This window comes from the organism of the source record quoted next, unplaced genomic scaffold, assembly GCF_019419815.1.
Source record: "Pyrus x bretschneideri cultivar Hongxiangsu unplaced genomic scaffold, Pyrus_bretschneideri_v1 Contig35, whole genome shotgun sequence".
Lineage (NCBI taxonomy): Eukaryota > Viridiplantae > Streptophyta > Magnoliopsida > Rosales > Rosaceae > Pyrus > Pyrus x bretschneideri.
In genome coordinates this window covers 3258752-3330840 of record NW_025999668.1, presented here as the reverse complement: position 1 = coordinate 3330840, position 72089 = coordinate 3258752, and the positions used below count along the sequence as shown (strand labels likewise).

The 72089-nt window shown below is 36.3% G+C and overlaps 5 protein-coding genes and 2 pseudogenes across 7 annotated transcripts; 2 read left to right on the top strand and 5 right to left on the bottom strand.

Moving 5' to 3' along the window:
• Window positions 1-6416, top strand: part of LOC108867635 — an 8092-nt pseudogene extending 1676 nt beyond the window's left edge.
• A 9416-nt stretch (window positions 6417-15832) lies between these two features.
• LOC103942565 (AT-hook motif nuclear-localized protein 23-like) lies at window positions 15833-17155 on the top strand. Its single transcript, XM_009352750.3, has one exon. It carries the CDS (start codon window positions 16036-16038, stop codon window positions 16924-16926), a length of 891 nt encoding a protein of 296 aa, XP_009351025.2. The 5' UTR covers window positions 15833-16035; the 3' UTR covers window positions 16927-17155.
• A 1914-nt stretch (window positions 17156-19069) lies between these two features.
• On the bottom strand, window positions 19070-22137 carry LOC103942566 (heavy metal-associated isoprenylated plant protein 4). Of its 3 annotated transcripts, XM_048591690.1 has the most exons (5): window positions 21937-22137; window positions 20493-20677; window positions 19837-19924; window positions 19542-19750; window positions 19070-19490 (listed from the first exon to the last, which is right to left on the bottom strand). In XM_048591690.1, the coding sequence occupies exons 1-5, from the start codon at window positions 22094-22096 to the stop codon at window positions 19218-19220; spliced, it is 915 nt and encodes a 304-aa protein (XP_048447647.1). In that variant the 5' UTR covers window positions 22097-22137; the 3' UTR covers window positions 19070-19217. The 3 variants fall into 3 exon arrangements, with proteins under 3 accessions (XP_048447647.1, XP_009351026.3, XP_048447646.1); XM_009352751.3 differs by having other exon boundaries at window positions 19070-19750; XM_048591689.1 differs by having other exon boundaries at window positions 19070-19705.
• Window positions 22138-32135: 9998 nt separating this feature from the next.
• LOC125480714 (agamous-like MADS-box protein AGL80) lies at window positions 32136-32555 on the bottom strand. The gene has a single exon (XM_048591752.1). The coding sequence runs from the start codon at window positions 32553-32555 to the stop codon at window positions 32136-32138; it is 420 nt and encodes a 139-aa protein (XP_048447709.1).
• A 2212-nt stretch (window positions 32556-34767) lies between these two features.
• On the bottom strand, window positions 34768-36374 carry LOC108866915 (late embryogenesis abundant protein 6-like). The gene is made up of 2 exons (XM_048591654.1): window positions 36240-36374; window positions 34768-35739 (listed from the first exon to the last, which is right to left on the bottom strand). The coding sequence occupies exons 1-2, from the start codon at window positions 36315-36317 to the stop codon at window positions 35485-35487; spliced, it is 333 nt and encodes a 110-aa protein (XP_048447611.1). The 5' UTR covers window positions 36318-36374; the 3' UTR covers window positions 34768-35484.
• A 1419-nt stretch (window positions 36375-37793) lies between these two features.
• LOC125480690 lies at window positions 37794-46036 on the bottom strand. Its single transcript, XM_048591717.1, has 3 exons — window positions 46004-46036; window positions 42957-43345; window positions 37794-37826 (listed from the first exon to the last, which is right to left on the bottom strand). The coding sequence occupies exons 2-3, from the start codon at window positions 43341-43343 to the stop codon at window positions 37794-37796; spliced, it is 420 nt and encodes a 139-aa protein (XP_048447674.1). The 5' UTR covers window positions 43344-43345; window positions 46004-46036.
• A 13727-nt stretch (window positions 46037-59763) lies between these two features.
• On the bottom strand, window positions 59764-62477 carry LOC125480689 (annotated as a pseudogene).
• Window positions 62478-72089: the final 9612 nt, after the last annotated feature.

The following is a 72089-nucleotide window of genomic DNA, read 5'->3' as shown; positions in this document are numbered from 1 at the left end:
AACGTTTAAGCACTCTTCTCTTCCATTCCTTATACGTACAAAACAAAGAGAATTAAAATGAAACTTTGAAATCAAAGAAACACCTAAACATTCCAACAACTCAAACTTGAATTGTATGAACGTTTAGGCACTCTTCTCTTCCTTGTTGTTGTAGCACAAGGTTTAAGGATAGGTTGGTTGGGGGGATGGAAGTGTGGAATGGAGTGGAAATGGAGAAGATGGAGAAGGGGAAGTGTTTGTGTATTACAATGGAAAATGAGATGGTGGATGATTAATTGTAGGTTGTTTTTGGTAGTGCACGGATTGGAATAGGATAATGGGAAGTGGTGGTTACCTATGGATGAATAAATTAGGAACTATTATGTTGATGGGATGATGAGTGTGTATGATGATAGAATAAAGAAAATGATATGGTGCTAATTAAAAATGGAATGAATGGCATAAATGGGATATAATGTAAATGGTGGCTGCGGCATAGGCTTAGGAGGAAGATTGTGTGATGCATTGTTTTGGACGTTCATTCCTCGTGCTCTATTTGCATACACCACATTCCAGCTCAGTTTTGCTCCAAATTGCATCATTTCATGTAATATGTCCTTTAAACCTGAAAACACATGAACGTAGCTTAAAAGACTACTTTAACGAAGAAAACATAACAAAAATGCATAAGAACTAGCTAACTAAGGCGCATAAATATGCTCCTATCAAATTCCCCCACACTTAGCTTTTGCTAGTCCTCGAGCAAAACAAACAAAAGAAAAAAAAAAACAAAACGAAACAAACTAACCAAAACCAAAAACTAAACCTTCCAACGTTCGCCTCAGGGATTTCCAATGAAACATGACATGTCAAAATTCATTATTCACATGGCTTTTAGTCTTCCTTTCCCTCAAGCACATACTTAATCATAGTCACCATTCACTAGTTCGCATTTAATCAATTAAAACATATTTTTAATGTAGTAACATGCCTTAGAGAATTCCCTCAATTCCTCACTCGTTATGCACTCAATTTTCACTCAAATTTTCTGACTACACACCCTACACTAGTTATATGTGAGAAGATTGATGTAAACATGAAAGACTAGTACTCACATACGTTATACAAAGAAAGCAGTTTCGGGAGTAATTAAACGTGTATGGATATGATCTCATGAATGGGATGCTACTACTTAGATGCGAGAACCAGTGACACCATATGCTCATACCAAATTCAAACTCCACATTTGAAATGCACAACACTCAAGATAGAAGTCAAGGGTTGTAACGGGGCTTGGGGTTTTGGCTAACAAGGGAAGGTAAGGAATAACAAACGTTCTTTAAGCAATAATAAGTAAAGTAATGAAATTAAGACCTAGAATTCCCTTAGAATGCAGAAATCAACTTTTAAACAAATAGGGGAGATTCAAACAACTCTTAGGGCCTAATTCATTGTTTTGGGCCCTTACTTCAACAAACAATACTTTTCAACTCTTTTTCACTTCTTTTTCTTTTCTTTTTTTTTTTTTTTTTTTTTTTTTTTTTTTTTTTTTTAACCATGCGTATGGCACATAAACTCACATCCATAATCCTTCCCCCACACTTATTTTCTGCAACACATTAATCAAAAGGAATTCATTGCTTACTATGCTTCAAGAACAAGGGTAAGGATGGTCCTAATCTAGGCTAGGTGAGGATAATGTGGGTTAACAAAGAACATAGGCTACACAAGGCTCAACGGGGTTAAATCCTACAAAACAAATGAAAAGGCAAATATGGCAATTTGGCTATGGTGGTGGTCACTACACAACTTCATCTTGAATATGTGGTATGCAAATCAATGACATGCTTTGAATGAAATGGGCATGAGTTCTAGCATTTGGAACTAAGTGATGAAACGCCTTCTAAGTAGTAACCAAGCAATGAATAATGAGATCATACAACGACTTAGAAAACAATGATGCATAGATTATAACTCTCCAAATAACGTTTAGGCTCAAGTCTCATAGGGATGTAGCGTTTGTTTAAGTTCCTTCCTTCAAGCATGTTACAAAAACTAATTTTTTCTTTTGTGATTACATGTGAATTCGTAAACTATAACTACAACCAAGCATAAACCAAAGAGTATATCAAACGTCCAACCATGTTTGTAACTTTCTTTAACCATCATGCAATTAAAAACCAAATCCTCATCATTGCGTTGGAAGGTACCCTACGACACAAACACACAAAAACAACTTTAAAACAACTCTTTTTGGGTTTTTCAAAACAATTTTTCAAATTTTTATGGGATTTTCGGATTTTTAAGTCAAAACACACTAAAACAGTTTAAAAACATTTTAAAACAGCAAGGAACAACACTTGAAGTTATGGGTGATAAAATCCAACAAATTTGCATCAACATACTTAGTTACCCCCCCCCCCCCACACTTAAATCAAACATTGTCCTCAATGTTTTAAGCTTAAAACACACCAAACAAAAGAAAACATATAAAAACAACAACTAAACATACTAAACATGGCAGAATGTACAAAGAGAAGAGTTTTAGAGATGCAAATCTGGTTATGGAGTGTAAATTCCATCTTCTCCTTGGTGATTGCAGTGAGGCTTCATCTTGAGTGATTCCACAGGCTTACTCTTGAAATGCGCTGCTCCCATCGTTGATTTTCCTTTGTGCTACTATTGAACTGGGTAGCAGGCTTCCTTTGGTCTCCCCCGAGGGTTTGAGCTTCCTCCTTTTATCTGTTTCTTTGTTCAATCTCTCCAATTCGTATTGAAGAGGGTTAGAGGATAGCTCAGCAAAGCTAGGTAAGCAACCAGGGAATAGAGTCCAGATAGACTCCAAGTGCCGGCTGATTGCTTCTTTCACTTTGCCATGCAAGTAATATCAAGGACAAAGGAAAAGACAGGGAAAGAGCATGATATGATATACCTTTGCTTTTGCCCTTGATGATATGAGATACCTTTGCTTTTGAAGAAGCGGTGAATGAATCAGCACATGTATTTGTGGTGCTGTTTCCTCCTGGGTCATCTGTACTCCAGGCATCTGGTATCATCTTTGGGGAAGAAGAAAGAATGAAGTATTTTGAAAGGCTTTGCTGGGAATGCGCCCTCAGAGGTGAAAAAGAGTTGGGCATTTTCTTCAGTTCTGCTTTGCCAAAAAATGAAGGTCGACATATATAGGGAATTCAATAACAAGTGGTGGTACTGTTCTTTTACCGTTGTCGACAAACGTTTTGATCCCGCAAATCCGGCTTTTTGAAATAGTGACGACTCTTCGATCTTTGAATTTGCCTCTTCGATTTCTGAGCAGTCGCCCCTTCGATTTCTGAACGATGCCCTTCGCTTTCTGAACGACACGTAGCAGCGCGGATGCGGCTCTGTCTGAGATCTTTTGACAAGTGGCACGCGTTTTCTGCAAAGCCGGGAGTTTTCGACAAATATGCACACGCTTTCTGGAAAGCCGGGAGCTTTCGGCTTTGTCTCCCACATTTGTCAGCTAAAGTGTGCAGCTGATTTCTCGCCTTCCACGCGTCTTTTGAAAAGCTGGGATTGCGTCTGACGAGAAGAGTGGTGTCTCTTCATTCTGAATTGGTGAACGCCTCTCCTTTAATAGAGGTGATTGATCACCTTCTAGCATGCACACTTGAAAATTGCCCAGAAATCGTCTCCGGCCCGTTTGAAAATCTACTCTGTCCACCCCTTCTCTTTTAACTTTGTGAACAATGGCTAGCTCATCCAACCCATCGAACCTTTGCTTAGATTTGAGTCTAAGCAGTGATCCGGTCGCGTCTCGTCAGGGTAAGGTATGGTGCCCGTCTTTCTTATCTTCCCATGGCCCTCTTACAGATGAGGACTCTGTGATGACGGATCCCACAACGGCTACGATAGTGGCTCGGAACCTCCTCACTCCCAAAGACAGTCAGCTACTTTCAGGACGGTCCGATGAGTTGGCCGTTCAAGAATCCTTGGCTCTTAGCGTTCAGTGCGCTGGATCTGTGTCCAACATGGGCCAACGCCTTCTTGCTCGCTCCCGTCAGGTTAAATCCTTGATGGCAGAGGTGGAGAGTCTTAAGCAGGAGATCAAACAGCTTAAGTACGAGAACCGAAGTTTGCACGTGCTTGCCAACAATTATTCGTCAGGCATGAAGAGGAAGCTTGATGAGCTTGATGACCGTCAAAAGCTTGCGGCTTTCTTCCAGAGGCACCTCTTTCCTGGGTCATCCAGCGTTCCACCAAGGTTTGGGGCCTTGAATGATCTTTCTTCGGTGCCTCCCGCTCCGATGCCTTCCGCTCCGATACCTCCTGTTCCGATACCTCCTGTTCCGAGAGTGTTGCCACGTAGTGGGGCCTCAAGTACACAACCTTTGTGAAGACTCCATCTTTCTGCCATGTTTTTTTTTTTTTTCATGACTCGGAAATCAATAAACAAGCTTTATTCACTGTATTGGGTTGCCTCCCAAGTAGCGCTTTCTTTTACGTCTTGCAGCCGGACGAAGAACCCAATCACTCCAGGATATGTTCACGAATCGGATGAGAACTCCGAGTCATGAACTAGTACCTAAAACAAGAAACAAAACAAATTTAAGAATCTAGAAAAATAAAAACAAACGAAAATAAAACAATCCAAGGGATTAGCAAAGTTGCTAATCCCCGGCAACGGCGCCAAAATTTGATGCGAGATTTATACGCGCACAAATTAAACCCTCTTTTTGACAATTGTAGTATAAGTATAAGTAGGGATCGTTCTAAACCGGGGATTAGGAGGGATTACTAAATCACTTGGAAACTGACTCAAAAATGTAAAACAAACATTAAAACACTAAAACAAATCAAAAGACTCAAAGAATACAAAACACTTATAAACACAAACTAAGACACTTTCTAACTAAATTGGACACTAAAGTAAAGGGGGATTGAGATTTTGACGAAAATAAATTAAATGCACAAATTGTAATTTAAAGGTAGAATTTAAATATGAATGTGATGAAATATGGAATGAATGCTAGCTAAGGGGTTCTTCTCCACACATGTTATACTTGCATACAAGATTGATTCTCAGTTGGTCTTTCGATAAATTATGAAACTCAACACTCCGGATTAATTAGGTCCGCTTAAATTAACCGTCAAGTTTTCCTTAAGTTAATGAATTGGATGGGTTTGCGCAACGCAATTCACAACATTCTCCAAAAGTCCTTTACGTGAACAGCACAATAAAGATACAATCAAAGATCATTAAGTATTATGAAAACTATAAGTGTTGACGAGGCATTCGTTACTATGATGAGCATGAAACTCGTGCCAAGAATTCATTTAACGCGATTGTTTATAAGCAACCTCCACTACTTGTGAATATAAGTTCATAACGATTAGGTGAAAATCACTTATATTCTAGCGTCATATTTATGCATGAAAATTAAGCGCGCATTCTTAATAAACATTCATAAATAAGTTATCAATCAAACGGTTAAACAAATTGAATCCACAACTTATGAAATTCCAACGAAAGTTAATCAATTCATATTGCAAATATAAACATAGTTTCGAATCACCCCCTAGCTAAAGGGGGATTAGTTCCTCATACCTTTGAAATCAAAGAAACACCTAAACATTCCAACAACTCAAAACTTGAATTGTATGAACGTTTAAGCACTCTTCTCTTCCATTCCTTATACGTACAAAACAAAGAGAATTAAAATGAAACTTTGAAATCAAAGAAACACCTAAACATTCCAACAACTCAAACTTGAATTGTATGAACGTTTAGGCACTCTTCTCTTCCTTGTTGTTGTAGCACAAGGTTTAAGGATAGGTTGGTTGGGGGGATGGAAGTGTGGAATGGAGTGGAAATGGAGAAGATGGAGAAGGGGAAGTGTTTGTGTATTACAATGGAAAATGAGATGGTGGATGATTAATTGTAGGTTGTTTTTGGTAGTGCACGGATTGGAATAGGATAATGGGAAGTGGTGGTTACCTATGGATGAATAAATTAGGAACTATTATGTTGATGGGATGATGAGTGTGTATGATGATAGAATAAAGAAAATGATATGGTGCTAATTAAAAATGGAATGAATGGCATAAATGGGATATAATGTAAATGGTGGCTGCGGCATAGGCTTAGGAGGAAGATTGTGTGATGCATTGTTTTGGACGTTCATTCCTCGTGCTCTATTTGCATACACCACATTCCAGCTCAGTTTTGCTCCAAATTGCATCATTTCATGTAATATGTCCTTTAAACCTGAAAACACATGAACGTAGCTTAAAAGACTACTTTAACGAAGAAAACATAACAAAAATGCATAAGAACTAGCTAACTAAGGCGCATAAATATGCTCCTATCAGGGGTTGCATGCTTGACGATTATTAGTGATGGGGTTATTGGTCCAGAGAGTAATGGTGGACCTGCCATTATTTTGGGGAATTATCAGTAGCAGAGAGTAATGCTGGACTCGAACCTTTTGCGCATAAAGCTCAAATGGCTCATGGAGGACTCAATCGAAGAACCCAAAAACGTCGATGACAACAACGGAAACGTTAGGCTAAGGGTGGAAATTGAGGAGCTTTATATGTTGTGGAAGCAGATGGTTGAGGAAAGGAGGCCCTTTCAGTATGTTGTCGAGTGCGAGCATTGGAGGGACTTGATGTTGTGTGTTGAAGAAGGGGTTTTGATTTTCGAGGCCAGAGATTGAGCTCATTGTTGATTTGGTGGGGGATGTGGTTTTGGGGAATGAAGGGTTGAGGGAGGTGTCGTGGGCTAATTTTACAAAATACCCTCAGCTTAACGAAGCTTTTTAACGGAATGACCAAAATTATGGATGGTGGATAATCTTAGGGACCATTTCTATGGATTTTAAATCTCAGAGACCAAAGTTATGTGTTATGCAAATCTTAGGGATCATTTAGGCTCAAAAGCCCACATTATTCTGAACAACTTTGGCTAAACCTAAAAGTCATTATCCCGAGTGTTATTGCTTTAGAAATTAAACCTTGGACTGGCTTAAAATGCGCACAAAATTTAGGTGGAGACATGATCTAATTGCCTTCCAAGTATGATCTAACTGACAATCCCACAACATTATGTATTTCATATGACAAGATTAGGTTGGAAATATAATAGTCTTAATCACAACGTGGTGGGGACGCCGGATTTGATGAGACATTAGGGTACTGTTAATTAGTTTTCTTGTGTCCGTAGACGCGTTTCGATTGGTCGATGATATTGTCGTTGTTGAGATAATCAATGAAAGTTGTCAATATTTTAATCCTAAAGACGACAGATTGCATGTCATTAGGTTCCATAAGGAGCACTTGCCCTTAAACAACTGTTAAAAGATGCTAAGTGCTTGATAATATTTTGAAACAGTCAAAGATGGACAAATATTATTAGGATTAATTAGATTAAATAGTCCTTGTAGTGATAAGATAGTTGAAAAGTAGTTCATGTCGTAAAAAAGTTAGATTTAAATTCTTGTAGTGAAGTCTGTTAGGATTTAGACTCAAAATTCAAAGTTGTGTCAACTCTCCGTTAATTGTTAACAAGCGCTTCACATGTGCGGCCTACATACTAACAATTAACGGAGAGTTGACGAAACTTTTAATTTTGAATTTAACCTAAGAAACTTCTGCACATTGGTTTTTATTTTTTATTTTTTTAAGTACATTGATATTTTTATAATAAGGCGAGGCGGAGTTCGGCAAAGCCTAATTTGGTATCGAATTCGCCATTCACGATATTCGAACCTAAAACCTCTCACTTCCAAGTAAAGAGGAATACCACCAAACCGTAGTACCTCTCACTTCGCCACATTGATTTAAATCCTAATTTTTTTATCACAAGGTCTACTTTCCGACTTTCCTATCACCATAGGACTAATAATTCAATTAAAATTATGAAACTATGTCAAGTGAATAATGAGCAAATCTTATATAATTATAGTTAAGAGGTTTTTGGAGCATCACTTAGTACTATGGTCAAGTGATATTCCTCTTTACTTGCAAGTAAGAGGTCTTAGATCTGATTCTTGCCAAATGTGAATTTGAACCACATTATTGCTAGCCCATTGTGAGGCGAAACCTAACCCTTTCCCTTAGTGTAAATAATATTGTTTGTAAAAAAAAAAAAAGGTGATTTGGAGCGCATCAGTTATTAATTTCACTTCTTGAATAAACTTTTAATTTTAGTAAATGAGCCAAGTCTATATAACTAATACAAGTCAACATACTTGGAAACGTCGATCAAACATACAAGAGCCTATATTTTCATTTCACACCTAAAACACATGACCATTTACTTAAATGGATGATTATTATAATTTTTTGGTACAGTGTGATTATAATTTATATTGAATAACAGAAAACCATAGTGTTGTGGTCATTAAAACACACTAATAACATACAAGAACATGAGACGAGAATATGGATTTCTCTCAACAAAATTGTTTGCTTTCATGAAAATGGAAAATCTTACCTTTAATTTGCATGCGTCTCCCAAACCGATTAGCCATCTTAATTGAGGGTTGATCGGTCATTTTGGTATTCAATGTGCAAAGTTAGCTTTAGGTCGGATTTGTTTGGTAAATGGGAGCTCATAGTTAGTGACTTAATTATCTTACTTTGATAATAACATTTGCTTTCCATATGAAGCATGAAATCTTTGAATAATACTAATTGTTAACATCCACAAAACTGTCCTTAGACATTCTTACACGTTGATATGTATGTATGTATGTGTGTATGTATGTATGTATGTATGTATGTATGTATGTATTGTAGGTCAAGCTGATCGACAAATAAACAAAGATGACCTTGTGAATTGGGCAGTGAAAGAAAGAATGATGGTGAAAATGATGTGGACAGAAATGATATAAGAGGATTGGTCAAATCTCGCATCCAAGAATGAATGGGACTGGAAGAGCAAAATACAAGGTAGGGGTTTCGTCCTGTAGGGCAACCCCATCGTTCAGACATTTTTTTTTTTTTTTTGGTCAAAGTGCAATTTTTATTACTAACCAAAACCAAACAAACATACAACAAAATTATTATTCTTTTTCTTATGTAATTATTTATTGATTGTCTGTGTTCTACTCACTGCGTTTTATGTGTGCTTTTCTTTTTAGTGCCAAATGCATAACTTTTATGAAAGCTTTTGGAACATGTAGGCCTTGTAGCCCGAAATTCATGGGGAGCACTAGCAAAAATCTTGGTTTCAAATGATAATTTTATTTATTTTTTACCAGAAAAAAAAAAAAGAAGTTAATTTTATTGAGGATAATATTTGTGTATTCTCAAGAGTAAGACAATATATCATTTGAATAAGAGATTATTTAGTTGTACAAATGTATCAAATAAATTGATAGTTCATTATAAATATATTACTTGAAACTCATGTCGTTCATTTATTACATATATTTGGATACATAAATGATTCATATTCAAATTAATTTTTTGTAAAGTTGATTTCAAATGAAAAATAAAAAACTGAGCGATTCTAATTATAAAACTTATACATTGAAAATACATTATTCATAAAAAAATGAGATATATGCATTCCCATGAAATGCAAGTATTATCTTTTATTTGCTCTCAGGTTTTCTCTGACCAAACACATCAGCTGCCAATTCTATAATACATGCTTTACTCTTATTTCTTTAATACTTTTATATTCTGAAAGTTCAACGAAATAAAAAATAAAATAAAAGCTCCCTTCACTCCTTTCATGCACTATTTCAGCGACGGTGATGTTGATCATTTGGATTAGATAATTGAACAAAAGAAATTTTAGTTAGTATATGTCATTTTCTTGTCGTGTCATTTTGTATTAATGCTGAATAGGTTGTCTCTGATAATTTAGGAGTCTTATGCAATCTTAATTAAAAGGTCCTTATTTATAAAATAATAATTTTGTTGATTATAATCAACATCAATATTCAAACTTAATTGAAATCATTATCTCATTCTTATTAATTGAATAATTGTCAATTGCCATGAAATCATGATTTAGAGTTCATTCATGAAAGAATAGAGCATGACTAAAAGAGAGATATGGAAATACGTTTGTACTTGTGGAAAAAGTAATACACGAGTTAGGATTTTATTACTAAAGAAAAGTGCAAGAAAGTAATACACATGTTTTTTTTTTTTTTAGCTAGAGAAAAGTGGAAAATTAATATATTAAATATAAGCTCCACTTAATCAATTGTAATATAAATAAAATCATATGATGATGATTTTTCTTGTCGGTTAAAATTTATTAATTAACAAAATTTATACTTATATGTAATACATTGGAGGATAAAAAAAATTTGGGAACCTCAGAACCCCCTGTGAGTCTCTGACGTTGAATATATAACAGGCATCTTTTTTTTTTTTTTTTTTTTTTTTTTTTCAAATGGTAGACTGATATTAGATTTAATTATAATCGAATGTATCCACTAGAACAGACCATTCACCCTAGAAACATATGCAGCCAATTCAAGTGATGCTTTATTGCATGATCTTCGAAGTTTTTCATCATTAGAGGATTACATTCCAACTCTCTTCAAAATGTAATTGGATTAGAAGAGAAGTTTTGTTTCATGTCTAATCCTCTTTCAATTCTCTTAAAATGAAAAATTATTCTTCTATACCTTTAAAATACCTTAACTTTAAAAGATTAGTATTCCAATTCAATCATTTGTATCAAACGAGGCATTTCATTGTGTTTTGGCTAATGACTATTGAAATTGAATTAGCCACGGATAAAGTCCATACCATTCTGTATTAGTTATTATTACCCTTAAATTAGGCATATCTTTGTCGAGTTGAAATGTTCAGGTACCCATGAGAATCTTCGATTCTTTGAATCCATCATGACTACTAGTGCACCACAAATGAATGGCATATAAAATGGGTTGCGATGTGAGAGACACATTATAAGTAGCCAGCACCAAGCCATATACAGTAGCAAAATTACATGTACAATATTGAAACTTTATCCAACATAGGATAACATTCTGCTTTATCCAACATAACACAAATATAAAAAAATTCTAGCGCAGCACCTTAAAACAATATTTGATTATCTAGATATTTCCTAATACAATTAAATACACATCTCAAGGTTTAACTCAATGCATGCTTCTTCCTAGGCATATGAATATGAGTATTTAATTTCTAACAAGCCTGTTATAACACACTAGCCTTGCACATGGATGATAAACTCCAAATATATATTCAATTAAAAGATATAAAGAGGGGGCCAAATTTTAAGGAAAGGATGAGATGAACTAGGACATGAATGATCAGGATGAGATGAAGGGCAATTCAAATTGTCTTTCTTGTTATAGATAGATCCAAATTATGAGAGGAAAGAAGAAAAAAAAAATCCAGAATTTCTATTGAGTATTTTATTATCTTCGATAGTATGTCTACTTACACACGAATGAAAACATTCTGAGGATTTACATTACAATTTGTAATGCAATACCTGAAAAATAAGATCATAGATTGACTAGGGTGCTAATTGATCCCATATTCACTGTTCTGCCGTGTGAAAATACTCCATTGTGTCTACCTATGTTAGATCTCGTAAGCAAGAGATATTGAGAGAGAGGGAGAGGTCTTGATCTATATTTCTGTCGACTTTTATTAATCACTTTATTTTATCCCTTCATTAAGTAGAATGTAAGCTTTTGTTGTATCCACTAGTGTATATACTTTAAATTGATGATCTGGTTTGTTTATCGTATTCTTCTAGGCTGAAAAGTGCATTTGTAGAAAATCAACAAAATCAGAGTGACCGTTAAATTGTGATTTTTCGTTTCTAACCGTCAAATGATTTTGTCCCATTACCTAATCTCGGAGCGTTCTTTTGGGTGATTTTTGGCATAAGAGATCTTGAAGTATATGCAAACATGATTGACGGTTGGATCATGGAAACTAGTTTCGTAGAATGTGTGTCCCATCAAACGAATGGATTCCAAAACACTTAGAGTTTATTATTCTATACTTCCATTAAGTAGAATGTAAGTTTTTGTTGTATCCACTAGTATAAATATTTTAAATTGACCATCAGGTTCGTTAATTGTATTATTCTAGGTTTGAGGATTTTATCTGTAAAAAATCAACAAAATTGGAGTTATAAAACGACTGTTAAATCATGATTTTTCATTTATAACCGTCAAATGATTTTTTTCCATTTACCAGACATTTTGTTTAGGTGATTTTTGGCCTAGGAGATCTTGAAGTATATGCAAATATGTTTGACGGTTGAATTGAGCTACAAAATGGAGTAAGAAGGGGTGTTTATATCCTTTCCAACTACTAGTTCTAATGTTACCGTTACAAATCTTATAGATGCGCATCGGAAACCCCCACAATTGGCTACCACGCTCCTTCATCTTATCACACTTACTTCTTTGATTTTTACCACCAACACTACTCCCAAGACCTCCATAATTGAAGCAAATAGCAGGGGTAGTTTGATAGAAGTTTTGTAGAATTTTGTAGAGCAAGCCATATTTTCTGGTAGTGTGTTTCTTCTTGTGCTGCATCATTGCCAGGCCTAAAAATATTAAGAAAATTTGTGAAAAATGCTTCAAAACTTTGCATTTTAACAAAAAATCATCTAATAACTTTATTTAATGATAAGAACAAAAAAAATATAAAATAAGAAAAAGTACATGCGTGCCCAGCGTTTAATAACTTTATTTAATATAAAACATGCGTGCCCAGCGTTTACCCCAACCCCCACCCCTTCCCCCCCCCCCCCCCCCCCAATATATAATTAAATAAGAAAAAGTACATGAAAACACACACACACACACACACACACATACATATATATATATATATATATATATATTATATTATGTGTGAATTAGCTAACTGTAACAATGATGATACCCATTTAGGCATTTGACAAAGTAAGATAACACAAACACACGTCTGGTATTATAATCTCGTAAGGTATATTTTCATGTATATAATAAATAATATATATAAAAGTGATAATGTAGATTTCACTTGTACCTACCTACTTAAGGCAAAAGAAATAATATACATATATACACAGTATAGTACCATTAAATTTCATAAATAGTGTAGTACCGTTAAGTTTCATAAACAGTGTAGCACAGTTAAGCTTCATAAACAGTGTAATACCGTTAAGTTTCATAAACAATGTAGTACCATTAAGTTTTATAAACATTGTAGTATCATTAAGTTTCATAAACAGTATAGTACCGTTAAGTTTCATAAACAGTGTAGGTACCATTAATTTTCATAAACGGTGTAGTAAGTTTCATAAACAGTGTAGTAAGTTAAGTTTCATAAACAGTATGTGTGAGGACATGCGGTTCCCGTGCATCAGTTTTTTTTTAATATTAAAATTATGTCTTTTTCATTAAAATTTAAGTTCTTTTGTCATTTTTATTAAAATTTAATTTTTTTTTTTCATTAAATAAAGTTATAGCATGATTTTTTATTAAAATAAACTATGCTCAAAACTTTTTCATGAAAGTTCCCAAAAATATTTGATTAGCCATTGCTCTTTTGTATACAATTATAGACGAATAAACAACAAACTCCCAAACAAGAAAGACACACACACACACACACACATATGTATAAACAATTCATCATGATCCACAATTCTCAAGTTTTTAACTTTCACAATGTTGATTCAAAACTTTCCTTGTGATGAACCATTTGAATCTGTCATTTGTTAAATGCCGATTTTGTCTCAATACTAAGTACTTAGATGCCCAACAAAAATATTGATGCGATTTTTTTTTATTTTTTTTTAAATACATGAAGCTATTTAGACAAATATTTGATTAAATAAAAACATTCATTCAAAGAAACTTGTTAGAAAGGTTTGGCCAATTTTTTTTTTTTCTTTTTCAGAAAGGTAGTACTTAATTGAATTGTATAATCTCAAGTAAATATTGAGTAATGTTTAAAAGAAAGCGACATAAGTCGATCCAACATCATTTTGTGACATATTTTATGAACAAAATTATGTAACAGTTTTCTTTTTCCTGCTAATCAATGGGGAGTACAGAATTGGAACTGAAACTTACTTTTAATATTGGAAAAAAAAAATGTCACTAGGCTTTTTTTAAATTTAACAATTCATTACAACATGATAAAAAAACGGCTACAATTATTTTATTTCTGTTTTATTTTTTATTTTTTTATCAATTAAACAAAAGAAATTAATTTTTTGACCAAAAAAAAAAAATTTAATTTCATTAAGAAAATATCAAAGTTACACCAACCATGTCAACAATACTACACAACTCACCAAATTAAGCCAAACCCAGAAGCCTAAACAATACAACTCAACTCATGGAAATCATTGTGGAATAATGGGTGGATCAACATTTGAGGAAAACATGGTCTCTAGCGTATATTTTACGCATAGCGAATAAAGGTGAAGATGGCAAAAAATACCTAAAGTAGATAGCAACTCCTCCAAAACTAGTTATAATGTAGAGAAAACAATAATTTGAGAGTGTTATATAAATGTATGGAATGTGGATGACCACCATAATGTCCACAACCTCTCCTATCTTAATGTTTAGTAGAGCATGCTCTAATTAGAGTGTATTAGTAATTTATAACTTATGGGTTAACCTCATCATTATAAGCTTATAAATAGGTGCTTAATTTATCAAAGATGAAATATACACAAGTTTGGAAAACACTTTACATTTCCTTTATCTACTCTCTCTCCTCATTTCCCTCTACAATTTTCTCTTTATAAGTTTTTGAGAGAGTGATTGGATTGATCATTGAATAAGGAGCACATTCGAAATTATGATAGAGTACATTCTAAAACCTGAGTATAACTCAGACGGAATCATCACGAAAGACTAACTTATAGGAGGTGAAGAAAGTATGGAATGGGGAGGAGGATTCTTTTTGCTCCTCCTCCTCCCCTTGGTGGCTAAGGTGTCTTTTTGGCTCTAAAGAATACTTTGAAGAAATGGAGAAGTTTTTTGAACTATTTGCTTTCGTTAAAATTTATCATCATAATTGATGCAAAATAATACGCATCAAATTTACATATTGTTGCCATGATCACACTGAACGTGAATTTTTAAGCACATTAATTTAAATATATATATATATATATATATATATATATAGATATGTAGACGTGGGTATGGTTACATGGGCTAATTGATCCCATTTGAGTAGAGTGATATCATTAGTCGGTTAGGTAATTAGTTGTGGGGGAGGGAAATCGGTGGGAAATCGAATCCACACAAGAGTGTATAAACATGATTGCTTTCCTTCATTATAATAAGGTGTCATTTGCTAATTGATCTCATTTGAGTTTGAATTCTCTCTCATCAATGTATTTAAGATTAGTTTAAATAGAATATTGCTGATAACACAATTCTTACATGTATGATAATTGATTATGGAGAGATGCGCTAAGGAGACTCTCTCAAAAGTGAGACTCTTCATATATACTATCTGTTACCTTATGTTTTTGGCACAATGTTTTATAATGTTGACATGAGAATTAACCTTAAATTATGAGGTAGAAGAAAATTCATGAAAGATTCAACTTTGAGAGAGTCTCCTTAACATTTCTCTTAATCATGTAATAACTGATCAACTAATATATACAGTAATAAAATATTGTTCCTCTTTACATTATCTTTGATCGAGTATTCAGTTTCAAGCACACTAAGTGTTAACATAGAAAATTCAATTCCCACATTCAAAAAAGTAAAAGTTACTAAAGAAGCGAATTGTTTTATCTCCGCTATTTTATAAGCATATACGTTTTATATTTATAATTTAGATGTTGAGAATGGCTGCGTTTGCCACTTTATGATATCTCGATCTCTCCTCCTCCTTGCACCTCTCTCCTCAACTCGTACCCTTCCCTTTCTCTGCACTTGATCCCCTTTGTTTTCTATTCGTTCTAGGGTTTGAAATTATGGGGCTCTCCTTTCTCCAAAACCCATAAAATATTGAACCTTGCTATATTAAAATTTATACATATATTTTACTATATTTTTCTTGTTTTCTGTTCTCTTTAGCTCTCTGTGTATGGCTGGCTTAGACTTGGGTTCAGCATCTCGGTTTGTTCATCAGCAGCTCCAACTCCCTGATCTCCACCTCCAAAGACCGCCGGACTCCGAAGATGACCACACCACCCCCAACCGCAACAATCTTTTCTCCTCTGACCACCACCAAAATGATGTTGATAATGACAATCATCATCATCAAGGGTTTGACCTGGTGACCCCAAATCCTGGTTCGGGTGATTCCGGGAGCCGACGCTCCAGAGGTCGGCCCCCAGGGTCTAGAAACAAGCCCAAACCCCCAGTGATCATAACTCGTGAGAGCGCAAACACCCTAAGAGCACATATTTTGGAGGTCAGCAGTGGCTGTGATGTGTTTGATTCCGTCGGCACTTATGCGAGGAAAAGGCAGCGAGGGATTTGTGTTTTGAGTGGGAGTGGTATGGTGACCAACGTGAGCTTGCGTCAACCGTCAGCGGCTGGCGCAGTTCTCACACTGCACGGCAGATTTGAGATTCTGTCATTAACAGGTTCATTTCTGCCGCCGCCTGCACCTCCTGGGGCCACCAGCCTCACAATATTTTTAGCTGGTGGTCAAGGCCAGGTTGTGGGTGGAAATGTTGTGGGAGCACTAATAGCATCTGGACCTGTTATTGTCATAGCCTCATCGTTTACCAACGTGGCTTATGAAAGATTGCCCTTGGAGGAAGAGGAGCAGCTGCAGATGCAGCAGCCTGTGCCACAGTCCTCAGGTGGCGGAGGTGGTGGTGATGGCAGCGGTGGCGTAGGAGTAAGCAACCCCTTTCCAGATCCGTCTTCGGGGCTTCCCTTCTTTAACCTGCCGCTCAATAACATGCCTCATCAGCTGCAGGTTGATAGTTGGGGAGGAAACTCTGCTGGGCGGCCGCCTTATTGATAGTTTTTGCTAGCTATAGGTCAGGTCAACCAAGGTCAGAGAATCGATCTTTATATTAATATCATCACCCCCATTCCCTAGCCTTGTACAATTATTTTTCTTGCTTAATTTCTTTCGTCTATCTTCTCGTAACTTCATTTTGGTTCCTAATTTGTATTGCTTTTTAATGTGTCCATGGAATGTTGATGGAAATTGGATTTTGGAACTCCCTTTTCTTAATTAGAAATGGTTTCAGAGTATATTTTAGCTTTGGATTGGATATAATAATTGTCAGAACTGATATTACTGACAAATAATTTTGTGATAAGTATCACAACCTCTTAACATAAGCTTCAATAATTATATATTGTTTAATCCGTAGGATGAATAAAGATCGTGCTATCAACTATATTGATGAATCAGGTAAAATATTTTCTACTAATTAATCCTTGGTGATTTTTCATGAAAACGATGATTAATTTTTGCCTTTTCCATGTGTGGGATGCTTGTATATACCTATAAAAATCATGCTTTCCACTCGTAGCGTCTACAATTATATGATATTAATTTGGTCATGTGAAACTAATATCATAAACATGAATTTATATAATTAGATCTCTCTCTCTCTCTCTCTCTCCCTCTCTCACACCCCCCCCCCCCCCCCCCCAATATATCTGTCCGATCTTCCACCAAAACAAAGAAAGATAAGAAACAACCAAAACCTACTAAAAGAAAGCTCTCACATGATCTGACCACTTCACCCACATAACCAGATAATCAATTTTCTAACCAACTCGTCCTAGCTAGTCTCTTGCACTGAATATATTTTAGTTGTTCTCAGTTTTTCTCTCATTTCTTAAAATATATTACTTAGTTGTACTGATGATTATCTCAAAGGTTCTTTCATTCATGGATTATTCCTCAGTTTTATATCGTTCCTACATATTCTAGGAGTACTTTTCTTTTAGAAATTAATATTTCAGAAACTTAGACATGAAGGACTAGGAAATGCTTGTTATGATAATATTCTTGAACAAGAAGAAAAAGGAAAGATACCTGAATTCCTTTTTCTTATTGCGAGATTAAATTTGAGTCATTCATAATAACGAATACATAGGGAAGGGTTGTAAACAAGTGTGACCTTGTTAAAGAGAACGCACTTTACTAGTCAAACAACAGCGAAGGGAAATCAAACCAATGAATTTCAGAATAAACCCTAATGTTAAGAATTGGCCTATTAGCCTCCTCTTCAACCCAAAGCACAAAGTCAGCTGTACCAAGCGTGAACCTCGCAGTAGCATGAACTTCCAAGGAGGGTAAGGCTGCGATAAACTAACCAAAACTACCTATTAATTCCTGAGGCTTAATAGATAAGACTAGTTTATAATTCAGGTTTATTTTATGTTATGATTTAGGGCACTTGATTTCATATCATGTTTTCACCCCTAAAAAAAATTCCGTCAGGGCATTTTGTATCTCATTACCAGAAATTAATGTGGATATTATGAACAGTTATTTCTCTGCGGTAGTTTTGTGGTATGCAGTTTATAGTCTTTTAACTAAGAGGTGATGATAAATAGGTGTTTGGAAAAGAAGGCAAGCAATTTATGTATAAAGTATAGTCAGTAGTGTATATACCCTTCAGATTTAGATGTGCAAGACGTGGCTGGAATGCATGCAGATACATATGAATTATTTGCATTTTATGTTGTGTTGCTTATTGTTTAGAGTTTCAGAGATGCCACGGCTCACTACTAGTCAATATTGATATTGTTCTTGACTTAATCAAATGACCTATATATCGAGTCCAACAAAATTGGGCTTTCATATATATAGAAGACTTGCCATGCAATTAAAAGTGAAACCACTTAAGTTGAAATCTTTTGCAAAGATTTCCAGCGTGAGACTTAGGGTTTAGGACTTAAGGGAACTTTTGCTCGTCATCCACCGATCATTCCTACAATAATGATTAAATTTGAAACTGAAACTTCAGCCTCATCTTTGTGATGGTAAAGAGTTTAAGTAACTTGAGAACTAACAAATGCAATTTTGAAACAGGACCACAACCGAAATTACATGCATCAGGGGGATAATGTTTGCTTACTAGAATTATACTGTAAAAGAAAAAAGTTATATTTTCAGATTGAGAAATTGAGCCATATAATCAAGGAATTAAGAATATACCTAATATCCATGGTCTATATTGAGTCTATATTATAAGCATCATATATCTTCATACAAGCAGACAAATAGAAAGAAATTAGTCCAAATAAATACGGAGTGAGGTATATATGTACTCTACCCTCACCTATTTACATTATAAAACAAGCATTTGGATTTTCATCGCTAAACGTTTGTGGAGCATAAACATAGTGAATGAAATATGGAGTATTGCCCTCTTTAGTTTTAACCTCCACCACACTTACGTGTTCCTTAACTTCTATAACCTTGGAAACTGATTCAGTAGATTTCTCAGTACCGTCTTTCTTATCCTCCTTTTTCTCTTGCTTATCCTCCTTCTCTGGTGGTTTTGGGGAACTCTTCTCCTTCTCTGTTGTTTCTTCCTTTTTCTCTTGCTTATCCTCCTTTTTCTCTTGTTTCTCTTGCTTATCCTCCTTTTTCTCTTGCTTATCCTCCTTTTTCTCTTTCTTTTCCTCCTCCTCTGGTGGTTTTGGGGAACTCTTCTCCTTCTCTTTTGTTTCTTCCTTTTTCTGTGGTTTCGAGGGCACAAGTTCTGCATGTTTGTGCACCTTTTTTCGCAAATACGAGATTAGTTTTTCAGGCTCGATTGTTCCTTCCACTGTTAGAGTTTGTGCTTTCATGTCAGTTTTTACATTGTGAATACCTACAAACATCATTGACATATATTTGCTTCTTTAGAAAAAAAACCCCTAAATTATACATACAAACAAAAAAGTTTGGAAATTATACCTTTGTTCTTTATTAACTTCTTCTTCAAATCTTGCTCACATTTGTCGCAATGCATGTGAACCTTCACCACTATTGTCCGTGAAATTGGCTTCGGAATAAAAGAACAGAATTGGTTATTCTAGTGCAATCATTTGAATATAGCTTTATTAAAAATTTAAAAAATAGGGCTTATATCCACGTGTAAACTGTTATATGAAAGGTTTCTTCTCACACACATATTATATGACGTGTAACTATGTTAACTGCTCAAAATTATAACATATTTAGAGTATCTAACTCAAAACAAATTGGCAATTGGTGAGCGGTCAACAGTTTGTTAAACTACTATGTGAGGGTCTCAGAGTCATTTCCGTGTGGGATTTTATACACACCTAAGAATTGATTAGCAACTTAAGCACTCAAAATATCACCAACAATGCATCTAGTATATCTAACTTTGGCACTTGTCAATACTAGTATACTGATTAAACAATAAATAAAAGTAAAGTGGAAATTTCTAACAACTTTTAAGTAAAAGAACCAGCCATGATTGTTGATTAAATAGACTATCAATGAAATATAATTGATGACAATCCAATAATTTACCTGGATTGTTAAGTAATGCTAATCATATTAAGCAAAAAAATATTTGAAGTATATGGGTGAGTGAGCACCACCTCTTTGGTTTCCTTCACTACTTTTTTCTCTGTTACTGTGCTTTCCTTGATCTGAGGTTTGGGTGATATTAACTCGACCTTTTTCTTAGAAAGTTTCTCCAGCCGTTTCTGAATTTTTGTTGGGTCGAAAACTCCTTTTACCTTTATTTCACCTTTCTCCATATTAGCCTCTACATTGTGAACCCCTGGTGACGCATGTTTACATAATGCTCCGTTAATTAGGTGCCTCAACTATTGACCATATTATACAAACGAAAATAAACGCAAGGAAACACACTCACATGGAACGTGGTAATGTTATTATGATCGTCTAAGTTATATATACTACTAGACAGAAAATTATTTTACACATTGTAAGCATATACACTGTACATTATGACAAAAATTCATAATCTGACAATATAAACATCGTATATTTTTTCAATCCCGGGGACATGCATAACTCCACATGCTCTACATTTTTCATTTCTTCACAGTAAGACTTACTCCAACCCTTGGAGTAAAACTCAAATTTTAGGTTCTAAACTTATCCTAACTAGCTCCAACTCTTGGGATAAATATGAGTTTTAATCCAAAACTCCTTTCTAGGGTAAATTTAGGCCAGGAGACCCCTGGGTTAGTGGGTTGGCCCATTATATATGTGTATTTTTTTTTATCTTTATATTTATAAATTTTTTGAATCTAACGGCTAAGATCTAGTATGATCACATCCAATGGTGCCTAACGGTCCAAATTCAAATCAAATGGCTAAAGTAATTAAAAAAAAATTCTTTTATCTGTTTCATATTATTTCATAGTGTTCCACGAGTTTCATAGAGTCAGTTTAATGGTTTTTCAACATTTATTGGAATCTAAATGTTGTTATGTTAAAATGTTTATAAAATTAAGTTAGGATAGTCTACATAATTTTTTTTTTTGAAAAAAAGGTTAAAAATTATCCTAAATTCTTTTTTAATAATCTCAGGCTAAAAATTTAGCCTAGAAGGATTGGAGCAGAAAAACTGTTTCTGCGTTAAAACCTAAATTTTTTGGGTTAAAAGTTTTAGGTTTGAATACAAGGGTCGGAGATACTCTAAGTATAAACTACGTATAAAGTTTTTGTTTTTATTTTTACCGTAAAAAAAAAAGTTTTTATCTGGCTTTTTAGCCAAAATGGTATTTGAGATTTGCATAACTCCTCACTTTGGTCCATGAAATTTGAAAAATTATGCTAAATAAGGATCACTTTTATTGATTGATAATGGACAATCTTATGGACCACTTTTATTGATTTCAAATCTCATGAACCAAAGTAAAGAGTTAAGCAAACTTCATGACCATTTTAGCTAAAAAGCTTTTTTATTTCACATTCAATTGGCACATATATATTGAGAAAACGACATGCATGGTGAGGAATTAACACAAGGAATACTTTTGACCACAAGGAATGCTGCTCTATACATACCTTGGGTAGCCATAAGAGGCTTCTTAATATCACGTGCACACTGCTTGCAGTGGAGGTTAACTTTGTAAACAGCATTGATTACTCCGTCATCTTTCTCCTTCACTTTCTTTTCATCTTTCGTTTCGTCTTTGTCTTTCTCCTTAGCTGCTGTTGCTGCCATTTTAGCAGCACTGATAAGCAGAGGGGTTTGAAAAACAAGTAATCAACATATATATATGCGCTCTGGAAATAGTTCTTATAAAAAGGAAAAGCCATCTAGAATGTTTCAAAGGGGTAAGAAATTAAGTGTAATTCATTAAAAAAGTTTTTGGGTTTGCTTTGTTTTTCAAGGCACTGGTGTTGGTGGGACTTGCGGTGGGGGTAGTTGACCTGCCATTGTTAGCTATTTGAATTGGAGAAATTGGTTCATTCCTTCAGATCATGATCAAAACACCACCAAACGCAACAACCCTACTATTCTATTCACCAAGGGCAAACACCAGGGACCATAACTTCCATCCTTACATTTATATGCATATATGATCTTGATATAATTATATCAAACGGTCCCTGCTCTCAAGGGATTCATCAAACAACCTTGAATGATATCTTCTGAAACTTGCTCCAAGTTTTATTTCAACGGTCGCAACTATCTATTTTTCTTTTTAAACCAACAATATGTTAAACTAAGGGATGGTGGACTTGGCGCCCCATAAAGTGTCGATCAGCCGTATTTATTAGGTATTGAACTAGACATCTATTAGAGTTGAAACTTGTGATCTTTCACACTTACTATTGAAAACAAGTACCACTAACTCATAATGCTAGTGGCATCATCTATCCTTTAATTCATCGCTTTTAAGATCATTTTTGTAAGAAATAGGCATTAGAAATTATTACGACATTCCACTATAGGAAATAAAATAGACGAAAATGATATTTCAAGAAAACATTGCAATGACAATCATTTGATCGAGTGGTTTATGGTTTGATCTTTTCACACATAAAAGTATTCTTGATAACATTACATTTTGCAGATAAACAATCCAATTCCAACCCAAAAAAAACTAGCGGACATTGTAATGCGAGATTTGCACCACTAGAATTTTAGTTTGTTGAGATCATAAAGTGTTCTTGTATAAAACTTATAGTTATCCTAATAGGAGACATAGACAATAAGAAAAGGAGGGGAGAAACCACAGTGAAGGAGGGATAAATGATGGATGTGCTACCTGCAAGACTTACTAAGAGTTGCGTGCGTAGCTTGCCAAGCATGGCGTGTACTCCTGTCAATAATTTCTAAGTGAGGTATTTCGTCGAACACTTATTGAATTTTGAGGTCAAGGACCAACATTCAACGGGTTCGCTAGCGGTGTTGGCCAACAAATTTTCTGGCGTCCACGGGTCAATTGACCTCAATCCTCTGTAGATCCAACACTGATGGCCACTTCTAACTAAATTAAAGTTGAGCAGGACTTGTGGGTTAAATCAATTGATTAGAGACAGTAGTATGCCTTCATGTTCTTCTAGCTTGTACTCAACTTCAAATCTCTTCTCAATAGATTATAATAGTTCTAATTATTGCTTTGTAAAAAAAAAATGTGTTTAATTTGGAGGTACATAGTTGAAGAATATTTTGTATAAATTGGTATATAAGTTGTACTGAAGTTATTTTCTTCATATCCATTTCTACCCTTTGTATGTTGCTTTTGAAACATAAATAGCATAATTTGGTTGCATATTGTCAAATAATTTTCCACGCTGCACCAGTGAATCCTATGCTAGCTATTTTCCACACTCAATTTCCTCGTCTCACTCACTTTCTTTCACCTCTAACAAAAATTTTAAGAAACGAAGATAATATTAATGAGTTTCATATAATTCTTATGGTTTTCTAGCACTAAATACAATTACTTTATGGTCAAATAGGAATTCAAAAGTTTGCAATATTAACTAGCAAGTGTTGTTAACTATATTGCATAATTTTGACCTCACTTATAAATGCGAAACTCACTTATATTAGAGACATGGTTGTAAAGGATAATACTTGTATTTCTTATGGGGAGAAGGGGTGAAGAATTTATATGACAATGGTACACCACCACGGTGGTATCTCGTGCCAATGAAATAAAAACATGTGCAAGTTTATATTTATATATTTTTGTTTTATTGGCAAGAACACCAAGTGGAATGCACTTATCCAATCCCATGCGAATAATGTATCTCCACCATATGAATTTTATAATTAGAAACATTCATTTTTAATCTTAACTTGAAGATCATCTATACAAAAAATCATTCGAATAGGAAGTCGTTTATGCATGAAACAAGTCAACAATGTGAGCACTAAGTAATATATTCATGATAAAACATTCATTTATTTAATACATTGGGTGAAAATTATACGATTAAGATACATTAATTATTTGTTGGGAGAATGCACTATTGTGGTGTGTGTGCAAGTATTATGCATGTGGAGCCAAATAGCAACGGTATTTTACATTAAAGGGTGATGGATTTAGATGAACACACACTGACCTAGGCATATATAATATTCAATACAGAACTCCCCTCAACGGGAGTGTTAGATCTAGAACTTGATTGGGTTTGACTTTCGTTGATCAAACAATGTATTCATTATGGTTCTATTATCACACCAAGCTCAAATTGGGATTAGAGCAATGATAGGATGTTGATGAAGCTCATAAGATGATGAAGATTTAAGCTCTCACACTGAACAAGGTTTGGTTCATGCATTTTCTTCTCAAGACTACATTTTTACACTACTTGACTAGTGCTGTCTACCTAGTCAAGTCTGAGCACGTACATATGTAAAATTGTCATGTGACTCTGCTCTGAATTTGGATGAGCCATCATACATTCCTTTATTCATGTCATCTCAGTATTGGACGTGTGCCTTATGTATGAGTTGGTTGCTGTTAACTATTTACACATAAATGTCCACGTATTCATATAGAATTTAGTTTATGAGGATCAGGATCCTCTCCTGATCTTTGTATGGGGATCCTCATGACCAAGAAGTGTGGGCCGTTGGATGAAAATCTAACGGCTACAAACAGGGGGTTCCCTTTAAAGTTATAATAATTATAGCCGTTGAATTTTCATCTAACGACCCACACTTCTTGGTCATGAGGATCCCCATACAAAGATCAGGAGAGGATCCTGATCCAGTTTATGATTGTATTATGAGTTAGGTTTTTAGGAGTATAAATATGACCTTAGCCCTAGGTCATGTTGGTTCTTCTCCCAGCAATTTTCATAACCCAAGATGCACAAACTTTCGTTCTTTGAACTAAAACTGTACTTCATAGAAATCATGGGAAGATAATCCATTTTCTTGACTCATTTTGATCTGAGTTTATAATCCATTTTCTTGACTCATTTTGATCTGAGTTTATAGGTCTTTGCGTATGAATTTTTAGGTGAAGGTTCATATCAAATCTCTTTGATCTGTCATCATTCAATTGAGGAGATTTGTTTCGTATTATTGAATCTACATTTTGCATCTTATTTCATCCTCAATCATTTCATTGGTGCCACAAATGAAGGGCTCGAACTAAAGCTGCCACTATTGTGATTTGTGAAGATTAAACCTAGATCCCCTTGAAAAAATTCAAGTTGCACAGAGGTATATGAGACCATGGATTTTCTTGGGCTGGAGTAAGGCGGAATGAAACCTCAGTGCCTCCCTAATCGGTCACGAACTACATGGTTATGATTGGACTAAGCCGACTAAATGGGCCAATGGTGCCACCATACCCTGTTGGTAGGTAAGGCTCGTAGGCTTTGTTGAGAATGACCATACTTACTTTGCAAGACAAAGAAGCTTGATCTGAATGGGATCAGATTGTTTATTATATTCATTGAGATTCCTGCAATCTAGGAATTTACTTGTGCCGCACGTAATCACAATCCCAAAAGGAAGCAATATTTTATACAAAATATCCTTTAAGATTCTCCTAGTTTAATGCGGATTTCACTCTCCTAAAAAGAATTGGTAACGCGTACTTTGCACTCAATTGCTTCCTTTTTTGCCTATTGCTTGAGTTATAAGATTTTTATACTAACTTGACCATCTTAGACTCTTTAGGAGGCCCTGAAGAAGATCCGCACAACTGTTGAAGATCCACAACAGACTTCAAAAGCATCTCATGAGGAGAACCGTTTGGACTTCATCTACAGATGAAAGATCTAGAGAATTCTCACGAAACTACTTCGCAGACTTAAGTTTCAGTCTCCAAATTTGGGATTCTGAGTACCTTGACGCCGGAAATCCTCTTCCAGTTTCAACACAAACTCTTGATGAGAACCAGTGTACGGAACGACGCAAAGACCAGACTATTAGTCATACAACCATATGCGGAGTCCATGTTCAGCTCAATCTTGGACCTCCAGGTATTACGAGGGCTCCTTGTGTGGAACCCCATGCGCTTTCACTTCGATGATCTGGAACCATCTGAAGATCAGGAGAGGCGCAGAACACTGAATCGAGATAATTATAGAGACACTTTGAGGGATACTCGGAACCAAATCCTAAGTAGTATCATCTCAGAGATTAAAGACCCTATTTTTTCTATAATACACACCGCACCTCCTCTAGAGAAGATTACTCCACCTCGATTCAAGTACTTCCGTGGGGATTCCTATCAAGACAACCATATAAATGCATTACAGAATGCCATGGCTCTGAATAGGAACAATAAAGCATAAATGTGCAAGATGTTCCTATCTACTTTGGAAGGACCTACTATGAAATGGTACTCGGAGTTGCCATAATGCTTTATTGGCAACTTTATACGCTTGTTGAGTTTTTTTATTGCAAACTTATTTGTGTATCGCGATATCTGAAAGCACCATGATGCTATGTTCAGCATGGAGCCTTAATCTAAGCATGAAAGTGCTAGAAATTATCTCAACCAATTTCAAGCGAAATTGGTTGAAGTGGAGAGACCAGATGATACACTCACTGCAATGCCCTTTAAGCAAGGTCTCTGTGTCCATTCACATATGTGCCGGAAGCTGAAGAGACGCAAGTATGACTATGCCATGTTGGCGGAATGCTTCAAGAACACTGGTGATGGTACTAGCTGAGATGACGAAGCCCGAAAGAAGGGTTCAAAATCAAATGAAAAAGGAAGTCCGAAGAGAACGTGAATAGACGTGATACTCTTCTGCCTTTCCCCCCCCCCCCCCCCCCCCCTCATTTGAACGATAAAAAGAAACGAAAAGATAAGTCAACTTCGTCTAAACTAAGGCAGCTTACCACCTTGAACACTTCAATAAAAAATATCCTTCACGGAATCAAGGATAAGCCTTATCTCAAAAGACTAAAACCTCTTCTAGAGCACATGGTTAAGGTATGGTCTAATGAGTACTACTCCTTCCACCAACGCACTAGGCACATTACACGGAATTGCCCCATGCTCCAATAGCACATTGAAGAACTTATCAACTAGGGATACTGCTAGGAATATGTGAAAGATAAAACTAAGAAGGACGAACCTGTAGACAAGAGGGACAAATGCAAGTCCGATCCATATCTGCTCGCTGACGAGGAAAAAGATAAACCAGCAAATAAGCCAACACTTAACATCAATGGCACCTATGGTGAATAAGAATATCTTGGTAGCACTAAAAAAGATAGGACGACCGCCTGCAAAAATTCGAGGATGGTAATTTCCATCAACAAACCCCTTCTAATCGACTCCAACATCTTGACCTTCTCTAACCGAGATTTGGAATATGTGCACTCTCTCCACGATGATGCTATGGTGATAAAGATATAGATTTTCAATGGTATGGCCAGTAGAATATGGTAGACAACGATTTTGGAGTCAACGTTCTCTTTAAAGAGTCAGTGGAAAAGATAAGAATTCTAAACAATGTCAATTGAAGCAAGACGACTTTTCATACCTTTGAAGGCACCCCGGTCCGATTTATCAGAATAATGGGTCTCGTGGTTCAGGTGGAATCCTACAACATGCTGATACTTCTCAATGTTATGAATGACTTTGAACAAAACAATCATAGGGCAGAATTGGCTTCATAGCATAGAGGTTGTTCCTTCGTCATACCACTAGCTGCTCTAATATCCGTCACCTGACAATATTAAGGAAATTAAGGGGATCACTCCGCTACCCATTGCTATGATGTTGAGAGCATGAACATGATCTGTGAAGCTGAGCAGAGCACCCCGACTCCAACTCTTGTGGTGATATAGAAACCACAACCTTGAGGTCAAGAAACAAGTTACAAGGAATTTGACTTTGACCTTGAACTCAAAGACGACATCACTCAGACTCCAAGGCGGATGAAGATGTTGTCTATATCATACACAATCCCGAAAAAAAATCAGAGAGGAATGCCAGAATCAAATTAAGATTGTCAGAACGAGAGAAGGAATTGTTTATTGCCACAAACAAGGATGTTGATGAGTCATTATATTATATATTACCATTTTTTTACTTGGATATTATTATATATTTTGAAGATGTTTGATATTTCCTTTTATATTTTGCATACAGACGCAATAGAATCTATGTTGATGGGAAAGTGGAGAAATGATGGATATTTTGAATAATTCCATTTGAAGCAGACTCCCAAGGCATTTAAGATTACTGAGTCAAAATCTCAACCTTAAATTCAAAGAAAACTAATCAAAATGATTTGAAAACTTTGAGTTTTAATGATAAGAACAAAATAAAGAGTAAAATGAAGGAGTGTGTCGGCACACCCCTTTTTACTTCTTCCACACCTTTTAAGTTTCGGCCGTCAGATTGAATGAATTGAAAAAGATCAACAGACAGAAATTAATAAGGGTGTGTGAGAAGTAAAAATGGGTGTGTGGATAGCACACCCCTAAAATGAATAGTATCACGATTGATTTTTTAGTATAAAAATATGATTTTTCGTTAAAGTAAACAGTATCGAGAGCTTTCTTTAAATTCAAACCGGTTTGGTTGTGTTTATTAAAAAAGTACAAGTATGTTGTGTTGGACAGATTGACCTTTTGGGATTGTTTGACCAATAAATTAGTGAAGTCATAAAAGTTTCAATACACCTCTGAAGGCTGATTCTGTGTAGATTTAATCATTCAAGGGAAAGAATCTTCACAGTTTTGAGTATGTAACAAGTTAGGAAACTATCTTTAAGTTACCTTATTTTGTGGGTTTTCTGGATTTTGTGGGAAACATATTTTAGTAGGATTTGACTCTATAGTCGGGTATATAAGCCGAAGTTTTATACGTAGATTAGAGAATCTTTACTTTGGAATACAACTAAGGGAGAAGAGAGCTCGATTATTTGCTACTTTGTACTACCAAGGGTTGTTTTTATCTTCTCGTTTCATCTTAATAATACCTTTATATTTAAGGAAAACTAATGAAAAAGACTTGAAAAATTTTAGTTTTAATAAAAAAAATCATGTTATAAGTTTTGTTTAATGATTAATACTGTTTAATGATTAATACAAGGCCCATATTAAAGTACAAGGCCCATATTAAAGTAGTCCAACTAAAAATGTCCCAACTACAATAAATTATGATTTGTCGATTTTATCCTTAACTTTTTTAGGTTGAGTTCTAGATTTTCGTCGTTAATGGAGTTCATCGTTGTTTTGCAGACCTTCTTCTTTTTCTTTGAAACAAAAATATAGATCTTCATGCTTTTTAATTTATATTTTGTATTATTTCGTTGAACTGTGATCGTAGTTATTATTCATAGTGTATTCGAGATACTGTTTTTTAATTTTTTTTTTGTCAGTGGAGTTCATCGTTTGTTTCTCTAGAAAATAAATTTGAGATATGCATCCTATTCAATAATAACGACGGGTCACTGTTTCTGGACTGTAAAAATAAACTATTTCTGGATTTTAAGTAACACTATTTCTGGAATTTAAGTCATTATTTCTGAAATGTAAGTTACTATTTCTGGAATCTAAGTCACTGTTCCTGAATCCAAATGAAATAAACACAATGTTTCTTAAATGTAAACTTGAAAAGAAATAATGAAAATCACTGTATTTGAATTCAAAGCAAAATAAACATCTTGTTTCTTAAATATAATCAACTGATGCATAAAAGAAAAGAAACAGTCAAAGGTTAAAACATAGACTGTTTCTGGAATCTAAGTTACTGTTTCTGAAATCTAAATCACTGTTTGTGGAATTTAAGGCACTGTTTCAGGATTTTGGTTCTTTTCTTTCCAGATACAGTGTTTGTTTGTGCACAGACAAAACAAACAGTGTATCTGATTTTAATTTTTTTTTTTTTCCAGAAACAATGTTATATTTTGGGTTCTCCAGAAACAGTTTTATGTTTTGGTTTTTTCTTTTTTCTTTTTTTTTTCAGACACTTTTTCGCTGGTTTCTGCCATTAAACCTCTTTGAACTTGTTTCGACGACTTTGTTCCGATGAATGCTTCCTTTTTCAACTTTGATTTGGTTGTTTTTTAAATGGGGGAATTCAATTTGATAGGAAGACAAAGAGTTATTATGGCTGCTTCGTGCTAGGTTGAGCTTGGTGAAGAGTCAGGACAATATCGAATCATTTAGGGGTATTTACAGAAGTGTAGATTTGTAGTAGGTTGGGTTTGTAAATTTGACCCATAGACAATAGTTTTGGATGATTTTTTATTAAACTTTGAGCCCTTTTGGTTAAATAACATTTTGGGATGGTTTTTGTTTAAATATTTGTTGGCCCAAGCCTTTTCATTAAAACTCCCTTATATTTAATTATCATTATCCTAGACATCCTTTAGGATTCTCTCAGTTTAATGCAGATTTCACTATCTTGAAAACTCTCTCTCGACTAGTATAAACACACCTTCTAGAGTTCAACATGGTAACGCCTAGTTTGCTATTAATTTCTCTATTATCTATTACTTGAGTTCTAAGATATTTAGACTTACTTGACCGTCATAGAACCTTTGTCCAATACCACATCAGTACCTTAGGTTATGACCAGAAACCCTTTGTCCGGTATCACACCAATACCTTAGGTTGTTCAGAGTTGTTTGCTCTTTCTTGTAGGAGACCGATTAGACACTCTCCTCCTTCCGCGGTGGTGTGGAAATTTGATTCCAACAAGGTACAAACTGCTCTTTAACATAGTCTAGGATTTGAGATTGTATGTGTTTGATTCTTTGTATGAACATACTTTTCTATCAGTGGATAGAGCTCTTGGTTGTTCCCCCGATTTTTTACCATGTTAAGGGTTTTTCGGGTACAAATCTTTGTGTATCATTGATACCTCTTTAACTCTAAATGTTATCACAAATGAACTAGACAATGATCGTTTGAATCTTGGATAGATTTATAAATTCATGATGACTTTGATATATGCTATCTGTACTACTTGTTCTTACTTGACTAGGAAGTGAACTGAATGGTAGAGTTCTGGTTATTGTCCATCTATGCTATTTTGGGTTTTATTTTATTTTATTTTTGGTAGAAATAGGCATTGTATCTCTTGTTATTTCATATTATTGTAGGTGATTCTATTTGATACCAATTTCAATGAGTCATCTTGTCATCAATAGGAGTAAAACCAATGACCTCTAAAAAAATTAGAGAAAACCACTAAACCATAGGATTAGTGGCCATCACCCTTTTTTTATACAACAAATGGTTGGGGGATAAACTAGTTTCAAATTCACCATTTACGAGATTTGAACTAAGACCTCTCAGTTAAGAGTAAAAAAAAACCACTAAACCGCAGTGCTAAGTGTCAATCATCACATTTTTTCAATCAGAAAAATAGTGTCGACACACAAATCATGTATATAGAACACCTTAGTGGTTAAGATTTAAATGCTTTGAATTCAATACAATTATCATATGGCATTGCACTACATAACATTCAAAAGTAAATTAAAATATAAAAATCAAATACATTGAAATTTATTTTAATTAACCTACTACCCCATCATTTCTCCTCCCTTAGTCCCTTACTCTATTTTCGTTGGGGTGTGATATCTACGCACCCCTTTTTACTTCTCTCACACCCCTTTAATTTCCGACCGTTGGATCGGATGAATTGAAGAATATCAAAAGACAAAAATTAACAAAAGGTGTGGGAGAAGTACAAAGTGTGGATAGCACATCCCTTTTCCGTTACCCCTCGAACCTCATTAATCATTGTTGCTTATGGTCATGGCTCTTGCATTTCTTCCTCAATTGCTTCTATACATTTTTCAATCGACTACAACAAGCCGTTCAAATCCGTGCCACTCAAATTCTGCAAGCAGTCAGCTGGAAGGCTCCCGTACATAGATTGTATCATAATTTCCTTCTCTTGGTTTTTCTTATTTTGTTTTTTCAGCTGCTCCTCAACTTTAACTATCTGTTGCCTTAGAATACTTTTTTGGTTCATCATATTTTTTCTTTTGTCCATCTCTTGCATCTGCTTAAACCTTGCGATTATCCTTCGGGTTACATCCGGGTTCGGACCAACTTCTGGTTTGGTGTCATACTGGCTATAAACGACAGCAGATGAATCAATTCCATAAAGAATGCTAAGTTCCTTTACCTTCTTCATCAGCCCGTTCTTCCTTTTCTTGAAGGTGGCTTTTCTTGAAGCATCATCTCTTATGTATGCAAGCTTAATTTTCTTTCTTGCCATGGTGAGCTAGGGATATTGCTGAAGGAAGAGACAATGTATTAGATGGGTTTGAGGTTGAGGCGGCTCCTTGTAGTTCATTCCCTGAAAGAAGGTATTTGTAGAGCTGAAATATGTAGTTTTAGGGTTTAGTTAAATGTAAAGCCAGATAGATTAGGGTTGGTTGGATATGGATGACTAAGTGATGACAAGTGAATTTATTATGCACATTTATGGAGGATCTGATAAGTTTTAAGGTTCATGAGTTCAATTTGAATTTGTAAGTTCTAATCCTCTGCATCTTTATATATAGTTGGATGTTCTTGCAAGGGCTTCTAGTCAATTGATTGAGAATTTACCTACGTACCAAGGCTTTGAATTCAAATCCACCTATCATTCTGTTGACAAAAAATTGTTTGGTACTTTTTTCATAGTCATTTCAGTGCTTAAATCATTATCGTATCACGTGTTGCATTAGATGATCCATAATATATCATGTAAATCTCGACATGTTGACGCATAAGCTTTACAAAGTTCTTGTACTCCAACCATGAATTCATTAGTTACTAAAAATAATATTACAACCGTTAGCATTAATAGAGCCACTATGAGTAGAAAAATTTCCGCATTCTTGGAATACCACCTCATTATGGATAGCTGGTGTAATACGCCTCACACATGTGCTCGATACTTCATTCCCTAGATTTAGGAACTCATAAAAACTCTCTAAAAAGGACATGATTAGAATTTGATATTTTTAACTCGTTTTTTTTTTTTGAACAAATAATATTATCTACATTCAGCAATGAGGGAGTAGTTAAGTCTTACAATGAGCTAAAAATAATGTGGTTCAATATTTTAACTCATTTTAACTTGGAGCTCTCATTTTGGGAGCTCATTAAAGTTCTTTAATGTCATTAAAAGACCACATAAGGGGCAGGCCATAAGTGCTGAGCCTAAAACAACAAAATAAAATAAAAACCTGAATACATATAGAGCCTCGAGGGCTGGACGTGTGGCGACTAAAAAGTAGTGTGATTAAATATATCAGAACAAATATTATAGGGTTTTTATCACAAATGGTCCCTAAAATGAACCTAACTCATCAAGATGATCCTTGAAATTGAAAATCAATCAATGTAGTCCCTCAAAATTGGTGTTGCAAATCAATGTGGTCATTCCGTTACAATTTTGTCAAAAATTCTATTATATGCTTGTAACATCCCACATCGACCAACGGATAGGGAGTGATGTGCCTTAAATGTACATGCCCACCTCCTATAGCATGAGGCCTTTTGGGAACTCACTTGTTTCGGATTCCATTGGAACTTCGAAGTTAAGCAAGTTCGGGCGAGAGCAATCCTAGGATGGGTGACCCACTGGGAGTTCTCATGCCGAAAAACCCAAAAACAAAACTGTGAGGGCTTGGTCGGGGCCCAAAGCGGATAATATCGTGCTACAGTTGAGTCGAGACTAGGATGTGACAGAATGGTATCAGAGCCACTCTGCCATTCAGTGCGAGTGTGCCGACGAGGACGTCGGGTCCTAAGGGGGGGTGGATTGTAACATCCCACATCGACCAACAGAATGGGGGTGATGTGTCTTATATGTACATGCCCACCTCCTATAACACGAGGCCTTTTAGGAACTCACTGTTTTCGGATTCCATCGGAACTCCGAAGTTAAGCGAGTTCGCGGGAGAGTAATCTTAGGATGGGTGACTCATTGGGAAGTTTTTGTCTGAATTCCCAGAAATAAATCCGTGAGGAAATGGTAAGCCCAAAGCGGACAATATCATGCTACGACGGAGTCGAGACTAGGATGTGACAATGTTGATGTGACACGTAACTGGATCCCACCAATATAATTAAATATTGCTATGTGGATTTAAAATATTTAAATAAAAAAATTATTTATATAATAAAAACTTAAAAAGAAAAAGAAAAAAAAGAAGAAGATGACTGTTCATCATCTTCTTCCTCTCCCATCTAAGTAATCACAGGAGCAGACCCGCCGTTTGCACCTTGCTAGCACGGCCTTCAAGGTCGACCAAGCTCCAACTTCCACCACTTCGTCCAATGTTTTGCCTTTTCGAGTCGGGCACGGGTTCCACTTGCACAAGCTAGAGCCCAGGTACCCTCTGATCATTGGCGGCCTCAACATACTCATGACAGAGGTTGGGATGCGCATTCTGAGGGTAATTCCTCCTTTAATCAGCTTTTTCTTCTCATAATTTAACATTTTCTAATTTATTTTATTACATTTTTTATTTAATTTTTGAATTTTGTATTTGAATTTTGGGGATGTGTTGCTTCATTGTGTGGTGGATGAGATATTAGGGGCTTTAGGCTTTGGATATCAGGCATATAGTTCCTGATTCGGAGTCGAAGTGGATGGGTGCAGCTTCCTCGGGTGGGAGAAGAGGATGACTTTTTTTATTTTTTATTTTTTTTAAGTTTTTAATTATCCAAAAATAAAAATTGTTTTGTATTATTTTAAAATATTTCTAATCCACATGGCAATATTAATTAGTCTTGTGGGACCCACTTATGTGCTACATCATCACATAACACAGTTTTTGATGAAATTGTAACAGAAGGACCACATTGATTTCTAACACCTATTTTCAGGAACTACATTGATCAATTTTCAATTTTAAGGACCATCTTAATGAGTTGAGTAAATTTCAGGGATCGTTTGTGATAAAAACCCAAGATTATAAACATCAAAATTAATATTACTAATTCTGTATTACAAAAAATGCTGAGACAATTTTGCCAAAAATCTAACGGAAACTGTATTGAATATTCAAACCTATAAGAAATAATTTAACGTAGAAGATTATAAGGAAATTGATGCGTGAACATACAAAGCGTGCATACATATACACACACATATGAATAAAGAGATTACAAATTCATAGGTGCATGCTCAGAGAAAGATAAATAAAAATTTAGGGCATTCGTTTATAAGCTCTATGACCTCCCGCACCAGCCATTTCAGCAGGAGAAGCTCCATGTTCATGTGTAGTGTTCGTACCATTAGCCGTATGCATTGCCTTAATTTCATGTTCATGTGCTGCTTTGTCTCCAGCTCTGGCAATCTCCCCAGCCATGGCCACATGCAGTGACATTGCTGCTTCAGCTTCTTTGGCCAACCTCACCTCATGAGCTACGTCTACTCTTGCCTTTGCTATTTCCTTCTCAGCCTAGCAATATACAATTTGAATATCCAGCAGTATGAAAAATGAGTGTTAGGTTGAAATTTGATTATAGTCATTTGATTAGGTAAACTATGCTTAGTAAAAACTCCAGGTACATTCACGTTCGTTGGTACATTGATATACGATACATGTCCCTTTATTCTTGTGTGTACTTTTATAATGATAACGAACTTGTTTGGACTGCTTTTAAAATTGTTGAAAACACTTTTTATGAAAATGTTTGCGGAACTAATCTTTAGTAAAATGTAAGTAAATCCTGGAAAAGCACTTGAATTGTTTTGTGCAAGTACTTTCAGTCATTTTAAAAACACTTCTAAACAAGTTTAATATTGTACGATAAAAAAAAAAACCGAAAAGAAAATCTAACATGAGAATATATTATTTGTGGAGACAAATAATTAAGTCGTTGACATATTTCTTATGGGCGACAATGGGATCTACAAATGTAACAATATTGCATTACTATTTATATGAAATATACGTACCCTCTCTTCGGCCCTGGCCTCCTTCTTGACCTTGCGCAAGGCGCCCATTTCATTTATCTTGTCCTTCACTGCCTGCATTTTTCCTTTCTCTTTTATCAGCACCTTACAAAATTAGCCGAATAAACTGAACTATAATGCTCCCAATCGACAATGAAAATGTTAACATATATATCGAGAGTTCGTACGACCCAGAAAGAGCAAAGATGGCTTGTGGACGTATGTTTGAGACGTGTCAAACATGCAGACGTTTAGGAAAAACTTGTGGGCGATGTTGAAAAGGCGTCAAGTACTCTAAAATCCCATCCCAAAATGCCAATTCAAGATCCGATTTTTTAGTTGAAGGCGTGACTCCATTTCAATTTCAAATGGTTTCTTTCGATGAGTGAGGAAATTTTTGTTTTAACGTGGTTAATTCCATTCCACATCAAGGATTAAGGCATAATTAATTCGAGAATAAGGTTGTGTTGGATCTTAATCTAATTTTTTCTCTAGCAGAATTATTGACTAGTGTAAATTTATATGTATTGTACTTCTATTATTCGATGAGTGTCAATTTTCTGTGTGCGGGAGCGACTACTGTGACATTCCAGTTTAATAATATATTGTCACATAAACAAAAACTAACACATAACATTGTATGTGGTGAAATTCTCATTTGAAATTGCCCGTATCTTAACTTTATTAACAGTACAAGAATTAGCTAAAGATCAAGGTAAGAATTAATCAATAGAGAGAAGAAATGAAAGCGAGAGAGAAAGAGAGAGAGATGTGAAGAAGAAAGGGTGTTTAAGATTCCTTGATGAGTAATGAGAGTACATTAACAGCTTTATATTCATTAGCCATTGTAATGCATCGATACTAACAAACTAACAGATTTCTTAATAGAAGTTAGGCAACCAACTAATCCTAAGTAATTCTAACTGTTTTATGCTGACATGGATCCTAACCAATAAACTGATGACAATTGTTCAATTCCTTCCCTTATCATCCCCCTCAATCTCAGCTGTGGTAACCAAGCTTGAGATTGCTGTAGTGCTTGACAAACATGTAACCCTTTGGTAAGAATGTTAGCAGTATGCTCTTCAATTGGAATATACTAGACTATCAAATCCTTTGTTTGCACTTTTTTCCTGATAAACTGAAAATCTGTATCCAAATGTTTGATTCTAGTCTGAAATACTAGATTGGAACATAGAGCTAAAGTAGTAAGGTTATCACAGTGTAACAATGGTGGTTCAGCAATGAACTGATGTAAGTCTTTCAATAACTGTCTTATCCAAGCCATGTATGCAGCATAATGTGCTAAAGCTTTGTATTTTGCTTCAGTAGAGCTTTGAGACACTGATTGTCACACTCTGAACCCAGGTCGGCAATAAAAACTCGAACCCAAATTCAAAACATGAGTTAAAAGCTCAATAAATAAAAAGAAATTGAAACATGTTGGAAAATAAATTCCTCTTATAAAATAATTATGATTCTTAAACAAATCAAGAATTCTTTACAACCTACAATAAATAGATGAACTTTCTTTACTCCAATATATTCGATCTCATCTTACGTACTTTCTTGAATATCTAGTTCGTAAACCTGCATAATAATAGAAGGATGAGCTTCAACAGCTCAATATGGACATAACCTTATCACAGTAAATTGAAAATATTAAATTAAGTGTCATGAAATCATATAGCCAAATATCAAATCATAGATGATAACAATGTATGTATGCAATCCAACCTCTTCAGCTACACCCGTTAATTTATATAATAAAACATGAGGACCTGCACGTCCCATGCCATGCATTTTACCACTATCGTGGTGGTTCGAATGTTCTATTACAGAAACTAACCCCCATACGATATCCCAAGTTCATAAACCCCTTTTGCTAGTCATCTTATCTAATTCATTGATCTCTAGCCCACATCACTCACATCACAATTCCCACCTATATCCTATTCTAATGTGCACACTGGGCTCACCTAGAACTGGTTTCACAATGAATAGATTCAACTACACAAAAGATCCTTTCCAACTACCCTCATTTCCCGAATTCCAATCTCAACACTGAAGTTCCAACCACATCTCACAACATGAATGATGCACAAATAATATCATTTCATCTTTCACATGTATCACAATATATTCTCAACGAATAGCATTCCAGCAATAATTCCATAACCAATAACAAGTAAACACTTAACTGAAGCAATTAGCCAATTAATATCCAACCACATTAATCAATAAAAAGGATCAAGAATATTATAACACTTCACGAAATATAATAAAATCAATTTCCATAAAGGTTTACCGTATTTCCCCTACTTGGATTCCAAAGCTAAAACGAAGATCCATGTCACTATCGTAATAGCTAAACTCCACGCACTTGATCTAGCTTCTTGATCACTCCTAAACCAATGTATTTCTTCCACCCTTATCTTTTCTAATCTCTCTCTCTACATATATATTGTATATACACACACGTACATGAAGGGAAAATATGAGATTTATGTGGGATTTCTAGTGACTAGCATGCATATACAATTCAAAATTTATATACGAAAGCAACGGAAGCATGTCATACATTTTATCAAAGCTATAGTCATGCAAATCCCCTTCAAGATGCATAGGTTTATATAAGATGCATCAAAAACAATTTATTGAAGAACAAAGTTTAGGAGTAGTTTTGTACCTCTTGATCTAGATCTAAGACCAAGGATTGACCACCTCCAAGCTCTTTGCTCCTTGAACTCCTTGAGCCTAGCCTCCCTCCTTGCCTCCTCCACTTTGTTGAGAATGAGTGCTCCTAGGTCCTCTTCAAGTTTCCAAAGATATGAAAACCTCTAAAGATCCTCACCCACTTTGTAATGAGAAAGATGAAGGAATTAACCAAAGGGTGATAAGATGATTAGCTAGAATTTCCTTTGGTGGCCGGCCCTTTAAGTTTGAGAGAGAATAATTTTGTTTTCTTTTGTGTATGTTATGAATTACCTAACACACTCACACACACTTTCATTATATTATGTTCCTTTTATTTCTTAAAGAAACAAATCAACAATTGACTTACTTTCTCTCCCTTCTCATATGGCCGGCCTATTGTGTTTAATTTGGGCTTTGGGCTTTTAATTATTTCAAGTCATCCAATGCTTGAATAAAAGCCCAATGGGTTTTGGCCCAATGGGCCCGATTAAACCCGAACGTTTCTTTAAGCCCAAAACGATCTTTATCGCTTTTATGATTTCTTTAGACTTTCTAAATTAATCAAAACACTTAATTAATCCAATTAATTATTTCCTTCATCCATTAGTTACTCACTACAAGAGTGTATCGGTGAACAATCTTTTAGGTTCTAATTAGCAAGGCAGTGAGGTGATTGGCACCAATCCAATTGATTATCCAATCACTTAGTGATTTAAAACTTACTTTTAATTCACCTTCCTTTTAATGACTACATTTAATCATCTAGAAGAACTCACAAGCCATGAGTGACATCTAATCATATATCATGGCTACCCAAGCTAATGTAGAAGTTATTCGGAGAACCTATTCAGTTGGAATTACAATGTAATTCGATCCTTCTCTAAAACAATACTCTCAATCACATTACTAGGGTATGGATTTATAATGTCAAACCCCTAATGTGATTATTCCTTCTTATACGATTCATTTGAGACGTATAGGAACGCTTTCCTTTATTACGCTCGATACTTCGGCCGAAGATTCCCGAATCATATCTTAGAGTATTCATCCTCTCTTATCGAAGATTAGAGATTCCTTGTTGCGCATTCACTTGCCTTCATGGCTAAGTGGCTTAACCCCAACGATGCCTTGGACACTCTCGAATGGAATGACTTTAACATAATCAAAGATTAAGTACTTAACCACAAGACAACGAGATGCCTCAGGTCAAAGGATTACTTACATTATTCCAACCATTAGAGTTACTTGCTTGACATGTGAGTAGACCTCCATGCAAGTACTCTCGTTCGATTGTGTTCAGTGAACTCATTCCCTTAATGAGCACCTACATGCTTGTCTTAGTGTCGCTACACGAATGGGATGAGACTTTCCATCCTTCCAATTGAAGCGGACATAGTATGTACCAGTCTATGGATTGTCAGTATCCCTCCGACAATCCTTATGACCAGGAACCTTTTTGGACATGATGGTTATGAGAAGAAGGTCTCTGTAACCTAACATCATTAGGTTACTTCTTCCATCGATCCATTGTCCATGGATTCACTATTTAGGACATATTTCGTTCATTGAGATAGTCCCAATTAGTATCTTTGCCTTCCGATGTATAAGAGTCATATATACATCAATTCATTGTCCTGAAAGGTTTCTTCCAAAGATTGACTTTCAGGGCATATTTCCAACAATCTCCCACTTGCACTAAAGTCAATCACTAGTGTATCTTATACATCCAACAATCTCCTTCTCTTATGCTCGTAGGTTAACTTGGTTATGTATTTAATCGCCTTTTAATTTAAAAGGGATTTACTTATCAAATGTTTCTAAAACATTTTGATGATGTCTCTTTCTTGTGTTCGAATACTTTGATGAGACCTTGATTCCATGGCTTGAGCTATCGCCCCATTACGTCGTAGTATCCTACTAACGACCTTATGGTTTGGATTCAATCATTGGTTCTAAAAGAACCCCTTCCATTCAAAACACCTTTTGAAGCAGTTTCTAAAACAATATATCGATATATATATTTCGTTTGTATACTTTATACAAACTTTGCTCCAACCTTGAGACCATTGTAGTACGATACTAACAATACATTCATATGATTAGTACTTCATCCATTATGAAGTTCCATTTGTTAAAATGGGTTATTTTCACTTTGGTTCGTAACCTAAGTGAATGCACGCTTCCAAAGTCCCACTTTGATGTTCCTTTCTTAAAGGCAATAATACTCTATCAGTTGCTTTGGTTCTGATCCTGGGATATAGTAATATCTTAAAGTGATAACCCATGGTCTTTCACTTTTGGATATCTACTCACAAGTCCATACATGTGTCCCTTTTGTGATTTTATGACACATATGAAAAAGATTTTCTATCATATAAGAAAATTTTATGATTTGAACCATGAGGTGACGAATTTGAATTGTCTTGTTGTTAAACTATATGTTGTGACTCATTTTGAAACTATTCCCTTTTGTTTCATCAACTTGTCCATATGCTTTGTTATTAGCTTGTTCTCGTAAAAGAGAATGATGGACAACTTCCAACATATAACCATTTTATGCTAGGTTGACGAAACCAACATTCAAAGACTATTCTTTAGAATGTTACACAACATAGATTTTTAACGTTTTGAAGAGCTTGAGTCTTTTAACAATTAAAATTTCAAACTCTTAATAATAGTCAAATACTATTATTATTCAGACAACTATAAACCAATCATATTCAAGTTTATATCCATTTTAACACCTCCCACTATTTCTTATGACTTTAATGAGAAATTATTTCATACATTCAAAAATGTATAAACGTGGAATGTACGAGTAGAGGACATTGTGTAGTAGTTTTAAAACCTTTCAAGCTCATCTGTTTCAACCTTCATTAAGTTGATGCCTTGTTATTAAGTGATTAAAATCTTTAAACCTTTTATAGATTTAGACACTTCTTTCTTGGTTTTAATCACTAACACACTTAACATTTTAAAACAATTTTAAGAATGCCCAATTAGTTGTTCAAAACTACTAATTGAATCAAGAGTGACCTTGATTATTGTGTTTTAAGTGATAACCCTAGAAAACGTTTTTCTTATTACTTATATCATTATAATGTGATATAAATCTTGTATCTCAACTAGGATACAACAAGACAATATTCAATTCATAACACTACTTTAAGGAAATAATATATTAGAAGGCATTCATCACATTACATTAATATGATAACACAAACATTCACAATGTTTAACTTAAAAGGAATTAGCTCTAAACATTTAGAGACTTATTTAAGTACCTTCAAACATTTAGGCATTAATAGTGGTCTTCCATCATATGAAGCCACATAATAAGTTCTTAACATAATAAGAAAGTTTAAAGACAATCTTTAAATGCCTAAACAAACTTCCCAAGTAGTAAGCAAAATCATGGTGACCGAACCCTTCTTCACTCTTTTATTTGCTTGTTCCTCTTCTACTTAGCTCCTCCACCTATATACATTTATACAAGTGATTAGCACTTTATATCAAATATAAATATTTAGAAGATCTAACAATTAGAATTGAAGATGAGAACATAAACCATACCTTGTGGCTTGTCCTTAAGAGTTGCAAGGTAAAACTTGCAATTCCTCCTCCAATGCCCCTCCTTTCCACAGTGGTGGCAAGTCCCCTTGGGCTCCATTTCCTTTTTTTCTTTTTCTTCACTCCTCCTTTTGGCTTAGGAGTGGGAGACTTTATCTCCTTCCCCTTTCCTTTGCCATACGGCTTAGGATTGGAAGAGGATGGCTTGTTGTAGGCTACTGCAACAGTCCCTACAACGTTCTCTTTCATAGTCTTCTCAGCAGTTACTAACATGTTTAGTAACTCAGAGAGAGTACTATCTATTTTATTCATATTGTAGTTCATTACGAACTGTGAGAATGAATCAGAAAGAGAAGCCAATATAAAGTCCTGGGCCAATTCCCCGTCAAGTGGAGTACCTAGGTTCTCCAGTTGTTCAATGAATCCTATCATCTTCAGTGCATGTAGATGCACTGGAGCCCCTTTGACCATCTTGGTCTTCACAAGTTCACAAACAGTGTTAAAGCGACGGTTGCGCGTCCCTTCACCATATAACTCCGTAAGATGGAGTATTATGGAAAATGCACTGTCCATGCCCTCGTGCTGTCTCTGTAGCTCCTCATTCATGGAGGCCAACAGATAGCACTTGGCTTGTGTATCATCCTCAACGTGCTTGTCATACTTAGCACGTTCATCCTCTGTGGCCTCAGGGCCAAGAGGTATGTCAGGAAGAGGCTTATCAAGTACGTAAATAATCTTCTCCAACGTTAGGAGAATCTTGACATTACGATACCATGATGGGAAATTGTGCCCCTCTAGGCAATGTTTGTCGAGTATTTTCGCGAATGTGCTTCCAACCATATCTAAATACATAAACAATAAAATAAATTAGTTTGATTGTTGTTTAAGTCACACGATTCGGGTCTTTAAACCGAATGACACCACCCACCATTTTTGGCAAATTCCATATCCCTCAAGATGGAATCCGGGAGATTTCAAAGAAAGCTCCTAGCAGGTTATAGGAGGCTCACTATTACCAAGCCCACCTCACGATGATACGATGTTGGCTAGCAAAAATAATAATGAGAGGGTACACTTACCCATTTACAACTCTTGTAATTACCCATCTAGTTTGGCCTCTAGAGAATGTTGCCTCACGATGATACGATGTTGGCATTATTGCACTTAGTTAAGTTATTCCCACCATGCTTAGTTCATGTAGGGGTTCAAGAATAACCTCACGATGATACGATGTTGGCTATCCTCGTTGCCTACACTTACCTCATCATATGTTCATGGACTCCTCCTGAGTGTAAGCATGCACTTTGTACTCCCCCATGATAGGGTGAAGCCGGTGTACAAGTCACAAACGATTGGAGCCCACCACGGTGGAAGGCCTACGAAGAAATGTTCAAAAACATCTCTCGTTTATCAACTTAATATTCGTTTGTTGAGGGATTTTAAGGTCTCATCAATTTTATTTATTTAAACATATTCAAATAAATTGTCCTATTACAACTACTAGTCCAAAGTTAATGAAATTAGTAGCATATGATATCCCCACTATTCGTTTTCATAAAACAAATCAATATCAAAACATTTTTCAAAATATTGGAGATATATATAACTACTAATTGAAATCATTATAGTTTAGTAGCGTATGATACTCCCACTATTTGTTTTGAGAAAAACAAATCAATATCAAAAACGAATTTTTCAAATATTGGAAGTAACTACTACTACTACGGGTTTTGCAATCCTTTGAAATTGGACTTTATAGTTATCTTAGGCTCTTGGATGACCATGGACTTATTGGGTTATTGCAACAACGAGCCAACATTGTTGAATAAGATCTCGGGGAGGTTGTGTCAATTTAATTACGTGCTTTTCAATCCAATTAAAACATTTTCATTGAGCCATTAGAAATGAAAGACAATCATTCATTGCTTATTAGGGCGTTGGACCCATTTAATCTTGAATCTCATGTCAAAACCCTCTTTTAGTTATGTCTCCTTACCAATAGTTAAAGAAACTCTAGTCTAGCACTAGAGGGAATCAACTAACTAAAAGAGATTAAGAAGTAATAAGAATTACAAACCGATTTGTACAAATTCCTACAAATTACATATACTAAGAGGGAGAGATAGATTAATGTCGAAACGTGACAAGGTCCAATTGAAACAGTAATTAAAACACATTCCCAAGGTTCAAACAATTTGATTTTAGCGCCTTATCTCATAGCTCAATTATCGTTTAAGGCATAAGTCCATAGTCACCCATTTACTAATTACTCAATCATATTAAATAATCAAATGGAATGCAACATATAAACAATTAGATTTAGTGCATATGGGCATAATTCAATGATGAGTTTAAACATTAAATAAAATTAAAATCAAACATTTCAATTTTTAAATAGTAGGGGTCTAAATGCAAATATGAAAAAGTTAGGGGTCAAACCATAAATACTAAAAGTAATACCAAACTTTTCATGATTACAAAAGGACCCTCAAGTGGGTAAACCATTGAGGATGGCCGGCCATATTAAGGGGAAGGTGGGTAGGTCTCACCCACCTTGCATTATTTCAACTTAAAGAAGAAAAAATCTTGTTTGCCACTTAGTTTTGTTTTAAGGACTTTAGGGAAAAGGGTGATGGAAATATATATCTAGACAATTCTAGGTATTAATTTAAATTTTGGTGTAGGCTATGGATGGTATGTACATCATCCATAACCACAAAACAATGCATGTAAAACCATTTTCACCAAAAACAAACCATGAACACCAAGAACAAAACCATGAACATATTTTCAAGATTTGTATGTTCTTGGTGATTTTTCAAACCCAAAAAACAAAAGTGACAAGATCACTACTTTCTAGCTTTCAAAGTGTGTGTGTGAGGTTCAAAACAAGACACAAACACTGACAAAAAATCCCCATTTAGCCGAATCCCCTTTGAGGAATAAAACCCCAAAAATTTTTGTTTCTAAACCCTCTTTTCATTCATGCATCCAAAACATTTTTGCATACATATCTTTCTCAACTATTGATACACCTTTTCAACATTTTGAAAAGACAAAAGATAAACATATTTTGAATGAAAAACAATTTAAACTCAAACTTCATTCATGCATCAAAAACACTTTTCTTGCATATCCTTTTTCAACTTTTGATTTACAATTTTTCAACACTTTGAAAAAGCAAAAGATAAACATATTTTGAATGAAGCAATAATATGACATACATAAAATTAAAACCCATATGCATAAAATCTAAAAGGACACATCATACATAAACCTTTGGCTCTGATACCACTTGAAGGGAAAATATGAGATTTATGTGGGATTTCTAGTGACTAGCATGCATATACAATTCAAAATTTATATACGAAAGCAACGGAAGCATGTCATACATTTTATCAAAGCTATAGTCATGCAAATCCCCTTCAAGATGCATAGGTTTATATAAGATGCATCAAAAACAATTTATTGAAGAACAAAGTTTAGGAGTAGTTTTGTACCTCTTGATCTAGATCTAAGACCAAGGATTGACCACCTCCAAGCTCTTTGCTCCTTGAACTCCTTGAGCCTAGCCTCCCTCCTTGCCTCCTCCACTTTGTTGAGAATGAGTGCTCCTAGGTCCTCTTCAAGTTTCCAAAGATATGAAAACCTCTAAAGATCCTCACCCACTTTGTAATGAGAAAGATGAAGGAATTAACCAAAGGGTGATAAGATGATTAGCTAGAATTTCCTTTGGTGGCCGGCCCTTTAAGTTTGAGAGAGAATAATTTTGTTTTCTTTTGTGTATGTTATGAATTACCTAACACACTCACACACACTTTCATTATATTATGTTCCTTTTATTTCTTAAAGAAACAAATCAACAATTGACTTACTTTCTCTCCCTTCTCATATGGCCGGCCTATTGTGTTTAATTTGGGCTTTGGGCTTTTAATTATTTCAAGTCATCCAATGCTTGAATAAAAGCCCAATGGGTTTTGGCCCAATGGGCCCGATTAAACCCGAACGTTTCTTTAAGCCCAAAACGATCTTTATCGCTTTTATGATTTCTTTAGACTTTCTAAATTAATCAAAACACTTAATTAATCCAATTAATTATTTCCTTCATCCATTAGTTACTCACTACAAGAGTGTATCGGTGAACAATCTTTTAGGTTCTAATTAGCAAGGCAGTGAGGTGATTGGCACCAATCCAATTGATTATCCAATCACTTAGTGATTTAAAACTTACTTTTAATTCACCTTCCTTTTAATGACTACATTTAATCATCTAGAAGAACTCACAAGCCATGAGTGACATCTAATCATATATCATGGCTACCCAAGCTAATGTAGAAGTTATTCGGAGAACCTATTCAGTTGGAATTACAATGTAATTCGATCCTTCTCTAAAACAATACTCTCAATCACATTACTAGGGTATGGATTTATAATGTCAAACCCCTAATGTGATTATTCCTTCTTATACGATTCATTTGAGACGTATAGGAACGCTTTCCTTTATTACGCTCGATACTTCGGCCGAAGATTCCCGAATCATATCTTAGAGTATTCATCCTCTCTTATCGAAGATTAGAGATTCCTTGTTGCGCATTCACTTGCCTTCATGGCTAAGTGGCTTAACCCCAACGATGCCTTGGACACTCTCGAATGGAATGACTTTAACATAATCAAAGATTAAGTACTTAACCACAAGACAACGAGATGCCTCAGGTCAAAGGATTACTTACATTATTCCAACCATTAGAGTTACTTGCTTGACATGTGAGTAGACCTCCATGCAAGTACTCTCGTTCGATTGTGTTCAGTGAACTCATTCCCTTAATGAGCACCTACATGCTTGTCTTAGTGTCGCTACACGAATGGGATGAGACTTTCCATCCTTCCAATTGAAGCGGACATAGTATGTACCAGTCTATGGATTGTCAGTATCCCTCCGACAATCCTTATGACCAGGAACCTTTTTGGACATGATGGTTATGAGAAGAAGGTCTCTGTAACCTAACATCATTAGGTTACTTCTTCCATCGATCCATTGTCCATGGATTCACTATTTAGGACATATTTCGTTCATTGAGATAGTCCCAATTAGTATCTTTGCCTTCCGATGTATAAGAGTCATATATACATCAATTCATTGTCCTGAAAGGTTTCTTCCAAAGATTGACTTTCAGGGCATATTTCCAACAGTACATACATACACACACACACACATATTATATACCACCTCTAGAGCATGCAAATTGTAGTAGGAAAACAAATGGAGCAGAGCTTCTATTTATAGGAATATAAGGCGGCTACCAAAGGCTCTAATTGGTTGGCTTTGGCGGTTGGGAAATGGTGGCATGCTAGGTGTAAATATTGCGAAGATAAAAGATAAGAATGTCACAGAAATATGACAGCTTATATAGGTGATGATGCTCATAGTTTTTGTTACAATGCCAGGTGTCATTAAAATGGCAAGCCTAATCACTAGTCCTTACTCTTTGCATGCAGGAAATGAAAGCATGCATGGCTTAACCAAAAGGTATGCATATATAGTGTCACAAATAGTTAGGTAAGTAACTAATATAACATTAAAATGGCTAAAAAGGCTCTAGGTTAAAATAGACTGCTAACAATAACATTAATACAAAGTTTAAAAATACAGGATCTCACACTGATGCTTACTTTTTTGATTGCCATGAGATAAGGTTAAGTCTTATATATACTGCAAAGCTTATGGCTGATCTTCTGGTATTGGGATCAGGTGCCCAATCAAAATCAGAGAATGCAGTAATTGATGTATTTGATGATGCTGAATATGTCAAACCACATTGTATTAATCCTTGAACATACCTCAAAATCCTTTTGACAAGATGAAAATGCACATTTGTGGGATTAGTCATATATTGACATGCTACATTGACAACATATGATAGATCAGGCCTAGTAAATGTTAGATATTGAAGTGCACCAACCAAGCTTCTGTATTCGGTAGGATCAGACAATAAAGTACCCTTAGTAGCTAACATCTGAGTGTGTGGCTTACATGGGGTTGTAGTTGGTTTGCAAGAGTCCATCCCAGCTTTGTGAATCAAGTATTTTGCATATTTAGATTGATTAATGAAGATATCTCTAATCTCCTTATACTGAATTTGTAACCCTAGAAAATATGACAGCTTCCTCATGTTTATCAACTCAAACACTTCATTGAGCTCTTGAATGACTGCTTGCATGATACTAGAATTTGATCCTATCAGTATAAGATCATCCGCATATAATAGTAGAGCTATTACATCTTCTCGATCATGTTTGACAAATGGAATAGTATCAGAATGTGACATTTGAAACCCCATTGTAGGCAAATATCCTGTGAACTTGGCATTCCAGGCTCTTGGTGCCTGTTTCAACCCATACAGTGACTTTACTAATTTGCACACATAGTGTGAATGTGTAAAATCTACAAATCCTTAAGGGTGCTTTATATATACTTCATCTTCCAATTCACCATGCAAGAAAGCATTCTTGATGTCAAGTTGTCTCAATTCCTATTTATGATGAACTGCAAGTGAAATTATCATTCCAATTGTTGTATGCCTTACAACTGGACTAAATGTCTTAACATAGTCCAAGCCAAGTTCTTGAGTGTAACCTTGAGCCACCAATCAAGCTTTATACCTCGAAATGGAATTATCAGGGTTTTTTTTCAACTTAAATACCCATTTACTTCCAATAATAGCTCTGTGAGTAAGTGGAGGAACCAAAATCCAAGTTCCTTAACTTTTCAGTGCATCAAATTCTTCTTGCATTGCACTTACTCTGGGATTGTAGATACCTCAATATTGGAATCATTTGAAGACCTTGAAAAAGTATAATCGATGTTGTGCTGATTCTCATTCACATATTGAATCCGTACCTCTCTGTGCATATTTTGTATTAGAATAGTGACTACAATTGGAGAACCAGATGATTTGGATGTATGAGTGTTACTAGACACCTGAGCTCTTCTAAGATCCACATTCTTATATGGAAACAGTGTTTCATCATGTATGACATGTCTGGAAATGATAAATTTCCTAGACTGTTTATGGAAACAAATTACTCCCTTATATCCCATTTCAAATCCGACAACAAAACACAGAGATGCTCTGGGCTGCAATTTGTTCTCATTATAGGGGCTAATGTATGGATACATAGTTAAACCTTGCAGTGAAGGATTGCACCCAAACAAAACCTGATATGGTGATTTCATAATCAAATTTTACATTGCATTCTTTTTATAAGAAATACAGAATGAGCACATGCATGAAACCATAACTCTTAAGGTAAATTTGTAGTTATGAGCAATGTGATTTCTGTCTCCACTATGTGTTTGTGTTTTCTCTCAGTAAGTCCATTTTGTTGAGGGATATATGGACATGAAACCATTTGTACAATTCCCTTGTGTTTCAAAAACTCATCAAATCTATCACTGGTATACTCTCCACCACCATCTATCTGTAAGCACTTAATATTGTAACCAAACTAATTAACAACAAGATTATAGAACTTCTGAAAAACATCAAAAACTTCTGATTTATTGATCAAAGAGAATATCCATACATATCTTGTGAATTCATCAACAAAACTCACTTAATCCTTGTAACCTTTTATGAAATTTATAGGTGAAAAACCCTAAAGATCACAGTGTACTTTCTGAAATGGAAAAATACATGACTCTTTCTTATCAACAAATGGTAATCTAGATATCTTCCCAGGAATACAAAATGAACCCAAATGTTGTTTATCATCACAAGAACTAACTATATCAGATTGTTTCAACATTACATATAAGACTTCATTGCTAGGATGACCACACCTTTGATGCCATATTGTAGATTTCACCTTTTGACCAAGCAATCCTACTGAACTCTATCCTGAAGGACTTGAACTCATTGTAAGCATCTTCATAGGAATTCGAAACAATTCACCATCATTACTCCTTCCTTGGTAGATTACAACATTGGCTACCTTGTCCTGCACATAGAAGTTAGTGTCATTAGATATAAACCAACACTAGTTATCTTTACATAGCTACTTTACTGATAAAAGACTAACAGCAATTGTAGAGACATGTAATACACTCCTCAAAATTAAGAAATGAGACATTGTTTGTAGCTATGTAGAACTAATGTGCTTAATAGGTAAACCTTCTTCATTACCAACTATCATTTTATCCTTGCCTTCATATGGTGTTACATTCTGTAGAGATTGCACATCAGCAGTCATGTGATGAAATGCTCCTATATCTACAATCTATGAGTCATTGGGAATGGATGATTGAGAAGCTTGAAATGACTGTAATGTTTGAGCTTGCATAGCACTCAGAGATGGAGATGGTACAGTCCTTTGGTACGCAAAGTTATTCCTATGGTAACAGTTTAGAGCATTGTCTCTTCTTTCCACAAATTTGACACTCTATAGTTTGGCCAACATAATTAGAAGTAGTTGATCTTTTCCAGCAATTAGGTGCAATGTGTCATCTCTTGAAACAAATTTGACATTCGAGAACAATATGTGTCTTGGTTTCAGTGTTTCCAGACCATGATTGCCAATTTCCCCTAGATTGCTTGTTACCAAGGGAGTGACCTCTGCTATTAGAAGAGCTGTAATTCTCATTGCCATTTGCTTTTGGTCCATAGTATTGTCTTGTTCCATTGCTTGAATTATCACTGAACTATCTTGGTGCACTATTTTGTCCAACAAAACCAAAAATGTTTAAGAAGTCAGGAAATAGTGCTGGTTGCTAAAATATTATAGGCAATTGTGCAGGTTGTTGAAACTGCATTGGTTTCTAAAACAATGCTTACTGCCAAGCATCACCAAATTGAGTATTACCATAAGGAAACCCTTGTTGAATTGACACTTGCATTGGCTGAAATGCAATTTGCTGTAGAAAAGTAGAACCATTAGCATTTGAAGCCTATAAAAAGAATTTTGTGCTGGAAATTGCACAACACTTTGTTAAGGAAATGGTACACCAAAACTAAGAACAACATTTGGTACCCTAGTAATTGTACCTCCAGTTGAATATGAAATGTTATCAGAATTACTTGAAGTTCCATGTGTCATATCGAACATTGATGAAGATGAGCCAGTGGAACCTTGCATATATAAACAAGAGAAATTACTTGCCAACCCATTTACCATTAAGTCATTTTCCCTTTCTGCACATAGTAATGGTTCCTTGAATTCTCTCAAAGAAATAGAAGTATTTCTTATGAGTATCATAGTTCTTATATTTGAATACTCTCTTGCTAAACCAGACAAAGCAACCACAACAAAATCATTATTAGATAGAAATTCACCAGCTATAATCAACAGTTCTTTAATAATTTTGAGCCTAGACAGGTATTGTTCAATTGAATCACTCCCTTTTTGAATTGTCTAGAATTCAGTTTGCAAAGTGTTCACTATTGCTTTCGAAATAGATGCATACCTGTCATGCAAACTCACCCAAGCCTTATGTGCAGTTTTGCACCTCAAAACATGTTCAATGGATTCATCAGATAAGGTTACAATAAGCGAAATGAGCAATGCTAAATCTATTGCTTCCTACTCAAGAAATGCATCAGTGACCTCACTAGTTACTCCATGCTCAATATGAATCACAAACTTAGGTGGACACACAGCAATGCCATCAAAGTGATCATACAACTTATAACCTTTCAAATCTGACTTGAATTGAAAAGCCCATTTTTGAGAAATTCTCGTCATTCAACTTTATAGGTAAGGTTGGCGAGTGGTCTCACCCAGAATTTCCATTTGGCCAGTTCCTACAAAGGCCAGGTCGACGATATTTAGGTAAAAGAAAGAAAAAAGAAAATTGATCATAACTTTCACATCAACAAACAGAAATCGAAACCTCATACTATTTTAATTTTTTTGCTTCTGCAGACTAAAACAAGAAGAAATAGAGGGAAATCTTAAATATGTTTGGTTTCATTTCAAGAGGGTATTACGACTTCGAAATGGAAGTTGCTAAGGCAGTTGCATGCTATCCCTCACTCCACCTACAAAATGATTGCTATATCGGTTACTTCAATATCATTGCATTTGCATATCTAAAAAGACTCAAGGAGAAAGAAAGGCGGTTAATTAGCATCAATTAGCCCACAAGGAGCAAGAGCACTCCACTCTTATTTTATGCTAATATTTTTTTGGACTTGGTATAGAGCTAGCAAAATGTCAACCTGTCCAGTAAAAGATTTAAACTTCAAGGGCCTCATCTTGTTGGTAAATAACACCAAGCTCAAACACAACATGGCTTAAAAATCTCAGCAATGAAATAGTGAAGTGGGCAACCCATTTGATTCACACATTCAACCCATTTGAATGTGGGCAACCCATTTGATTAACACATTCAACCCATTTGAATCAACTCAACACACCAATAGCCCAGGATGGTTTCGATGAGCTAAAATCCAATTGGGTATCTTTTGGAAAATTCAAAATTTTTAATTTTTGTGATTAGCTTTAATTAAACACTAAAAATTAGTATATTACGCAAACAACAATCCACCTGATGATCAATGGTGTGAAAATTCAAGTAATTTATTTCAGTTATGCCATCTGATGATCAATGGTGTGAAAATTCAAGTAATCCATCTGATGCTTGATAGGAGCATATCTAGGCGACTTAGTTAGCTTGTTTTCATACATTTATGTTGTTAGTTCATAGTTATTTTAGTAGTTTAAGCTATTTTCGTGTGTTTTTAGGTTCATATGGCTAAGGAAGCGAAAAGGTGCATTTTGGAGCAAAATTGGACTTGGAATGGATAGCATATGTTTGGAGCAAAAGGAATGGACGAATTTGAAGACCTAAAGGTGTTAGGATTCCTAATCACAAGAGGATTCCTAATCAAAGAAGAAATCCTAGTCAAAGAAGGTTTCCTACTTGAAGTAGGAAAGTTAAGCCAAGGTTTCCTATTTTGGTTTAACCCTTCCTAATCCTAAAAGACCTTATGTTTCAGCAACATTAAAGACTCCTATGCATTTTAGGACACAAACCAAGCCTTCCTTGCAACCTAATTGCCCTTGCCGTGCATTCCATAGAGTTCCCCTTCCTTGTCGTGCAAGTGAGAAGTCCTTATTTCCTATTCTATGTCATAAAACCACATTCCTTTTCACCCCATTCTCAGCCGCACCTTACATACCTTTTCTATCCCAAATCCTTGCCTAAATTCAGCATTAAATCACATTCCTTTTCATACAATTGATGCCGCAAGTTACCTTCCTTTTTCCCTTTGATTTCTGATTTCATATCTCCTTTTCCTTATGGATTTGGGGTTGAATCCTTTCCTAAACTATGTAATAAACCTTAGGATTCTTTCTCTCAAATAAATACCAAAGCCGCACCCCTTATTCAACCCTAATCATTCACCCACACAATTTGCCATCCTTCATCCTTTCTCCCAACCTTTGCCGCAGCTTTCAACCTTTCTTCCACCATTCATACACTTTCATACTTTCACCCATACATCCATACACCATCTCCAACCTTTGCCGCACCACCCTACCAACCTAAACCTATTCATAAACCAGAAATCCATCCAAAATCACCCCTAGACTCTTGTGCCGCAACTTTGCAAGGAAAAAGAGAAGAAGAAGAAGCCTTGGACGTTTGTGCATTCAAGTTGGAGTGTTGGAACGTTTTTAGGTGTAATCTATCTTTTGTTTTCAATGTTTAATTCAAGATTTCTTTGTTTTGTTGTGAACATGAGAGGCTAAATTTGTTTTAGCTTGGGGAGGCTTTGAAAGCATGATTATATTTATGATCTGAATTGATTAAGTCCAGTTGTGATTTCATAAATTGTGAATGCAATTTACTTAACCGTTTGATGGATAACTTATTCTTGTACGTTGATTAGGGAGGCCTACTTAATTTGCATGCTTGAATTTGGTGCTAGAATATAAGGGAGTTTCACATAATCGTCACAAACTTATATTCACAAGTAGTTAAGGTTGTTTTCACAATCATGTTAAGTAAATTCTTAGCATGAGTATCATGATGTCATAGTTACAAGTGCTTTGTCAATACTTATGATTTTCACTGAACGTAATGATCTTTGATTGTATCTCTATTATGATGTCATGCAGGGAACTTTTGAAGAATGCTTTGGGTTGTCATATGATGTCATCCAATCCAATAACTTAAGGAAAATCTGAGGGTTAATTAGTGATGTCACGGTTAATCTGGGGTGTTGAGGTTCATGGTTTATCGGAAAAGCAATTGGAAATCAATTTGTGTTTGAATATATCATGTGTGGAAAAGTATCCTCTAGCTATCTAATCATCTATTGGTTTTCCCAAATTCGTCCAAATCTCTTTTAAGTCTTTTAGTTACTTGTTTTTCTCTTAAATTCGTCCAAAACCCAATCCCCTTTACTTACTTGTTTCAAATCTGTCCTAAAGTGTGTTTTTGAGTCTTTTGAGTCAAAACCAATTCTATTTTCGTCCAAATTAAGTCCTAGAGTCTAAATTGAGTCTTTTTGATTGTTTTGTGTTGTTTTGAGTCTTTTAAGTTTGTTTTGAGTCATATAAGTTTAATTAAGAGTCTTTGAGTTTGATTAAGTGTTTTTAAGCATATTTTTGTATCTTTGAGTCAAGTTTCATTAGATTAGCAATCCCTCCTAATCCCTGGCCTAGAACGATCCCTACTTATATCTATACTACAATTGTCAAAAAGAGGGTTTAATTTGAGTGCTATTATTTATCACATCAATGCTTTTCATCAGGCACATCCAACAGCAAGGAAACACTAACAAGGCCTCGAAAAAATTAAACAGGGCAATAACTAAAAAGCTCATATAAATAAAGATCAGCTTTATTCTTAAGAACACAAATAATCAAATTGAAAGTCCCAAACAGGGCTTTAATACAGCTTGGGAACATATTTAACACACAATCATTGCGTTCACTTGACTAAACAATGTTTCGTAGAGCACCATCAGATAGTTTTGTCCAATGATACGTTGTGTCAAGTTCAACTTGTGACTTTTAGAGATAGGCAAAACTACAAAATTTCAGTAACTATCAATCCGTAACCCAAGTTTCTTGACATAAAAGTCTTTAAAGCAATTGTCTTTAACCTTCTCCAAATAAACGGCATCAATGTTGGCTAATTGTGGACATGAAACACGATACTAACCTGTTGTTAATTAATTTTGGTATCTAAGTCACTGATGATTAGAGGCTTACACCTCCTAATGGCACCAATATAATCTTATATCTTAGAGAGTTCAACGTAAGCTGCATTTCGTATCAATTCAACACTTTCAAACCCAACAGATGTTTAATTCGATAACCAACCACACACTGTTACATAGAAAAACAAAGATGTATAACATTGTGTGGCTGGCTTAGAATATATTGCCCCAGTGGCATCTCCATTCAATTTCTCCCCTTATTATGACAAAAATTCTCAGATATTCTCAACAAAATTGATTTATTGTCAAGTGTGTGACAATATATGTACAGGGGAAAATTTGAAGAATATGTAGAGTTTGTTGTGTTGTTGGTGTAACAAACTCATATTTTCAGTTTCTCCCCGCTATCAATGAACCATCGCGAACCCTTAACAATCTCACTTTTAGAAGCACAAATGCTCTTCCAAGCATATGAAGCATTGCTATTAACTTGCACCTCAAGAAACGACGTTTGAGGTGATACTTGGCCTTTAGGATCCTAGCCACCAAAGAGTCAAGCTCATAGATCAACCGCCAGTACTGTTTCACTGAGAAAGCAAGGTTAAATGAATACATATTTTTGACGCCAAAGCCTCCCCCACCTTTTGGGGCACACAAAGCATCCCACTTCAACTAGTTAATGCAACGTCCGTCATTAGCTCCATTCAACCAAAATGTCTCTATTATTCAATTAAGGTTGCCACAAAAGGTCGTGCGTACGAGAAAACGCCTTAGAGCATCTTCAAAGGAGATGTCAAAATCCTAGGTGGAATGCCACTGTGCATATTTGACATCAAAAGTCTCTCCAACCGAAGTGTTATTTGTTGACTGGATTTGAAGGTTTAGTGATTTGATGTCAAATTTGACATCAATGTCAAATTTAATTTTAATTCATTTTAATAGTGGGTCCCTTATTCCACTAACATTTCAACTAATAAAAATTGTATTTCAACATTTTTCTAATAATTACAATCATTTAGAACTCTATTTAAAAAATAAAATAACATTTGACAATTCGGTTGGAGAATTACAAAAATTGACATAAAGCTTCAGATTGTCACATCAGCCATCAATTGTAATTTAACTCTTATAATTTGACATTCCTTTGGAGATGGTCTTATAGTATTGTTGACCTTAAAATCTACCAAGTCTACATGGCGCGCAGGCCGAATAATTAATAAGCTAATTACGTCCTTCAATTGTATATGGGGTGTGCCAATTCGTCGGCCAAGCTCGGCCGAGGAGTAAAATGTGTTGATGTTGCGTTGAGCGCGCTGCTGACTTCTTGATCTGGCGACTACGGTTGAGGAAGGAATATGCCTCGGCCTTCGGGTTCTAAAGCCTGAAGACAAGGCTGCTAGTTCTGCGAAGTTCAATATCAAATTCGACTTTCAATGTGCCAAATGTAATAACCTGTAACACCTCACTTCGCCAAGATGGCTAATAAGATGACCTCTGCCAATAAGGATTTGAAAATCCTTCTTGACCGAGACTTGGATAGATAACCATCGGCCTCGACGCAGTGTTGTTTATCCAAACTGAAGGTGCTCCGAGAACGGCTGATTCTATAGCAACAATGTTGTTTATCCAAACTGAAGATGTCACCAGGTTGCCTTCATAGTGTTGTTTATCCAAACTGAAGATGTGTTGGTGGAAAAAGAAAATAAAAAAATCTCAAGATGTTTGAGAGGTTTGCACAGGGCAATTTGTGTGTTGAATTGGAGAGGACTTCGAATGATGCACCCCTACTATTTATAACAGCAAATCTCATCTTGGTCGAATCAGAACTATACTCGGATTAGGATTCTTCATCCTAGTCCAACTAGGGCTCAGGTCAATCCTACTCCTACTAGGACTTTGAACCAAACTCCTTATCCGGCCACTTTCACTTCTCAAATCTCAGCGTCCTCACTCCATTGAGGCTCCCTATCGTACTAGGACTTTGACCCATCCGTTCTTATCCAAATCACTCATTCTTGCAATAGGACTCGACCGCCCTAATTGAGCGGCTTATGACCACTAGACAGCCTATAGTAAATTTGGAAAAGCTTTGACCCGAACATAAACCTACGCTCGGCCTAATAATATTATTTTGGGCCCAAACATTGCCCCTTCGCTTCTGAGGTCTTCGACCTAGAACTCCTTCACCGAATTTCAACCTTGAAGAAGTGAAATCAAACCCTAAATGGTAACTAAAGGATAATGAAAAACCTCAAATATTCCATCCATCAAGCGCATTTATGAAGCACGATCGCACGATCTGATTCTGTCAGACATCCTGCCACGTGGCATCTTCCTGGCATGTTCATCTTCGACACTAAAACGTCCTCTCAAACCCCAAAACCCTACCACTTGCTATCATTATAACCTTAAACTGCGAATTTTTCGGTTTGTTTGAGTCGTGCACACAATCAAACGTCTCTTCATCATTGAATCCATTGTCGCATACCATCGTGCAGCCTCGATTTGCGGGTTTCTTGGTCTCTTCATATGGATTTCCCGAATCTCCATGATGATTGTGAAACCGTCCGACTAATCTTACCTTTTCTTTTCAAAATCAAACGATTGGCCTTCTTCCAAAACCCCTATAAATATGCCCTCAAAACTCTCAGACATTTCACTTTCAGATCACCCTTTAAAGCTCCATTTCTAACCAGAAAAACTCTTTTGAATCTAGAAATTCCTTTAAGTTCTCCACAATGGCTCTCAACACCTTTATTTCTAAGCTTTCCGACGAATATGCCAAATGTCGAGACTTTATTGACCGAACGCCATAAAAAACCAGCGATTTGAAGGTGACTCGAGCACTTCCCATCAGATCCTGAGACCACTCTTTAAAGATAACGTCCCGGCATGCATTACCAACCTCCTCAAAGACCATTGCCTGGAACCCCTGCTTCAAGGTTATGATTGGTCGAAGTTGGAATTAACTCAAGGAGCCTGGCCTTCAACTACCGCAGCCTGGGTAGCGTGGGTTGAAAAGATAGAGAAGTTTTCCCGATTGACGTCTCCCTTTCTGGGTGCCCATCCAACCTCGACCTTAAGATGCTCTTCAACGAACACGCTGTCGAATCGCTGAGAAAGAAAAATCAAGAGCCCCTGAAAGAAGAAGTTAAGAAGCTGCACAAGAACTTCTTCAACTAGAACACCCTCATTCAACATTTCGCTGGCCGAGGGGAAGAAAACCTCAGGAAGGGAGAACACGAAGCCTTCCTCTTTTATTGGTACAACAAATTTATTTGTTGTACCAAGTCAAATAAATGTTTGGTCGAGAACATGCCGATCGCTGAAGCATTAGCAAGTGGTCATGTCCTGGCTCTTAACTCGGCTATTATTGCCCAGCTTACACGTTGCTTAGTCGAGACGACGGTCAACAAGATTGACCCACACCAGACTGGCCCACTATGGGTTCTTCAACTCTGGCTGCAAGTCTATTTTGCCACCCTCAGGCCATAAGTCCCCAATTTCATACCCACTGAAGCGTTAGGTCTTCAATTGGGCTCTAGACTCACTTTTCCTCACTTGGCCAAAGAAGTTTTTAAATACTTTTTCAGCCTAGAAGACCTTTCTCGTAACTAGTTTTTGATCTGCCGTCATCAAGAATACCCCTTTCTATCAAGCTCTCATCCTCGGAATGGAATGAAGCCGAAGATGCTGACTTTCGAAAAAGCTAGAAGGTCATCCGTATTAACGCGCGATCTTCCTTTCGGCTGCAATGCCAAGCGTGAAAGTTGGGAAATCTACGAACCCCATTTCACTGCGTGGCAACTTGGTTACCTTTAAGGCTTTCCACTGCCTCTATTAACCTTCTGTTCTCTCTTGAGCCAATGACACCTTTCTGGTTATTCTGAAAGAGAATGCCAGGAGGCCAAGCAAGAATTTCATGAAAGGTGCAAGAAATTCTGCCTACGGCCGAACGTCCTTAAGACTCTCAACACTGCCACCTTTATTGACTGGTGGGCCGCATATACTTAAGACTTTTTCAACGCACCAGTCGAAAACGTTATCAAGAAAATATTCAGCAACCGCCCAAGGAAGACTTTCGCCCCGACACCCAAAGAAACAGCTCAAGGTATTTGGGTTGGATTCTCTTCGCAATATGTTAATGCCATGGCATCCATGGAGGTATTACTGCTAGGAACAACCTCCCTATAGCAAATTATATCAACACTAGCACTGTTGCTACCAGGATGAGAGTCATATATGCCATTCAAGTTTGTGCCCTTGACGACTGCCTCTGCATTAACTGACACCAGAATAAAATAATTATATAATATTATATTAATATATATATATATATATATATTATATAGGTTGATAGATGAAATAGAAAAATAAAGGAAAAAAAAGCATAGAGAAAAATAAAATAAGTAGAATACAAAAGAAATACATAGGGGGCAGGGTAGACTCCTACTCTCAGATGCTCGCAAGGCTGTTGCAGTATCAGTTGTGAATAGATAATTTCCAGTGCCGGCACCAGTACCACCAAATATAACAACTCTTCCTTTCTCAAGATGTCGTATGGCTCGAAGCCTGTTATATGGCTCAGAAACCTCTGGGATTGTTAATGATGTTTGAACACGTGCCTGAAGACCCACCTTCTCTAAAGCTGATTGAAGTATTACAGAATCATAACTGTTGCCATCATACTGATGAGAAATCAACGTTAGAGAAACAGCATGCATTTACCAATTCAGATTTTATAAGTACGTTGACTTATTTATTTGTAGAAGAAGTTGAGATATAACTGCAAAGATGGAAGCAAAGAAGGGATTTTATTTTTCTGGACTGAAGTATACAGAGGATTCAGACCAATAGATATTAGCGACCCCTGCAAAACTTCTGCAGACAGCCAGCATATGTGAAACCTAGCAAACCCAGCAATTTTACAACCAAGCCTAAAGATCCACAGAGGCCACTAAACAACACGCTTGAATCAAAAGCGCGGCTCCCTTTAAGTACCCCAACCTAGTTTTGATTATGTAACATTGTATTTGACTACTGACCAAGTTGACAGAATAAAATTTGGAAATAAAAGTAATAACTAAACCATTACGACACCATCAAAACTAGAAATTTGATGTTGTTGCTTATTGACCATTGGAACATAATGAAGATGATATTCAAGCATTATAATTGAACAGAAGTAGACCACACAAAGAAAAAAAATTTGGACATTACCCAATATGGTATGCTGTAGACCTATCCAATCCAGTAGAAGACACCCATGTCTCTCCACAAAAGACATTACGGCCTCCAACAACGATTGCTACCTTTAGAAAGGATAGAATACAAAACACTAAGTTATGACACAAACCAAAACATTACAAAGTACTGGAAGCAGAACCATTGGTAAAAAAGAAATACACGTTCAGGAAATACCTCCACTCCAAGGTGGCAAGCTCTTGCCACTTCCCCAGCAATCTGCATTGCTACCTAATTACAGAGAGAAGCAGGTCAGCTCATTTATTCAGCACAAATAATCTAACATTATAAAACTCAGTAGCGTATTAGCTAAAACTCGCACCTTGGGGTCGATACTCTGGCAGTCCCCAGCTAATGCAGCACCACTAATTTTAAGCATTACTCTTCGCATTTAGATTTGGCATCGACTTGGCTTTCAGGTTGTTTCCAAAAGCAGCGCTGCCTTGCGTGGTATCTGCCAACAGAAATATCTGCCGCTCCATGAGATGTTTTGTTTGGTGAAAAGAAAACCAATAATCATATAACCGAGCACGCGCGACATGTCATTTTACTCATGTGAGCACAAACACCTATAAAGTAGTTCCACCATTATATACAACCAGTAACAATACCGAAAGCATGGAAACCAATGCCCCTGACTTTAATTCCGGCGGGGCGCACTGTTTTAACAAGTCCAATGGCACAAATGACATCCGATTCATGACATGAAACAGAAGCAAACACTAACTAGAGAAACAAGTTACCACCAGTTTCGTATATTTCACGTCTCATGGTTCATCCAAAATTAAAAACCTAGCAGAGCAAAGTTTCTGGATTCAACCACAAAACTTGAACCATATTATTACTACAATTTACAATACCTCTTCAGTTGCTTAGCCACATTACCACCGGCTCTGCCCACGCTGCGCTCCTCGTCCGAACCACCACCACCTTTCGCAGCAACGGAACTCCCTAAAATGACCTCAAGCTTCTTAAACCAATGCCAGTGACTGGCACCCATCCCACTACTAGTAATCCTCTGCAGCTCCACCTTGTACCTTTTCTTCAAATTGTCAATCTTATTCTTACACTGCTCTACCGTCTTGTAGGCCTACTTATTGGCACCGCCGGTCCCACACCGCTCGCTGAGCATCTCCGCCACCTCCTCCCAGTCCCTCCCCCGCAGGTTTCCCCTGTTCAGCTGGTTGAATTTCTCGGTGTAAGCTTCTAGAAGGCACCCGATGGCAGTGTCGCTCCACTCCTCGCGGTCCTTCCGATAGTCACCTCGCTGCGATGCCGTTTCGGGCCCGCTGGACGACTCGGCTTCGGTGGTGCTGGTGGTAGGGTTAGGGTTAGGGTTAGCGGAGGAAGATTTGAATCTTTTATTGTAGTAAGAGCTCCGTTTAGTGTTGGAGTTTCGGGTCGGGTTCGGACTCCGATCAATGTCGTCGGGGAAGGGTGGGAGGGAAGAAATTGCAGTTGTTGGCAGCGGCGGCGGAGTCCGATGGTGTCGCCCGGGGCGCGTTGGAGCTGGGAGGTGAGAGGAGCGGCCGAGCAGCGGGAAGTTGTCGGAAACGCCCATTAGGTTAGTGAGATGGATTGAGAGAGACGAGACGACGGCGTTTGAGGTTAAGTGACGAACGTGGAGATTGAAACGTAAGGGTTTAACAGGGAGAGGGGGTCGGGTCACTTTGGGGGAAATTGTGGCACTGTCATCAGTCTGTAACGGTGTCCTTTGACGAAAAATATAAATCAGCAGTCTGTTAATGGTCCGTCAGCTCCGCCAAGGCGTCCTGGTTACACTTACACATTTATTTTTTGAGAACGTCAAAAGTGGGGACCCTGTAGCTCGTAAGGTTTTTTTCACTATGTTTATACGAATTGTTATTGGCACTCTAAAAATCTCATTTTGCACTCCAAATTTTCTATAATTAGTAAGAAAACTACACTTATGAGGAGTGTAGAATGAGATTTTTGAAGTGTTAATAATAGTTCCCTATATTGTTGGTACGAAAATTAATATTAAACACTAAGACCATTCTCAAAAAAGATGTTAAATTTTAAATATAAAATTTAAATTTGACAGTTTATGTAGCATTTTGATATCTTTTAAAGTTCTGTTTCTATTCAATATGTCAAACTTTTAACATAAAATAAAACTTCATATTTATTTTATTTGCATTGGTAATAAAAGAAAGTGAATTAAAAGGTATAAAAATATTTATACATTGCATAGGTAATGAAAAGAAATTAAAGGGCAAGGCTTTAAACCAATTAAAAATTAATAAAAAGTATTTAATAAGGATTAAATGTCACAATTGTCCCTATGTTATAGCCATATGACCAATTTAGTCCCTGTGTTTTCGATTTGGCTATCATAGTCCTCCCGGTTGTCTTCGTTAGCCAATTAATGACATTTCCAATCTCTTTTAAAAAATTTGTAAGAAAAATCATATGAGAAATAATTACTCTTTCTCTTTTCAGAAAAATGCAAATTAACGAGAAATAACTCATATAAGAAATAAAACTTCCAATTCTGAAAAATGATTAAGGTTGTGATATAAAAAAAAAAAAAAAAAAAGAGGGGATAATGTTAGGGAGGAGGTTAGAGAGTTGGGAGGAGAATAATTTTTCTTTTATTTTTTAATTTTATTTCATTTTAAATCAAATAAATTATAATTTTATATATAAGTTTATAATAATTTTATTTTTTACAGAGATTATATAGAAATGTCCTTAATTGGCTAACAGAGATAAGACAAAGATCAAATTGGCCAAATTGAATACATAGACTAAATTGACCCATTCACTTAAACATAGGGACCATTTTAACATTCAAGCTATTTAATAATTAATTAAAAAAATTTGAACTTGTTGTCAAATTTGGCAGCAAGGGAGGATTGCTTGGGTAGCCTCCTGTTGGTCGAGGCACAATAACAATAAACTATCCTTACGCTTTCGATATAACTCATTCTGGTATGACACATAGTTTGTGGCATGGACTTTTATCTTCCGGTCGTGTTTGTCGTTGGGGTTATTGAGATATCATATAATCGACCTTCTCCAATCGTCTAGCAACGTCTCGAAAACATACACTTCGACAGGATCTCCTTGTTCTAACAACGATGGTAAGGATATCACTTGTGTACGTGTCACGTGGTTGCGCTGGAGAACTTGCTGATTAACCAAGGCTGGGTAAGATTGTCATCCTATAAGTTTGCCCAGCCTAGCTTACCCCCTAGGAGTTGTGCTCCGGAGGCTATTTGAGCGAGTTCGTCCACATCAATGTTTCAAACATGCAGAATGTGCTCAAATGTAATTCCCTTAAACGACTCGGCCAAATAGGTGGTAACCATGTGATAAGGCACCAAAGTAGGACTTGGCCAAATGTCGTTTAGTTGGTTAATCACAAGTTCTGAATCACCAAGAATGAGGACGCATGCTGCTTTTAAGTTGTGAATGACGTAAAGGCTGATGATAAGAGCTTCATACTCGGCCTGATTATTCGTACAATTGAAGTTTAGCTTGAAAGAGAAATACCAACGGTAGTGGTCAGGGGATTGAATGACGATGGTGACAGCAGCTGAGGTCGAGGTACTAGAACCATCAAAGCGCATCGTCCAGTAGTTATCTTATGTTTCGACCATGCTGATGTCGACTTCGTTGCCCCCGAAACCATATAGGGAAGGGTGTTGGGCCAAAAAATCAACTAGAGCTTGTCCTTTGACGGCTTTTTGGGGCACGTACTGCAAACTAAACTCTGATAATGTCATTGTCCATTTCCCAATTCAGCCTTTTACTATAGGCCGAGTAAGCATGTAACGAATAACATCTGTCTGGATGATGACCTACGTAACTGATGGGAGTATATAATGTCAAAGCTTTGACACGGCGAAAAACAAAGCCAAGCAAAGTTTCTCGACGGGTGAATAATTGATCTCAGGCAAATTCAGATAAAAAATAGCTTGTTCACGCCCAACATCGTTGTCTTGTGCGAGGAGGCAACCGATGGACTCGTCGGCTGCCAAATTGTATAACTTAAAAGGCCTACCATGTCGAGGAGTTACGAGGACCAATGGCATTGTAAGGGAGACCTTGAGTTGTGTAAAAGCTGCCTAATGTTCATCATGTCACTTAAACTTATCTGAGTCATTAAGTTTCGAAAGCGTAGAAAACACTTTCATTTTGCCCGCCGAATTAGCTATGAAACAGGGGAGAAAATTTATCTTCCCGAGTAGAAACTGGAGTTGTTTCTTGGTCGTCAGAGGTGGAGCGTTAATGATTGCACGAGCTTTATTTTCATCCACCTCGATGCCACGATGATGTACAAGACAACCCAGAAAGTTACCGACTGATACACCGAAGATGCACTTGGTCGTGGTATTGGAGCCTGAGGTGTTTTCTCCTTAGGTTCAGTTAGGACGACGCATGTTTTACAGCAGCCACACAAAACCATCGGTCCATCAGTTTTTTCTGCACTGGAGTTTGACATAGACTCAACTATGGTTGGTCCCAAAAACTTTATAGGTGGTTCATTTGACAATAAATCAATCTTGAGTCGTGGCTGAGAATTCTGCTTTAAGACTTTAAGACATGTTATATTGGAGCGAACTCGGCCTTCTATTTCCCCTTATTCTTGGGCAAATGAGCATCTACTATGCCAACTGTCGTCGAGGGGAAATGATCAATGTTGACAGTCATCTGTTTTTCAGGAAATTTTAGCTTGCTTTCATCAATCCAGCTTTGAATAGCATCACGGAAAACAACACAGTTGTTTGTCGTGTGCTTGTTCGAGTTATGGTACTTGCAATACATTTTTCCCTTCAAGTGTTCAGCCTTAAGAATATTATGCCTTGGCCGAAGTTTGATAATTTTGGCAAGTAGCAGTTGGTCAAAGATGGCGTCGACCTTAGTGATGTCGAAAGTATAAACTTTCGCTATTTTGACGGGAAAGTCTTTGGGCACCGGACAAGTTTTGGCACCTTTGGGATTGGTATGAGCCAATGCCTTGCATATGTATGGCTTGTCGATTATTATCTCGGCTGCGTCTATACTGGCATATTAGGAATCTTCGCGTTCGGCCGATGCGTAACTAATTGCAGGATTCTTGTAAATCGTTCCCCTGGATGGGAACTTCGAGATCTTTTCCTTTCAGAGAAAATAATCATATTGCTCAACATGCTGGGCCAGTTCATACATATCTCAGAAGTTTGCCCCTAAGAATTTCTTTTTATATTCCACATCCAGGCCATTCAGGGATATTCTGACGAATTCAACTTCAAGGAGAGGTTTCTGGCCGGCTTGAACCTCGTTAAGTATTTCATTGGCGACTCATTAGATGCTTGAGCCATCCTAGCCAATGATGAAACTAACATGTCCATCCCCGGTCGATAGAATTGTTCATGAAACTTTTCGACCAATTCCTCCCAACTCTGGATGGAATTAGGTGGGAGGTTAATGTACCACGCGAAGGCTGAGTCCGTTAATGAGAAGTTAAATAGGCGCATTTTATGGAAATCACTATTAACATCTCCGTATTGCGCAGTAAACTGGGCCACATGTTCTAATGAGGACAGGGACGATTTTCCAGCAAAAAGGCTAAAATCCAGGATCTTAAAGCCTTTAGGATATTCGAACCTTTCTACATAAGTTGAGTATAGATGAATGAATTTCGAGAACTTCAGCCCCTTATTAAAGGCTGAATCGATCATTCTTTGTACCTCGATTATATCAACGGATGTTGTTTCTTCTCTCTGGTCGGATCCGTCTGATTTACTGGTTGATCCTCTTTTTTTCTCCAAGTCGCTCCCTCTAAGCCTAGCAGATCCTGTCTTGACCTGTATCACTAATAACGGATTACTCTTAAATGGAAGTTGTCGGGGATGATCAATGGGTCCGCCTTCGTAAACTTTGCAAACCAATAGTTTGAGCAATTTGTTGTGTGACTCGCCATTACTGCGTATTACCTCAAGTATGCTTTTCACTTCACAACTAAAATTCTGAGATTGCTCTTCAAGTCTTCTCTGAAGAAAAGATCTAGTCGGCAAATTAGAACCCTCGCCGCTATCCTTATCACAATCTTCCACTATTCCTTCGACAAAGATTCCTTTTGTTGCTTTGGTGATGACCTCTGCATCCCGAGCCTGTCCATCGAGGCTGACTTCTTTCTCTCGGTGTGTTGCACTTGTGGCTTCAAGTGTGGCGGCATTAGGAAGGTTTTGTGCTTGTGACAAGCCATCATGATCCGAGTTTTAGGCTATAGATGGAAGGTTAGTCGCTGATTTACCCATTCCTGTTTTCTTTTTTACTAACCGTGTTTCAATGGTAATGAACTTCGTAACTTTAGCACTTAGTCCCACTGGGCATGCCAAAATGTTAACCCTAAAAACTACCAAGCCTACGTGGCGCACAGGGCGAATAATTAATAAGCAACTACGTCCTTCAATTGTATGTGGGGCGTTCCAACTCGTTGGCCGAGCTCGACCGATGAGTAAAATGTGTTGATGTTGCGTTGAGCACGTTGCTGACTTCTTGATCTTACGACTGCGGTCGAGGAAGGAACACGCCTCGGCCTTCGGGTTCTAGAGCCTGAAGACAAGGCTGCTAGTTCTGCGAAGTTCAATATCAAATTCGACTTTCAATGTGCCAAATGTAATAACCTGTAACACTTCACTTCGCCGAGATGGCTAATGAGATGACCTCTGCCAATTCAAAAATCCTTCTCGACCGAGACTTGGATAGATAACTAGTCGGCCTCGACGTAGTGCTGTTTATCCAAACTGAAAGTGCTCCGAGAACGGTTGATTCTACGATAACAGTGTTGTTTATCGAAACTGAAGATGTCACCGGTTGCCTTCACAATGCTGTTTATCCAAACTGAAGATATGTTGGCGGAAAAAGAAAATAAAAAAAATCTCAAGATGTTTGAGAGGTTTGCGCAGGGCAATTTGTGTGTTGAATTGGAGAGGCTTTAACATGACGCACCCCCTCCTATTTATAGCAGCCAATCTCATCTTGGCCGAATCAGAACTATACTCGAATTAGGATTCTTCATCCTAGTCCAACCAGGGCTCGGTCAATCTTACTCTTACTAGGACTTTGAACCAAACTCTTTATCCGGCCACCTTCACTTCTCAAATCTTAGCGTCTTCACTCCATTGAGACTCCTTATTATACTAGGACTTCAACCCATCCACTCTTATCCAAATCACTCATTCTTGCAATAGGACTCAACCGACTTAACTAAGCGGCTTACGACCACTAGACAGCCCATAGTATGTTTGGAAAAGCTTTAGGCCGAACATAAACCTACGCTCGGCCCAATAATATTATTTTAGGCCCAAACAAGTATACAATGAGATTGGTTGAGGTACAACCTTTGTCAGGATTTCGCGACATGGTGCACTAAAAAGTCGCCCTTTCCAGCATTGAAGGCTTTTCCATTGACATTCTTTGGTGTGCCCAAAACAGACCTTACAATTACACCCACCCAACGTAAGGAGCTGTAGATATTTTTCGTACCTATCAACGCATGATACACTGAAGCACTAATTCAAATCCTCATACTTTAGCCTCTTGATATTTCTATTGAAGCATACAGCACATTTTTGAAGGTTCACCACTTGACTCAAAGACCTCTCATACAACCTCCAAATTTCACTACAAGAAATCTATTCATTTATCACATCAATTTTATTACGGACACTATGTGCACATTATAAAAAATGAACATTTATCACGGGCTTAGTCAGCATATGTGAATAACAATATTTTACAACGAGCAAATAGTAACCTATTATAATAAAACAACTTACTACCACAATTGTAGTCAGCACATTGTGAAAGTATTAAACCACCACGTACATTGGCCATGATCAATATTGTTAGTAGCCACACCATATTTTTTTATCTTCCACAAACATTAAACATGATGCTGTTATACACTATTTTAAACAGTTTTAGAAGGCGGGACTAAAAATTTTCACAATATTCCCACACTTCCCCAAATTTAAGTGAAATCATTCCATAATTTTTTTTACTTCCTTTTTATTCTCTCCCACCAACGCCAACTTCAAAACTTCCCAACCGTTCTTAGTTAGCCATCTACAGATTTTCATTCACTTTCTACCTCTCATTGACCTCATCTTCTTCCCTTTCATGGTTATTCTGAGAAGCCAAACAGGTATTTATAGAAGGCTCTCTTTCTCCCCCCTCTCATATCTCTCTCTCTCTCTCTCTCTCTCTCTCTCTTTCTCTCTCTCTCTCTTTTAACTAACCAAAATTTTTAATTTTGAAATATGAATTTCTTTTATTCAAGCTCCCTAATTTATTAGAAATTCACTCTAGGTTTTGGTGTTTATTCTTCAAAATTTAGAGTTTACAATTTTTTCTTTTAAAGTGCTATGTACAATATTTGGTTGATAAAGTCTTTTCCCCTGCAAGCATCTAAGAACAGAAACGAAAATGGAACGATGCTACTCTTGGAGGGATTGGTAGCAATTTTGTTTGCATCGATTTTTTTTTCCTTTAGTTTTTTATTTTTCGTCTTCTGGCTGATCAATTACAATAAGTTATCAAAGAATTTTTGTTTTTTTTTTGTTTCGTCAAGATGATAGGATTAACTTGTTAATTAATATATAAATATATTTGGTTGATAAAGTCTTTTACCGTTACATCCTCACACGCCCCTTCACGTGTGGGGAGTTTTTTCAAGTACAAACACGTGCGATGCAGTGCTTGAAAGAGAAATTCATTGAGCTTTTATATTTAATGGCTAATTTATATTTTAGTAATTTGTATTTTGGTAAGTTGTGTTTTAATTATGTATTTGGGTTGGGACTTGATTATCAATTATGAAGTTTTAGTGGACTAGGAAGTTGTGTTAGCATTTAATTAAGCAGTTGGCTAGGCCTTTTAAAATGCTAGAATTCTCGAGGTTGAGGGAGGGAGGTATTTGAATGAATTTATGAATAGAGCTTGGCTCTTTATCTTAGTCTCCTTCTCTAGTTGTGCTAGTGTTCGTCTAGTTGATTCTCTGCCCTTTAACAGTCCCCCATCATTTGGTACCAGAGCTTTGCTACGTTGTTTGGGTCGTTTCCACACCGTTTATATAAAATGGTGGGACAAAGAGGTAAAGGAAAACATGAGCACCATATGAGCATCGTGGAATCTAGGGATGAAAGAGACAAAGAACTTCAAGCACTTCGAAGACAAGTTGACCAACTTAGTAGGAGAATTGAATACCAAGAAGCTTATATGAAGCTTGATGGGTCAAGACACAGTAATTCTGATCATGAGGCAGAATTGAGGTGGTTTTACAATCCATGACACCATTCGTCTCAAGGGAATAAAAATCAATTATGGTAACAGTCTAGAGCATTGTGTCCATTCTTTCTACAAATTTGACACTCCATAGTTGGTGACCAGAGCTAGAAGTATTTGATCATTGTTAGCAGTTAGGTGCAGTGTGTCATCTCTTGAAACAAATTTGACATTCGGGAACAGTATGTATCCTAGTTTCAATATTTCCAAACTATGATAGCCAATTTCCACTAGATGGCTTGTTACCAAAGGATTGATCTCTGCCATTTGAAGACTTGTAATTCCCATTGCCATTTGCTTTTGGTTGATACCTAAATTATCACTGAACTATCTTGGTGCACTATTCTGTCCAACAAAACCATAAGTGGTTGAGAAGTCAGAAAATGGTGCTGGTTGCTGAAATAGTATAAGCAATTGTTAACTTGTTGAAACTGCATTGGTTGCTGAAACAACGCTTGCTGCTAAGCATCACCAAACTAAGTATTATCATAAGGAAACCCTTGTTAAATTGAGACTTCCACCTGACTTAAACGCACTTTGTTGCAAAAATGAAAAACCATTAGCATTTGAAGCCCCATAAAAAGAATTTTGTGCTGGAAATTGCACAACACTTTGTTAAGGAAATGGTAAACCAAAACTAGGAACGACATTTGGTACCCTAGTAATGTACCTCCAGCTGAATATGAAATGTTATCAGAATTACTTGAAGTTCCCTCTGTGATACCAGACATTGATGAAGATGAGCCAGGTGAACCGTGCATATATAAACTAGAGAAATTACATGCCAGCCTATTTACCATTGAGTCATTTTCCCTTTCTGCACATAGTAATTGTTCCATGAATTCTCTTAAAGAAATAGAAGTATTTCTTGTGAGTATCACAATTCTTATATTTGAATACTCTCTTGGTAAACCAGACAAGGTAACCACAACAAAATCATTATTAGATAGAAATTCACCAGCTGCAATCAACAGTTCTTTAATATTTTTGAGCCTAGACAGGTATTGTTCAATTGAATCACTCCCCTTTTGCATTGTCTAGAATTCAGTTTTCAAAGTGTTCACTCTTGCTTTCGAAATAGATGCATATCTGTCATGCAAACTCACCCAAGCCTCATGTGCAGTTTTGCAGCCCAAAACATGTTCAATGGATTCATCAAATAAGGTTGCAATAAGCGAACTGAGCAATGCTAAATCTCTTGCTTCCTACTTAAGAAATGCATCAGTGATCTCACTAGTTACCCCACGCTCAATATGAATCACAAACTTTGGTGGACACACAACAATGTCATCAAGGTGATCAAAAAACTTATAACCTTTCAAAACCGACTTGAATTGAAAAACCCATTTTCGAGAAATTCTTATCATTCAACTTTATAGCCATCTACAGATTTTCATTCAACCTCTCCTTCTCATTGACCCCATCTTCTTCCCTTTCATGGTTATTCTGAGCAGCCAAGCAAGTATTTATAAAAGGCTTTCTCTCTCTCTCTTAACTAACCAAAATTTTTAATTTTGAAATCTGAATTTCTTTTATTCAAGCTCCCTAATTTATTAGAAATTCACTCTAGGTTTTGGTGTTTATTCTTCAAAATTTAAGGTTTACAATTTTTTCTTTTAAAGTGCTATGTACAGTATTTGGTTGATAAAGTCTTTTCCCCTGCAGGCATCTAAGAGCAGAAACCAAACTGGAGCGGTGTTACTCTTGGAAGGATTTGGTAGCAATTTTGTTTGCTTTGAATTTTTTTTTTCCTTCAGTTTTTTTATATAAATATATTTGGTTGATAAAGTCTTTTACTTTTACATCCTCACACACCCCCTCACGTGTGGGGAGTTTTTTCAAGCCAAACACATGTGATGCAGTGCATGAAAAA

Excerpts from the sequence above, each read along its gene's own strand:
- LOC103942566 (XM_009352751.3), bottom strand. The coding sequence starts at position 22,096 with ATGGCAGCAACAGCAGCTAAGGAGAAAGACAAAGACGAAACGAAAGAT. Across the intron at positions 20,678-21,936 it reads GCCTCTTATGGCTACCCAAG|GGGTTCACAATGTAGAGGCT; the intron begins GTATGTATAGAG and ends ATGCGTCACCAG. Across the intron at positions 19,751-19,836 it reads GAAGTTAATAAAGAACAAAG|GTATTCACAATGTAAAAACT; the intron begins GTATAATTTCCA and ends TGATGTTTGTAG.
- LOC108866915 (XM_048591654.1), bottom strand. The coding sequence starts at position 36,317 with ATGCAGGCAGTGAAGGACAAGATAAATGAAATGGGCGCCTTGCGCAAG. Across the intron at positions 35,740-36,239 it reads AGGCCAGGGCCGAAGAGAGG|GCTGAGAAGGAAATAGCAAA; the intron begins GTACGTATATTT and ends GTATATTGCTAG.
- LOC125480714 (XM_048591752.1), bottom strand. The coding sequence starts at position 32,555 with ATGGCAAGAAAGAAAATTAAGCTTGCATACATAAGAGATGATGCTTCA.
- LOC103942565 (XM_009352750.3), top strand. The coding sequence starts at position 16,036 with ATGGCTGGCTTAGACTTGGGTTCAGCATCTCGGTTTGTTCATCAGCAG.
- LOC125480690 (XM_048591717.1), bottom strand. The coding sequence starts at position 43,343 with ATGGTTGGAAGCACATTCGCGAAAATACTCGACAAACATTGCCTAGAG. Across the intron at positions 37,827-42,956 it reads AGATGGTCAAAGGGGCTCCA|GTTTACGAACTAGATATTCA; the intron begins GTGCATCTACAT and ends ATTATTATGCAG.